Below are 72,089 nucleotides of genomic sequence, written 5' to 3'. Positions count from 1 at the left end.
CACAACTTTGGTATCTGAAGTGCCAACTCTCAGCCTAGCCTACCCCACAGGGCTCTTATGAAGATAAAAGGATGAAGGAAAAGATGAGAAGCTCCTGGGATAAAATCACAACACAAATCTACAACAACAGACAAATATGTGCAATTTCACAACTCTCAGCAAAACACATACACAAAGCATTTTTTTTCTATCTTTGAGAAACAAAAAGTATCATTGTCTTAAAATAGACTCTATGGAGGAGGGAATCTTTTCTGGTGGGAGGGTCAGATCTTTACCCCCACCCCTGGCAGGCTATCTGCCAATCACCAGATGTCTGCCAGTCACCAGGACTAAACTTTATTATGTGGGGATCTTTACAAGAACGTTCAAGTGAAGCACGTTTACCACTCATACATGCTGTAAAATGCTACAGCGTGTCATTCTTCTGAATCATTCTTCTGAATCAATCAATCAATCAATCTACAGATTGTCATTCTTCTGAATCAATGACAGCTAACAAACCTGTGTGTTGAAAAGACCCAAAGCTATTTCTCTGATCTCCAATGGCCCCTTCAAAAACTGTTTTCAAGCTGTAAGAAACAGGGATCCTACCTTTAAAATTACATCTCTTGGAGTGGGGATTGCATGTGATCTGTCTTTGTAAATGTATGAGTTGTTACTTCTGGATGGTATAAACGTTAAGAAGCTGGCTGTTCCCAGACTAGTCTGGAAAAGAAGGGTCCTTGACACTACTGATGTTGGCTGCTGCTGTTCAAGCTGAATCTTAAATTTATCAGGAGTTTTCCCTGCACATACTACAATATTTCTATAGTTATGACTTCATTACTAGAGCAAACTCTGCTTTCTGTGTTTGTCATAGAGATCAATGTACAAATTACAACATGTGCTAAACAATGTGCATGCTATTACACTGGATAGTTTAAGAGTTGTGTGATGTCCACTAATGCTACTAGACCGACCCCAGTCTGAAGTTGCTTGTCTTTTCTGTTTATTTAAATGACACTGTTGTTTGAATTGATTGGAGAGGGAGGGGGGGTCTTCTTAAGTCTTGAGTCATGAATTCTCAGACTGGGATGCTTTGCTGAGCTACTCTTAGCACCTCATTAATTACCAACTGAAGCAAAGTCAAACTGTTTTGCAATTCTGGTGCCTTCCCGTGATCAGATCACAATCCTGTGTCGGAATGTTAAAAAGGTTGATTATCTGCCATATGTCCTATTTGGTTCCATGAAACACAATTGGCATTTTAATCCCTGTAAATATAAATACTCAGGGCATTGGCACCGGTTATCAGTCAAGGCAGGCCCTCGGTGCTTTTTTGTGCAAATAACTCTATTTTGAATGCAATATCACATGATGTTTTCACCATTCCTGACAAATGGGTGCACAGCCACTCAAAGATAGGGATATGAATAAATAGCCCTGATGATGGGTGCTTTGCTCTGGAGATAACCTTAGTGCTCAAGACAGCACTAACCCACCCAAGCATGGTTTGAATAAATGCATGCCTTGTGGAGATTGGGAGAAACTGGAGACAGTTCACAGTCTCCAAAGAATAAAAAATAAATATGACTTTAAAGAAGAAACAGATCTCAATTAGTGCAGGCATGGAAGAGTGAAGAGTTGTGAGTCTCATAATTAATTACATCACAAACACCATCCAGGAGTTGGCTGTTGCACTCATCGAAGCAAAAACAACAACAACATTTCATGCAGCAGTTGTTTCATTTGTTTACTTATTTGATACAGTGACAGAGTGATTAAAACGTATAAAAAAACATGAAATTGCATTAAAATTCCATAAAATTCACACATTACAGAGTGATCAGTAGTATATGCAGCCAAATATCCCACCATCTATACAACAAAGATGGGAAGCTCTGGCCACATTTCTAGACTACATTGCCCATCATTCTGACCATTGGCCATGTTAGCTGAGTCTGATGGAAGGTGGAGTACAACAACTTCTGGATGGCCACAGGTTCCCCCATCCTTGCCTGACAAGATTATGTTAGTGGGGGAGGGAATCACCTATTTATTTCCCTAGCAAAAGTTTTCCAATTCAGCACTTCCAGCTTCATAAATTGAATAATATTATATACCTTCATTATAAGGGGGCTTTTTACTTTAGGGAGGGAAAGAAGGTAAGGGGAGAACATGGAGTATAAAGTTATGCATGGTCTGGAGAAAGTAGACAGAGGTAGGGCCAAATTCCCTCTTTCATAACATCACAATCTGGAACCATCCAAATGAAGCTGAATTCAGAATGGACAAAAGAAAGCACTTCTTTGAGCAGCACATAGTTAAACTGCAGAATTTGTTCCCACAAATTTCCCACAAATGTCCCACAAATTTAATGCCGGCTTCACTGGCATTAAAAAGGGATTAGGCAAAAACCATGGAGGATGAGGCTAACAGTAGTGACTAGTAACGATGGGCTATGTTTTGCCTCCAGAAAAGCAATGACAAACCTAGACAGCATCTTAAAAAGCAGAGATATCACCTTGCCAACAAAGGTCCATATAGTTAAAGCTATGGTTTTCCCAGTAGTGATGTATGGAAGTGAGAGCTGGACCGTAAAAAAGGCTGATCGCCAAAGAATTGATGCTTTTGAATTATGGTGCTGGAGGAGACTCTTGAGAGTCCCATGGACTGCAAGAAGATCAAACTTATCCATTCTGAAGGAAATCAGCCCTGAGTGCTCACTGGAAGGACAGATCCTGAAGCTGAGGCTCCAATACTTTGGCCACCTCATGAGAAGAGAAGACTCCCTGGAAAAGACCCTGATGTTGGGAAAGATGGAGGGCACAAGAAGAAGGGGACGACAGAGGACGAGATGGTTGGATAGTGTTCTCGAAGCTACCAGCATGAGTTTGACCAAGCTGCAGGAGGCAGTGGAAGACAGGAGTGCCTGGTGTGCTCTGGTCCATGGGGTCATGAAGAATCGGACACAACTAAATGACTAAACAACAACAACAACAACATGTTTTGCCTCCACTGTCAGAGGCAATATGTCTCTGTGTGCCGCTTGCTGGGAATCACAAATGAGGAGAGTGATGTTGTCCTCAGGCCTTGATTACAGGCTTCCCATAGACAGCTGATTGACCACTGTGATAGCAGGATGTTGGACTAGATAGGCCTTTTGTCTGATCCAGCAGGGCTCTTCTCATGTTCCTAAATTCCTAATTTTCATACTGTGACTGCATTATTTTTTAACGTTAAATATAAAATATATTATCTGTCAGCCAGTCAAAGGCTTATTATATGTAACTGTGGAAGGATACACACAGCCCATTTCTTTCCACTTATTCGGACTATGATATTGTACCGTAATAAGCCTCTGTTTGCAATGTTAAATTAACATCTTTTGCAATTTATCTTCAGCATAGCAGAAGATTAATTTCAAAAGCTGGATGTCAGAAACAAAAGATCTATGTCCAAAAACATGTGGGAATTGCAACAGGATAAGGAATATGGAAAAGAATGGTTTGATATAGATTTAAATCATCATACCTATGGCATCTCAGAGTTCAAAGACAGTTATTAGCCATAATAACTAAATGAAACCTGTTCAGAGATGGAATGCCTCTGAACACCAGATGTTGGGGACAAACAGCAGAAGAGAGAATTGGTGCCTTCATGCCTTGCTTGTAAGCTTTCTAAAAACATCTGGCTGGCAATTGTTAGAATAGTAGACTAGATGGACTTTCAGTCATATATATTGAGGTTCTCCTTGTGTTCTCATTGTCCTACAATATTTCTGGCTTTTCAGAATACTGAGCTTTCACTAGCATTATCTCAGAAGCCCTGTGCATTTTGTCACTTGGGATGGGGGATTCTTAAGTATTGTGTGGTTGAATACTTCTTCTTTTTTAATCTCTCCTGCTAATTCTTGCTTCGTGTGAACATCTTATAGGCAAAATCTTGGTGATGTCCAGCTGTATTGAATTCAATGGCAGTATCCCCATTGGCTTAAGTCCAGGGTTGGGTTTTTTTTCATAATCTGTGTCTTGTCTAGTTAAGATTTGGAGAGCTTTTGTCAATAGAAATGTTATCGCCTGCCCTACATACAGGGAAGAACAAAAGGAGTTTTACATTTGAAATATGAGTTGGAGACAGGCTTGCCCCTCTGCAAACAGGTGGACTCCTGTTCATGGAGGGAAAAGATCCAGAAAAGGCTCCCTGCTGAATGAATGCCACATAGTGCTGATTTTTCCCAGTTTTCCCCTTCAGCAGCCAAGCCTCTGGGGAAGCTTTTCAGGGGACACAGGGGTAAAGGATAAATCGGTCAATATCACAACCCCTCCTCCTTCATCCAGTGTAATCAGAACTCCATGGAGTGCAAGTCTTGGTCAAACCCTTCACTTTTTTCTCTCTATATTATATTTGTACTCATCCGTCAACCTGTTGATGATCAAGTGTGCATGCTCAAGTAGAGTGAGCGGGCAAGAAAGTAGGCAGCCTAGGCTGGCCTTCCTGAGCTTCTCCTGCCATCGTGCCCACCGCTTACAAGGGCAAGCAGAATGAAGAAAGTCCTTCTCCCCTTCATCTATCCCGCCCCCCTGCTGCCAACAAGAAGAGAAGGAAACCTACATTTTAGAATGCAGGGTTACTTCTCACAGTAATGGCAAGAAGGTGGACAAAGGGGAGAAAAACATTCACTGCTTTATTTCCTCTCCCCACCACCACCACCAGTGATGGCAGTGACAGTGGGAGTGTGGAAATGGGTAAGCTGAGAATGGAGAGGGGGCATTTGGGTGAAGTGTGAAGGGGTGAGTTTTCAGGGCTGAGTTGTGATGAGATGGAAAGGGAAGGGGGATTGAGGATGGGCAATCAAGACGAACAGAAGTGGTAGTCCCTAGTATATTAAAGATATATTAGATACTTCTGGGATGCGGGTGACGCTGTGGGTTAAACTACAGAACCCAGGACTTCTCGATCAGAAGGTCGGCAGTTCGAATCCCCATGATGGGGTGAGCTCCTGTTGCTCAGTCCCTGCTCCTGCCAACCTAGCAGTTCGAAACCACATCAAAGTGCAAGTAGATAAATAGGTACCACACCGGCGGGAAGGTAAACGGCATTTCCGTGCGCTGCTCTGGTTCGCCAAAAGCAGCTTAGTCATGCTGGCCACATGACCCGGAAGCTGTATGCTGTCTCCCTCAGCCAATAAAGCGAAATGAGTGCCGCAACTCCAGAGTTGGCCACGACTGGACCTAATAGTCAGGGGTCCCTTTACCTTTAATAGATACTTCTATACTGACTATATTGTACACTGCCATATCTTTTTTTGAATGAGTTGACAGTGTAGAAATACTCCTATAGATAAATAAATGAATATGGTAGACTGTGTAATACATTCTCAAGTTACCAAGCATCTCTTCTCCCTTATATTAGCCAGCTTGCAACTAGTAAGACAATTGCATCGCTCATTAGCAAGACCCAAAAGTGAACGCAGCTAGTGTTTTCATGGCTTTAGGATAATATAATAAGGAATAATCCAATTACTTTTAATTAATATATTTTCTAACTTCATGGGGAAAAAATAATCCATTGTCCTAATTACTACTAGGATTATGCCATGTGCTCTTTCTGGTAACAACTAAAATATTATTCTGCTGAAAAATGTAGGCAAGTGAGTTATTGAAAATATTTAGGAGTACTGTCATTTTCCTACTCATATTGAAATACTGCCCCTCAATGAGGCCAAATTTAGATTCACAAAATGTTTAGAGATATGCATACCCCTGAGTCCCCCCAGAAAAAAGCACTGCTAAGGTGCATCTCAAATTCTTATTTTGTATTGATACTAGTTCATTGATACCAGTTTCTAAGTGCTTTTGAAAATCTTTTCATGACAACATTAACATCACGTTGCATGTTATGGAAAATAAGAGACATAGTTTCGGAGGAGGAGGAGGAGGAGGCAGATATGGAAATAGTGTAGCCATATCAGTAGTACTACTAGGAACAATAAGTTTCTAAATCACAATTAACATTGTGTTTGTATCTCACAACTGCAGTCACAGGTTCTGGATGATGATTTTATGTTAGACATATGTCCATATCAAACTTTACTAAAATTATATATAATATGCACAAAGCCATTACTTAATTGATTGTCATTTGGAAAATAATGAAAAGTTAATAGGATAGGTTGTTGCTGATAATAATTTACTTAAAATCTTATAGATGAACTTAAGCATATTAAAGTCCAATGGATTTCTATGGGATAGTTAAGCATGCACATAATTCTTTTCTAGTAAGATCAGTGGGTCTTAAAAATGTTAATGTTGGGTGTATCATGCCCAATATGTTTTACTGTGCACGGGAGAAACATTTTATAGGTACTTCTAACACATGGTGACCAATCTAGTTATGCACAGTTAAAGACTACTGAAATCAACATGTATGCCTAGCTTTAAATTGGATCACAGCTAAGAAATGTTTATGACAAATGGGTGTTTTCAACAATGTGCATTGAACACAAGCCAATATCCATTACATATCAAGAATATGTAAAATATTTTGCTTTTCTAAAGCAATGTAAGTTTCCACCAGTCAATTCTCATTTAGTACAGTCCCATTCCATGTCTACGTGAAAATCCTCCAAGATCTATATCTGATTTTAGTGACAAAGATGCCTTTAGCTCTCCATATGTTTGCTTCACAATATTCTGGCACCTGAAGGCTTCTTTAAATCCTTCATCTCAGAGTCTACAGTCTCCCCACCATCAGCTGCTATGGGCACCAGGGTTTGTGGCAGAACTCTTCCACCAAGATAATCATCCTGTATCTGTATTTACACAGTCAATGCCAACTTTGCCAGTGGTGTAGTAACATGTTGGCGGACATAAAAATAAAATCCTATGCCTACATTACTGTAAAAAACAACAACCCACCACACACAGTCTTTCACAATGACAGAACTGGATTTCAGTGATATTGTATGTTCATGAACCCTGTTCATTATTACAGCTGCTTCTATCAGCAGTTGATCTTTTTATAGTTAAAAACAAAGGGCAAGAAAATGAACTTGTTCAGCACCTATAGCTAAAATGGCATAAGCCTTAACACCAAATTTTAGATTTCACTCACTGTCAAAATAGGCACCAGCATGATTTTCTGTTATTTTCTTCTGCAATGCTGGCTTTATTTATTATTTATTTATTATTAGCCCACCCTTCACTAGGGCAGGTGACAACAATTTTAAATACAACATTTAAAAAAAATTTAAAACTTATAATTACAAAAAATACAATCACAAAAATATTGATATCAATATGCAATAAGCCTTCCCAATTACCCCCAGTGAACTAGGGAGTTATTGTGTTTTAATTATTTTATTTGCCACTTACTACAAAAAGATTTCTCTGGAGGCAACTTAACTTAAAAAAAACAACACACCACCATACTGTACCAAATTTGAAATACATCAGAATATTAATAAAATATTAACTATGAACTATGAATATTTTAAGGTAGTGTTCAAGTTTTATTTTGCTTCTCGTTTTGGAAGTGCTTAGCAAATGTTACTGCATTTCCCCTCCAATATAATATCAGAGAGTGGGACGGGACCAGGATTCTAGATAAAACCAAATGCATCAATTAAAATGGACCTGTCTCTGGTTTGAAACAAAGTATGTATTCTCCCTGAGATGGTACAGTGACTACAGGGTATAACCCAGGCTGACGCTGAGAAGCCTTTCATGCGATCTGCCTAATAACTGGAAGCTGTGCATTAACAGCAATATAATGAATCTATGCAATGTGTCTGCATTGTGAAGCACTCTGGTGAAGGTTAGTCTGGAATACCTCGTCCCTGGAGAGAATGTACTGTTTATGTAATGTTTTCCTTATGTTTCCTCAACATTCCCACCCGCTTTTAAAAAACATACTTTTAATGTTAACACTTCTCCAGCAGAGCTGTCCAACTTTGCTGTGGGTTAGTATTGAATGTGTATTCCTTTAGTTTCTTCCTGTGATTGTTTATTAACACCATTCCTTCCTCGGGTTACAACAGACATTTCAAAAGGCAAAAGAGAAAACTGCACGCGCACACACACACACACACACAAACACACACACACACACATCCCATCCCCAAATATTGCAGACTCTGTCTGTATATGGGTGTATTTCTGAAGTTGAAGGCTGAATTTTTATGTCTGTGGGGCAGTTTTCATCCCATCTAGCTCAAGTATCCTGGATTTAAAAGATTTTCCCTGGATCCCTTTTCAAAGGGAACCTCCCATAGATCTTTAAATCCCCCATATTTTCTGATTCAGATATTTAACAATGCAGTGAGAAGGGGAAAACTACTCCGAAGAAGTATTTTTCAAAGGAAGCCTGCTTTATGATTTCTGGTACAATACAAGTGGTTGTAGGTATTTTCCTTCTCTTAAAAAGTAGCTGTATGTTGATAATAGGTAAGAGAAAGTAGATAATGTCTCCCTCCCACAATTCCATTTTCTTACAAAAACATTCCTGTATAAATGACGGTCTTCTGCATAAAAAAAGAGGTGAAAATCAGCATGACTTCTAAATAAATATGTTTGGGATTAAGGTGTGTGTGCATTTGGGTAGTCTTTAGGCTGAAGAAATGCAAATATCAATTATTTGCAAAGCAATTGCCTGCTGACTGTTCTGATCCTGTTGTGTTTTACAAGACTGAATCTCAGTGATGGCATGAATTTTTAATGGGCAGAAACTCTCTCCCAGATTTCTGGCACTGTTTCTGATTCACAAGGACCTGCATTTCTTTTCTTTTCTTTTTACTAGGAAAACAATGTTTCAGTGTATCGGGTACGGTAATAAAATCACTGGAAATTCTGTAGGAAAAAGATAAAACAGTCAAGGAATATGATAATTTTTAATTTGAAATTCAGTATTCTTGGAAATGAAATGAATTAGATGGGGGCTAACTAAACACATTTTTTGACGGTGCAGTTGACTGCAAAGGCACTGCAATGTAGCCTGTGCATTTGTGCCTTAATGCCATTAAAAGATGTGTGCACGTTTACATTGGAATTTCTTACATACTGAGCACATTTACATGGGAACATTCTGCATACATTTATTTGGGAAAGGGAACAAGTCCCAGTGAACTCTGTGGGTCTTGCTTGTAAGTAAATATACATAGGATCAAGTTGCTAAGACTGTGCTCAGAACACCATATATTCCAAACCTTTCATTTGATTTCAGCAGTACTACTTCTGAGTAAGTTGCTTAAGCCATAATTAATGATCAAAGTCCATCAGCTTCATAGAAGACTTTGCATGCTATGTTGTGTGCAGTGGAGTACCGTATAGTAGATTTTATTTTTAAGGGGTGCAGTGTGTTGAAACCCAAGTTCAAACTCTAATCTCATGGTGAAGTCACTGTCTTTCAGTCCAGTCTCCAATGCGGGGCTCCTGTAAGGAATTATGAATTATTTTGTACACTTGAAAACACTATACGTGTGTGTGTGTGTGTGTGTGTGTGTGGTTTTAGAAATTCCTGCAATGAAAACCTCAGTAGGAGACTGCAGGATATTTAGGTTGACAGTCTTTTTGTCAGTAGGGCAAACATAACAGTTAATAACACAAAAAGTGTATAGGGTGGGGGAAGATCTGAATGATACTTTTCAATCAGGAACGGTGCCACAATACTGTTCTAGAACCCTCTAATATCACACAGCAGTACGCTCTTTTTTTTTAGTTTCACAGTACACTTTCTCACACACAATTTTAAAATAGAAAAATGCAGAGAAGAGAAATGATAGCACACTGTGTGCTGGAAGCCCTGTACGTATGCAATCTGTAATAGTTTTAAGATGATGATCAGGAAGCTGTAGCACTGAACTCCTGGAAGGACTACTGCATTTTTAAACCCTCTTCCCTCATAACCATAAGTTTTGATTAGCACTTCATTCACGTTTGAATAATTGTATTGTTTTTATACTTTCAGAGGAAAGGTGGCCATTGCCTCTTTCTCATACTTTGTTCCGGTGCAACCTGAAATCCTTTTGCACCAGGTACAACCAAACCTAAGTAGTCTGGCTTGGAATGTTTCCTTGACCTGTGACAATGCCTTTCACATGCCAGGATGGAGAGCAATGAGTGCCTGTGTAGAAATCTCTGTCTTTTGCGCAGCTGGAATTTAGCCTCACAGCCACTGCACGGCCCACTTTTTTCTTCTGGCCCCATTCACCAGTCACATGTGGCCCCCCAGGAGGTTTTGAAAAGTTATCCTCTGTTGGAAAAAGATACCCAAATCCTGCTGTGACATATTGCAAACATAAGTTCCCCCTGGTCCTGTACCAATATACTTGGTGACGGATTAGTAGATGAACACATGATCAGCATATGGAAAGTCCAGGTAAGGCTAGGGTCAACTCCCTACCTGAAACCCTGAAGTGCTGCTGCCAGTCAGTATGCAGATAACACCGAATTAGAGGACCAGTAGTCTGATTCAGGGCACTTCCAGATGACCTGTTTAATGAGCATTCATCCTGACTTGTTTGCCAAGATATTAGATGGTGTTGGCTCCTGAATGTGCTCTTGGACTTAGTCCTGAGCCTGGATGCCCAGGTCTCTGCAGAGGCCAGGAGTGCATTTGCACAGTTATTGATTGATTGAATTTATATACCACCCTATACTCGGAGGTCTGTGTGTAAATGAGTACCTTGGGTCAGGGACTCAAGGTTTAGGAAGCATATATAAAAACAACAATTGCATTTAACAATATTCAAACTGCCTCTTCTCAAAACTGCTGCACCAGCTGCACCCATTTCTGGAAATGTTTGATTTGACCATAGCGACACAAATCATTCCATTTGGATTGCTGTAATGCGCTCTATGTGGGGCTGCCTTTGAAAAGTGCTCAGAAGCTTCAACTGGCCCAAAGAGCCGCAGCCAGACAGTTGATCAGGGCTAGTTATGGGGAGCATATGATGGCTTTGTTCCAACAGCTCCACTGGCTACCAATCTCTTTCCAGGCACAATTCAAAGTGCTGGTTATGACCTATTAAGCCCTATATGGCTTAGGTTCAAGATGAAAGACTGTATTCTCTCATTTGAACCTGTCTGGGCTCTGAGATCTTCATGGGAGACCCTTCTCTGAGTTCTGCCACTCTCACAGGCATGCTTGGTACGGACAATGGAGAGGACCTTTTTGGTGGCTGCTCTTAGACTTTGGAATTTCCCTGCCCTGATAAGAAGTTTGACTAGCCTCTTCCTTGTTCTCCTTCTGCCAGCAGATGGATACCTTTTTATTCCAAAAGTCCTTTAGGAACCGACTTTTAAAGGAAAGGTCTACTGTGATGTTTTTATCGTTAGTATATCATTTTTAATAGATCTTATTATTGTCTATTATTATAAACAGATTCTATTAGTGTTTAATTACTTTTTAATGACTGTCTCTTCTATATTTTTAGCCTTTTCTATTTTATCTGTGTTTTTGTCTTATCTGTAAGCCACATTGAGTCCTTTGTCTGGGGAAAAAGGTGGGATATAAATAAAGATAATAAAGATATTTAATGAGCATTCACTCTAATTTGTTAATGGGGAGACTAGAGGACAGTGCATCAAAGCAGGTATTACCCCACACTTTCCCCAACCCAGTTTTTCCCACTTATTGGAGAAAGTCCAATCTGGGGGAGGGGGCAGGTTTGTTGCGCAAGCCCTCCCTATCGATTCTAACTGTGCAACATGAATCTGCCTATACTGTATGTGATTAAATCCCACAAAAAAGTGACCGCCTGGGAGGGAGCGCCCTCAGTACAACGCAGCTTCTTATCTCTAATCATCAAAAGGGGGGGTTGACCGTCTTCTGTGAAATCTGAAATCTAGCTGCACTCGCTGCTTTGTCCTTGTTAGTTGGCCCCAAGAAATGTTTCATGACGACACGCTCAGGCATCATGCAGACTAACTCCCCCCCCCAACCCCCGATACTGACAGAGAAAACCGTGTGGCACCTCGAATTGTGTGGGAAGCGAAGGCGACCGCGAGCGACGCCCCGGCATCAGCAAGAAGCGAGCCTTCTGGGCGCGCTCTCGCACCCCCACACGCACGCGCGCGTTTCCCCGCTCCGGTCGCGCGCCTTGTCCCTCCCTCGGCAGCTAGAGCCAAAGCCGCCTGCCAGCGATTGGAAGTTCCTCGCCCAGGCGGCTGCGCGTCCGATTGGAGTTTTGCTTTCCACACTTCGACGCGGGCTTCAAAAATACCCCTGGACTCCCGGAGAGGGAGGAGTAAGTGGGAAGCGCTCTCTCGCTCTCGCTCGCAGGCAGAGTCCGCGAAGGCAGCGGAAAGAAGCTTTGCTCCGACTCCGGCTGTTGCCCAGCTGCGAGGGACGGTCTGAGGGGGCTGCTGCTGCTGCTGCCGTTCGCCCCCCGCCCCGCTGGGAACGGAGCCGCTTCTCTAACGCTCCTCACGCTCTGAGGCGCCTCACGCCTAGTGTAGCTGAGGCGGCGCTCCTACTACCCACGCCTTCCCTCAGAAAGATGCTGCTGCGCTTCGAGGCGTCTGAGGCGACAGCTCCCAGCCAGGTCCGAGGAGGGCGCGCTCAGCCCTGACGCGGAGGGAGAGGGAGAAGCGCTGCCACCGGCTCGCCGACCCCGCAACAACCATCACCACCAGCTGCCCGGGCTCCTTCCCCGCGCCTCCCCTTGCCCTTCTCTATGGGGTTCCTCAGCGAAGGTGAGCAGCGCCCAAGAGGAAGGCACACCTGCCCATGGAGTTTCTGACTGGGAGCGCCGACCTGTAGCCGGAGCCGGGTGGGAGCGCCCCGCGCCACGACCAACCTTTGCCCAACCCTCTTATTGCCCTCTTCCCCCCCACCCCCACCCCCTCGCAACATGGTACCTGCCCTGACATCGACCAGGCGCCTCGCTCCCGGGTTCCCGCCGTTCTCTTTCGCCGCCCTTCCGAGGAGGCTGCCGGGAGGCCATCGTCGGGGCGACTTGAAAGTGCAATAATTAAGAGCCCGCGCGCCGCCGCCAGTGACATTTGTTGGCTCGCTTGTTTGTAAACAAGAAGACGCTCGGGAGCCCTTGCCTCCCAGGCAGGTATTTCTGCCGCCCTCCCCCCCTCCCTCCCCACTCCGCCGCCTCCTCTTCCTTCCCCTCCGAAAAGGACGAGAGACGGGAACTTCTTACAGGGTTACTATGCAATTGCGACTGGTTTCTTGGGTCTTTATCACTTTGAACTTGATGGAATACGTCGGCAGCCAGCAGAACCCTTCCAGAGTCCGGCGGCAGGGAAGTAAGTGCGCCCTTTTTCCTGGGTCTCTTCTGAAGCGGGGCTGGGAAGGGGATGGGGATCACCTGTTGAGGATCTCTCGCTTCTCTCGTGGTGCCGGGGATGTCCCAGGGGGAGTCACGCTGAAGGGGGGAAAGGTATTGTGGTACGGCAGCAGCAGCAGGTCTCGGGCAACCCGACCCTCTGCATATTGGCTCGCTTGCAGCCTCGGTGAACTACGCTGTTCCTTAGCCGCGCAGCGCTAAGAAGTGCCGCTGGTCTCTTCTCCATTATACTCCGCGCACAGGGCTGCGGAACTCAAGGAGACTTGTCTCCAAGGAACGTGGATAGGATCGCACTGCGCAGTTTTTTGTTTTTTAAAAAACGAAGCTTGCATAGAGGAGCAAAGGAGGATCACGCCCTTCTTGGGTAGCTTTTCCCCAACCAGCTTAGAAACACACCACTGATTCACACTATCATAAAGATTAAACTAAAGCTATTTTCCTTATGTATTGTGCGATGCATTCCACACACACGTGGTTCAGGATCGAGGAGGCATCTCGGTGTCCCTCCCTCGGTAATGCAGCAAAGGGTCGCGCAGGTTCCTTTGGGTGCCTCGTGATATTTGCCCGGCGGTTTGAATGGGATCTGCCTCCCACATAAGTGGATAGGGGGCAAGTTGATACTGTCTTGGATGAGTGCTACTACGATGTACCTAATAAAAAAGGAAGAGTAACGTTGGCCCCAAGCATCTTTTCTTTTTCTTCCTGGTGGTTGCTCGGCTTTGTCATTTCTCTGAAATTTGGGGGTGAGAGAAGCACCCAGTGTACGCATCTCTGTAGGTAATTCTAACATCACATTTTTACAATCAGAAGGTGGCAGAGAGGGCCAATCTGAAAAATAGAAACACCAAAGAGAATGTTATACATCAAATAATGGTGACAATGTTCTACTAGCGAGCAGGAGTCGGCTAAAGTTAAGCACGTTGCATGTTTGCATCTGAGTTAAGTTGGACTTAGGCCCCATTGATTTCAATAGGCGAGATGAAAGCACAGGACAGGAGCCCAGTTGAAGTTTGTGCAAGATCGAAAAGTGCCCCTGGATCGTGCCCCTGTTTAATTCACACGGGCATCGTCCTCGGAGGAGTTCGGAGACATCGCTGGAAGTGTGTGTGTGTGTTGGAAGCGTGGGGCTGTGGGTTGTGTGTGAGTCTCCCACCGAAGGAAGGCCAAAGCGACACTGTTTGAACCTTGGATTCCAGTAGATTGGCCTGGGCAGATAACGCAGGAGACACTGGTGAAGTTTGTGATGAATGGGGCCATTATTTCCAGGTTAGACAACACCTAGGTAGGACTTGCCCGTCAATGAGCCTCAAGTGAGAAGCCAGGGCGAGTGGGTGGAGGGGTTGAATGAGATAAACCCAGATGAGCGGGTGCAAATTTGGTCTCTTCATTTCGTGCAAAGTCTACTAGGAATCTCTTTCCTCCGCCGACCTCGATAAGGATCCTCCTCCCCTCCCAAAGGCCCTTCCTAGAGAGCTGGGCGAGATGTTTCTGAGCTTCCTTTGGCGCTTTGTACTACTTGGTGAAAGGGGCTGTGTATTTCCCTCTTGCTTGACAGCTCTGCCCTGATAGGAAGAGGCCAACACACACAGCAGCCTGTTTTCATTCCGCCCCCCCTCCAAAAGTACACAAGGTTATTTCCTAGGTTTTGCCCAGCCTTCCCTTTCCCCACCTTGGCACAAGTATCCCTTGAAAGCTTCCTTTGTGCATCGGCTTCTCGAAAACAAGGTCTGATTCACCGAAAGTGCCCTGGAAATACCGCTTTCGCGAGGGATCTCTCCGGGCACGCTCGTGTCCGCTTCGCCAGAATGAAAGGCTGACGACGGGACGCCCTCTTGTTGCCCCGGGGCCACGGAGCGGCTCGTTTCCTCCAGAGCTCCCCAGAGCCCCTTGAGCCCTGTGAGCTGTTGCGAGATCTGGACGTGGTTTCAGACTGGGCAAGTCGAGTTGGGAAGACGGTACTGGAAGGCACAGCGCATCTTTCAGAAAAGGAGGTGCTGAAGGTTCCTCGTTCAAACAGTGGTAAGCTAGATGGACCGGTGCTCTGGTTCAGTATAAGTCAGCTTCCTCCGTAGAAGGGGGAACCTTCTTTCTCTCTTTCTCAGACAATAAGCATCTGACTAAGGACTGATCCGAGGAAGACGTTTCGGCATTTGGTTTTCTACACAGCTGGAGTCCAGGAAATAGACTTATCCAGGAGAAGTAATGAAATCGTTCTGCAAGACCAAACTAGCCCCGATTTCTCTCTCATATACGAGGTGGGGCGAGCTGTTTCGCACAAACTTTAGGCTTGCACGTCATGGAGCGGTGATCTGCACGCGTGTCTCGGTGGGGCACCACAGATCTAACGCGGAGGACTGGACTTTCCCTTCTCCTCCGACGCTGTGCTTACATCGGAGTCTTCGGCACGCAGATCAGCCCCATTAAGTTCAACTGGGTAGGATAGGGTTGCTGCCTCACATAGCTGCCCCTCACTGAGTGCAGAGCGATTAAGTGTATGCCAGTGTATGCGAAACGTTCATTCATTTCGTATGTCAGGGAGCCGAGAGCGCGCGAGAGTATCTGATATTACTTACTCTTGGAAAAGGAAAGCAACGCCCTGACTTATTCTTCTTCTTGGCATATGAGGATATGTTGTTGTCTCCTTTAGTTCGAAAGGACTGAGGGTAAATTTGTTAGATGGTGATGGTGACACGTTGTTTGGGCGTCATCTGCTCAGCCCAAGGTGGTTTGCTTTCTCCAAAGCCCAAGGATCTCGCCCTCCTTCCCCCATGCCCTGAATCTCCAGAGTTGTGAAAGGCGCGACCCCTGGCGTCCGCTGCAATAAGAGGGAGAGGGAGGGAGGGGGAGAGCGCTCTTTGCAGGTGCGGGCTCTTTTCGTAGGGAACTTGTCCCAAAGCTACGGAAAATTCAGGGGTGCAGGGGTGTGGTGTGGCTGGCCGAGCTGCGAGCGCCAGTGTGTTGGTTTGACCCTCCACCCACCCACCCACCTGGCCTCGTCCCCTACCGAAGCTTTTCCGTTGACTTCAAAGGCAACTATATCGGTCCTTAAACTTGGATTTGGAGACAATGAAACAACCTCCCCCGCACGCGCGCACACAACCAAAAAACGAGCGCGGGGATCAGATGACGATGACGAGATCAGAAGAACAGATGTTTAAACAGCACGGTAGAGAATAGCTTCTTATCGCTCTTACAAACTAATCAGGCAGTGCAAATCAGGCAGAAGATTTACTTCAAAGGCAGATACACCCCTTACTTGACTTCAGACCAGAGAGAGAGAGGGAGGGGGGAATATTCAAGGAGAACCAACGGGTGCAATTTTAGAAGATGGCTGGGAAGGGGATTGCTACATCTGCCTTCTTTATGCATCTCAATGAATGGTGGGAGCCATATAAAAAGGAGCCTTGGGGCTGTAATAATATGTTGCTCATTACTCATCATGCTGCTGGTATTTTCCAAACTCCCCAGCCTCGTTGTCAATAATTAAACCCATCAATCCCAGCACATGCAAGTCCTGGAGGGGGGTGTCCAGTGCTTCTTCCTCTGCCCACAGAGCATCTGCACCATGAGAGACAGAATGTTGTGGGGTTATTTGTTGATGGAGGAGAGGCAGGCAGCATGCTGTCTCCAAATGGGACTTAAGTAGAGGGTAAGACGTGAAGGGGACTGGTCCCTCCCCCCCTCCCAATTCCCAACTTCAGTCCAGGAACTTGGGAAGCAGGCAAAGAACAATAGGGAATATGGGAAGGGGGAAAGTCCAATAAATCAGGAGGGAATTGGGGATGGGGTGGGGTGGGGGTGTCCTGCTTGCTTTCTGTTCACCCCTCCCATCCAATCCACCTCACCTGTGAAACGTTATGTTATGTCTGGGATCCAGACAATGAAGATTTTTTTGACATTTTCCTCCTTTGAGCCCCAGAACCTCAGGCTAAACCATAAACTGCTTTTGAAACTCTTTTAAGTTTCAGACTAGAAGACTTTGACTTATGACTGAGAAAGCTAAGACAGTTAAACCACAACCAACAGAAGAACGGGGAAACTACTTCAACCACAATGCAATAAAATGGTGCTATGTGGTAAAAAAAAAGAACCCTCTTCTTTAGTGGGCAGCCAGTTCAAAAAGAACCTAAACATAATTGTGTCCTGTATTCATAGGGGTTTGGCATTCTTTAGATGTGTACACCATACATCTAAAACACATTTTTCCGCACCTGCCAAAGAATTCTGAGAACTCTTGTTTATAGCTCACAGAGCTACAATTCCCAGCATCATTAACAAACTACAGCTCCCAGGATTATTTGGGGTTTGTGCTTTAAATGTGCTCTAAATGCATAGTGTGTACACATACTATGTATAAACCAAAAATGGTCTTTCAGCATTAAGTTTTTAAAATGTTTTATAAGACAGATAATGGTGAAAATAACAGGTTATCAATTGTTGTTGTTTAGTCGTTTAGTCGTGTCCGACTCATGACCCCATGGACCAAAGCATGCCAGGCACTCCTGTCTTCAGGCTATCAATACAACCAAACAAATATTCTTTACCATATTTCCCCATATGAACCAACCTGGACCCTGTGATCATGATCTGAGGCCCTTCTTTGTGTGTCTCCTCCATGAAAGGTCTAGAGGGTGGGCAACATGAGAATGGGCCTGCTCTGTGATGGCTCCCCGCTTGTAGAATGCTTTCTCCATGCAGGCTCACCTGGCACCTTCATTACATATGTTTAGGTGCCTCTTCTCCCAGGTCTTTGGATAACGACAATAATGCTCATTTAATTAATCACAATGAAAAAGGGAAAATATTTATACTCCCTCTTTTACAATACACAGATTTCCTGTGCTGTCAAACTTGCTTGTAAATATAAATTGGACTTTTGAAAATTGTCCTTTCAGAGAAAGAGAACAAATATTTTCTAATTTTCATTCTTTGGATCTGTCGAAATACTTTGGGGCTAAGCCTAAAGAAATTAGTAGCCTCACTGCATTGTCAATAGAGCCACTCACTCCCTTTTACCTACATCTTCTCCACTGAAGTCAAACATCCATTTCAGTTATATACAACACAGTGAAAAACCATTGAAAAATATCAGCTGTATAGGTTTACATTATGAAGGACTCTGAAGGAGAGTCTGTATATGGAGAAATATCCTATCTAAAGTTAAGTAAATACCTAGTTTGATGCAGTTAAAGCACCAGCCAACTTCTCCTGATCCATTTTCTTAACATGTTACATGTATGCTCAAAGTACAGTATATTCTGCCAACAAACAAGCAAGCAAAATCTGCAAAACTCTTTACAATTACCAAGTAGAAATAGGAGTGCATATATATGTTTTGGGAGAGAAATTGTTTGAAGTTGCGGACCCACTCGCAGCCAGTGGCGTAGCGTGGGTTGTCAGCACCCGGGGCAAGGCAAGTAATTTGTGCCCCCTAACCCGTGGATTTGCGCCCCCTAACTCTAACCCGCAGATGTTGCGCCCGGTACGGCCGGGCCCCCCTGCACCCCCCACGCTACGCCACTGGCCTGCAAGGCGACTTATGGAAAGCGCACCGAACGCTCAGAAAGCGCCGCGTATAAGAAACAGGTTGTTTTGGTGCTGTTGCCGGTCTTCGTGGGAGGAAGTTGAACGGGATCTATTTTTCAGTGCAAGCGTCCCGTTTTCGGTATTGAGGCAGGCATGCGCTTGATTTTACCTTAAATCAAGTAAATAAATAAAAATACTTCACTAAAAGTAGAAATTGTAGAAAGATTTTGATTTTTCTGAGCACTTGGGGGTCAAAGGAATAATTTAAAACAACTCTTGCTGAGATATTTCATTCCGAATCTGCAAGACAGAGCAAGACAGAGGGTGATGACAGATGTGTGTCCGGCCCCTGCCTTAACATAAATCATGGCTACGCCCATGGAGACGGGCACTGAAACAAACAAACAAACAAACATCCCCTTTAATTCAGGCATATGGAGGCAACGTTCCTTCCTTCCGGGGTGCAGAAAGAACTCACTTCCTATTTAGGGTCGCAGTCCCGGAAATTGTGCATGTGTGCATTTGCTTCCAGACAAACCTCTCGCCCTCGCAGGGCAACCTCTGTTCCCTAGAGCAGCGAGGTGGTCTTATCTGCCACTATCCACCCAGCCTTGCATTGCCTCTCTCGCTTCAACCGTAGCCTGATTCCATCCAAAACCCTATTTCTTCCAGTGGCAAGGGTGTTTAGCAGGGAAGAGGTTAAGATCCAAAACCTTTTATTCTCTCTACATCTGCCAGGGACTGGGGGTGGTAAACTCCAAGGGGAGGCACTGCTTTTCCCTCCGCCTCCCCCCCCCCCAGCCCACCGCAACGAGTTCAGAGCGTCGACTTTCCCCCTTGGCTCACCATTCGCTATGGATAGGCAAAGTGTCGCAATTTGGAGTTTTGGGTACTCCCTCCCTCCTTCCCTCTATCTGTGTGGACGGAGGTGGGGGATGTTTCGATCCTAATCCGGTTTGGAAAGGGGTTGGAGGCTAAAGCATGGATATATCGAGGAAGCAGCAGCCGGACGCCCGAGAAAACGCAAGTGTCGGGGGCGCAATTTTAAGCACAAATGTATTGCAAAACGCTGCGCTCCGGGTGTGCGTGTGCGTGTGTGTGTGTGTACGTGTGTACGTGGGCGTCTGAATGGCGAGGCTCCCACTCTCCAGACTGAGGAGGAGAAAGGTTATTACTATTATCACAATTATTAGATCGGGCTCATCCCAGGGCAAGATCTTCAGCTCGGGCTCGGATCTCCAAGAAAAGATACACATGACATCCCGTTGAGCTCCGTTTCTACAGCATGAAGTCCAATGACTCCTTGCTTCTCCTTTTTGTTAAGCATGAGGGGCAGGGAATAATTTCCATTCCTCCCGAGTCTCAGAATTGCCCGGGGTAAAATAATAGTAATAATCATAATAATCGGACAGATCCGAATGTTCCGTCACCTTCTCCTTTCTGGATCTGCACGGTTGCTGCTTGCTCATATTCCGAGGCCTTGTTCATACGACAGAGAGGGATAGTGCGGAGGAAAAGTTTAACAAGACGCCAGCAGACGAGTTGAGTATTTGCTAGCAGGTGGTTGGGCCAACAGATTTCCGAAGGGCGGCAGTTTGCATGTTAAAGCAACTGATTTGCATTTTAACTTTCTCCTCTCCAAATTTTCCCCGGCCCTTTGCCGGCCGGCGCAGCCCTTTTGGCTATGAGCTCCCCTCCTTCTCTGCCCGCTTCCGACCCCACCTCCCCGTCCAGCCTCCCTACCTCCTGAAAAAAGGCGCCGACGCCGAGCAGGACCCCCCCCGCGGCCATCGGAGAGAGGCGGGGCCGAGGGAGGCGAGCCAATGGGCGAGGCGGGGCGGGGTAGGTGGCCACGGGGGCGGGCGCTGCCGCAGTCCTCGGGTGGGCAAGGTAGGAGCAGGCGGAGGCTGGCCGGCCGCTCTGACAATAGGGGCGGGCCGAGGGCACGACGCGGCTGGGCCCTCTGGACTCGCGCCCCCCCCAGATGTTGCGCCCGGTGCGGCCGGCACCCCTGGCACCCCCCACGCTACGCCACTGCTCGCAGCGACCCCTTCCCACGGAGCAAGGCCTAAACTAAGGAAGGTGAAGAAACTGGACAAAACAACGTTCTGGGCTTTAAAAAGTTATGGGGTCAGGCGCAACAGGTTTTTATTGGCTGGGGGCAGACTAGAGTGAAGCCTGCTCCACTCTGGTCTGCTCTCAAACCATGCCCACCCAGCCTGGCTGGATTGGTCCAAATTCAAACACTGGCTGGTGGGAAAGTCTGCCCACTTAAGCAGCTGGCCGGGGAAGCCCACAAATGCCAGCTGACTGTCCAGCAGTCACCCACCCCAGGATTGGGTAAACAGTCATTTCTTTCCCCTCCTCTCTCTTTATGGCTATTCGCCCTTACAATCTGAATGATGGGACAGAGGGCTATTTTGGAGAGGAAGGGAAGAAGTCCCACCTGCCTTTCCTCCTATGGGATTCTGCTCATCCCATTTCCTTCACTTCTTCAATTCTTCCCTCTTCACTTCTCACCTCTCTTCTGCTACAGCCTTCCTTCTGTACAGTACCTATTTTGTTCAGCTGCTGCCACAGCCACTTCTGTTTCTAGGCACCAGGTGAAGTTATAGTAATTGTAACTAACTCCTGTTTACAGTCATACCTTGGGTTGTGATCGCTGTGGGTTGCGTGTTTTTGGGTTACGGACGCATCCAACCCGGAAGTACCGGAATGGGTTACGGCACTCACGCATGTGTAGAAGCGCTAAATCGTGCTTTGCACATGCGCAGATGCGCCAAATCGCATTATGCACAGACGCGACACTGCGGGTTGCGAACACCACGGGTTGCGAACGTGCCTCCCACACGGATCATGTTCGCAACCCGAGGTTCCACTGTATTTTAATCCCCGTTAACTGGCTATTTGGTATCTTAGTCCTCTGTTATTGTTATTTTGTTTAGGTTTACTTTTATGACATTTGCATTTGTTTGCTACTTTGGAAAGAGTAAAAAAGGGGGAGTTTAAAAAAACCCCTCTTCATATAACTAACTAACGTGCTAAATAATTACCACCTCCTTTCCTGATGCACATGAGAATTGCCTATGAGAACAAAGTACACACACTCAGGATGCTAGACAGTATGTCAGCACATAGTCTTCCTTCCCCAGATGCACGCAGTATGGAGAGATAAGAAGGGTGCGTTCCTCCATCCACATGGCTCCCACGCTAGACTAAGAACTGGTTTCATGTATGGGAGAAATGAAGTGAGGCATCTCTGATCAGAGATGGTTTTACTCCCTGTCTCCTCCTCATTCTGCAAGTCAGTTGTCTGAATTTTCTATCACACTCTAGTGCAGCCTTCCTCAATTTGGTGCACTCCTGGTGAAGTATGGCCCAGCCAGCATCACTGATGGTCCAAGATGGTGGGAGTTGCAATCCAGAAACATCTGGAGAGGACATAGGCACCGACTCCATGGGGCCTGAGGGGGCCCGAGCCCCCTCAAAAATTCGTTTGGGGGGCTCTGCCCCCCCAATAATCTCGGGCGCCCCTCCAGCAGAGCGCCACCACCGCCCCTCCCCCAGCCCAAAATGCACAGGGTCGGGCTGCATGCCTCCTGCCCTCCCTCCCGAGCAAAAGCTCCACCCAATTTCCTTCGGAGCTGATTAATAGGCGCAGCACGCTCTCCCCTATTCGCTCACGAGGAGGCGGCGCCACTTTATCTGCATATTCATGGGCTTATTTATTATTCATGAGCTTTCGCGGGCTCCCCCAATGTTTTTTATAAGTCGGCGCCCCTGGGAGAGGACTAGTTTGGGGAAATCTGCTTGCTTTTGACAAAGAAGGGAATGTTGGGAAGTAGCTATAACAGATGCTTGTGTGTGCTAGGAATATAAGAAAGAACAGAATATTGGGAACTGGCTATTTAATACATGAGTGTGTGTGCGCACACACACATGTATGCTGACCTAGATACAAAGAATGGTGTCACATGGTATGGTTACATTGCTAGCAGATGTGAGCCTGGCTAGTGCCTGGTTTGGAAGCTAGGTGTCCCCATGTCTGCTGCTCAGAGTTCCATGAAGGGCAAATTTTACCTTTGCAAGGACCATTGTGGGTTTTCTTCTGAAGTAAGTTTGCTTCAAGTACTCCTTAAGGTACAGTGGTCCTAAGCCATATCATGCCTTAAAGGCCATAATCAGCACTTTGAATTGAGCCAGAAGTCCAGGCATTTGGCTCAAGACTGGCAATATATTTTCTGAATGCCTGGCCCCGGTCGGCAATCCAGCTGCAGTGTTGTGCACCAACCTAAGCTCGGGAATGATTTATTGAGTCAGCCAAATGTAAAACACATTGCAGTAATATAAGTGAAATGTCAACATGTGGATAAAAGTGACAAGGTTGTCTCTGATGAGGAAGGCTCTGACTCCCCAGGCTCAGCTGATGAACAGTGCCTCATGCACTTGGGCTTCCCAGAACAAGCCTGTAACTAACAGCAGCTCCAAACTGTGCTTGCTTCTTAAGGGATATGCAGTCCCACCCAGTTCAGACTGAATTCCACTTCCGTATTCTGATAATCTTCAGTTTATTGGCCTTTATCCAATTCACCACCCATTTCAGACACTAGTTCAGGACTTCAGTTACTTCACCTGAATAAGATAAAAATGACTGGCAGAGTTGGCACTGCACACCAGCCCCCCCCCCCCCAATTTCAGAGAAATATCAAACAGCATGGGGGACAGAATAGTGTCCTGTGATGTATTATGGGGCCCCAGGCTGGCCAGTGCTTCTACTGATCACTTTCCTCCTCCCTGTACTCCTCCTCCCATTGCTGTCTTACCTGGGCATCTTTCCATACTAATTGGCAGTGGGAGCAGTAGATCTGCAGGCTGACCACCACCACTTCTGGGTGTCTTCTTCCTCTCCACATTGCTCTTCCTGCTGCCGCCTTACCCAGACTGACTCTTCGTCCTAAATAGGCAGCAGCAGCACTGGATCCCCAGTCCAACCACTGGTTCTGCTTACCCTTCTCTGACATTTGCAGGAATGAAGGGGGAAATGGGGAGGAAGAAGGCAGCTAAAATTCACAAAGTTTCCTGGGAAGAGGGATTGATTGTTATACCACTCTGGGAACCTTAACTCTCTGAGTGAAGCAGGAGTCTTCTAACAATTCTCATCCTTAACAAATTTCAGTTGCCAGGATTCTTTGAGGAAAGCTATGAATGTTTAAAGCGTTATGATACTGCTTTAAATGTATAATGCAGATGGGGCCTATGGCTGGTTACAGAATAGAAGAAGAAGAAGAGTTTGATATCCCGCCTTTCGCTCCCCTTCAGGAGTCTCAAAGCAGCTAACATTCTCCTTTCCCTTCCTCCCCCACAACAAACACTCTGTGAGGTGAGTGGGGCTGAGAGACTTCAAAGAAGTGTGACTGGCCCAAGGTCACTCAGCAGCTGCATGTGGAGGAGCGGAGACACAAACCCGGTTCCCCAGATTACGAGACTACCGCTCTTAACCACTACACCACACTGGCTCTCAAATAGAATACTGTTTATACTGGTTCCAGTGTGCTCCCACTGCTGGTTTTTCAATCTCTGTTCACATAGTATTATCCAGGGGTAGGCAACCTAAGGTCCGTGGGCCAGATGCGGTCCAATCGCCTTCTCAATCCGGCCCGTGGACGGTCCAGGAATCAGCGTGTTTTTACATGAGTAGAATGTGCCCTTTTATTTAAAATGCATCTCTGGGTTATTTGTGGGGCATAGGAATTCGTTCATCCCCCCCCCCAATATAGTCTGGCCCACCACATGGTCTGAGGGACAGTTGACCAGCCCATGGCTGAAAAAGGTTGCTGACCCCTGGTATTGTCAATGATCCAGATGTATTTTGCAGCTTTTGTGAAATACTGAGGTTTGATGCATATCCCACAAACCAGCTTTGATCCGACTTGGAAACTGTAGCCTTATTCAATTAACAGTGAAGCCCCAGTGTGTATACTTGAGACACTGACCTTTCCTTCTGGGTGTGGCTCTGCATGTGTGGTGGCAGTATGGGCATGCATGCGCAGATGAAGATGGTGCCAGCAATATATCTGCTTCTGCTTAAGTTTAAATACTTTCCAACTGTTTTGTAGTGGACTTAAAGCTGTTCTCAAGAACCTGTAATATGAGGCTCTGGTTTCCTAGCTCCAAGTGCCTCTGGGCTTAGCTTTTCACAAGTTAGTTCCAGCAGGAGAGAAGGTAGGTGGAAGGGTGAGGACACCCACCAGGCAGTTTGCATTGGGATATCCCCACGCCATCTCCACTCAGTGGTGTGGGCAGGCTGTGGGTGATGTGGAAACATGTCAAAGCATAGGAATGCAAATGCAAATTGAAACACAATGGGGGGAAAACACCTCATTGTGTTTTAAGATGGTAATGTGTACTCAGCCTATGGTAAGGATGTGTAGTTCAGGTAGGACTTGGATATGTTTAACTGCCTGGTATTACCCGGTAACGTCAGGCTCTGTTTTATGTTGGAGTGTTTTTGAACTGAGTCCAAATATAAATCACAAAATAGAAATGACTAGCTGATGTAGAAACACCTGCAGTGCATCCCCGGATCCTCATGCACAAATCCAACTGCAAAAAACATGGCACTTTAATGTATTTTATAGAATTTATGTTATGAGCACATCCAACAATACAACAGAATTTACTGAAGGTAACTTTGAGAACATGATATTTGATTCCTATCAGCTCTGTGGGTCAAAGAGAGGGAAACCACCCATGTTCCCTGCTGCAGGTCTCCCACAGACACGCTTAGCAACAGTAAACATTATTCCAGTGCTTCTTCTCCAAAGCTACAAATACCAGCATCTGCAAGTATTTTATGACTTTTACTACATCACCTTCTTGACATTGTCATAACTCACCCATAAACTTTCCTCCTATTCCTAAATAAGTGCTTCGAAAACTTACATACTTAGCTGAACACCAAATCAAGCCTAAAACTACTTACAAACAATTGGCTTCAGTGGGATGAATACAACAGGGGTGCAATCCTGTGCATGTATATTTGAATGCAAGTCCCATTATGTTAAATGGGCTTATTCTCAGGTAAGTGTGTTGGAATCCTAGGGAGAGGTTACTTCTTAATAAACATGCACAGAAGTGCAATGTGGAGTATATAAGAAGCAAAGAGCTGTACTATTATTTTATAATTAATATTGTATAAGAAGACAGGGAAATATGATTGCACTACTTAAATGAAATCCACAACTGGAGTAAAAAAAAGAGAGTAAAACAAAAAAGTACCGTTATTATTATTTTACTGGAGTAATGACTTTCAAGCTGCTGAGAGCAGAAAGCCCATAGGTTAAATTACTGTATAAGAATACATGTTAAGAAACTTTGTCTTGAATGAAGAATCTAAATAGGCAACAAAGGTTGGGAAAAGGAAGCACCTCAGGATTATCTTGAAATATTATTGGGCTTACCACTCCTTACGTTCTTCGCCCCAAGGCATTACACATAGAACAGACCATAAACCTTGACAAGAGTAACCTTGAACTGAAAAGATGATGACAACTAGGGATTGTTCAAACAAACATTCAACTCCTCAGTCAGAATTTTTTTAATTTTCTTTTCTTCACAACTCTCAAATACCAACCACAAAATAGTAATATTGCATTATCGTCACCACCATCACCACCAGCTTGCCTTGATCCGTAATAGAGTACTATCAGGGAATGTCCAGCACTGCTTGGGAATTTAAAGAACTCCCCTTTCAGAATTATGATTTTTAAATGGATTGTGTCATTTGTGAGTTTGGGGGTTATGTCTGTATATACAAACAAGCCAGGGTGCACACACATGCTACACAGGGCTCCAAACTAACCCGGAGAGCACCTGACCGAGTCCTGAATCATTTTGGTGTGTGGAGTTAAGGTGCATTTGGGGTTAATTTGGTCCACTATCTTCATTCAAAATGGCGCCTGGCACTCAAGCCATTGATGAAGACTGCTGCCTCTACCTTGGGAACTCTTGTGTCAAGTAGAGTGATGATATCTTGAGAGGCATCCAAATTGGTACAGGTGAGGATCAGCGAATTGGGCAACAATATCTTCAAAGGCATCCAAATCAGCAGAGTTTGGAACAGTCAAGCCAAAAGCCAGGTGAAGTCATGCCAAAGTTATGTTTTGGTCCACCATCTTGATTAAAAATGGTGCCCAGTGACCCAATGTCAACGAAAACCTTGTGCAGAGTTTGAAAGTGGCACAGTTTGGACCCCTTACACCAAGAATCAGGTGAAGTCACATCAAAACCATGCTTTGGTCTGCCATCTTGATTCAAAATGGCACCTGACATCCAAACATCAACAACAACCACTGAGCCCATCTCAGGAACCCTTGTGTAAAGTTTGGCAATGATATATCAAGAGGTGTCCAAACTCATAGAGAACAAATGGACAAACAGACAAACTACTTTTCAAAATATATACAGTGACCTCACTACATGAGAGTTCAGTTCTGGGCATCCACATGCAAAGCCAAATTGTGTAAAGCAACCAGCATGCGTTTGACTAAACTGCGGGAGGCAGTGGAAGACAGAAGTGCCTGGCGGGCTCTGGTCCATGGGGTCACAAAGAGTCGGAAACGACTAAATGACTAAACAACAACAACAAAGGAAACCCTCAGAACCATTCCCCCCTCCTGTGCAACCATCCCTACCTGTCCGGAGCGAGCTTAGTCCTCTGCCTTGCTTACCAGGCCTCACACAACCTTCCCAGAGCCCAGTAGGCAAGATGTGGGGATTAAAAAGCTCTGTCCATGGTAAGTTTTCCCCACTCTCCATTTATTTATTTGGAGGCTGCAGTTGCATAAGTAAATTATGTGGAAGTGGCAGGCCCGGTGTAGTAGATAACAAAGCAGGTCCCTACCCTGAGGTGCTTTCAGACTAAAATTGACACAGGGAAACATTAGAGGAAGAGAGGGAAGTGGAGGCAGGGGTAGGCATTGGGAAGAATGTAGCTTTTTCAGTTGCACATTCTTAGACTTTGTTACAGGCTAAGTCAAAGTGGCACAGAATGGAAAGCTAGGAATTTCACCAAAGAGCACATGGAAAAGGTGAGTTTCCTTGGATATTTTATAGAAATGTGGGGCATGCGACCCCATATCTCTCCAAAATCTGCCCTGGAAGGCTCCACAGAAGAGAGCGTAGAAGCAAGGGGAAATGCTTGTATTGACAGAATGATATCCTTAGTGCTACAATTTTCTACCCATAGTTTGCAGATCTGCTTTAAGCCATGGTTTGCCAATTTGGATGTTGCAATTAACCACATCTAAGTCTTGTAAACCATAATTTGGCATTTCAAGTGAAAGATATGTTCATATGTGAATAATTGTCAACCAATGGCTCCAGCATTGTGATGACTTACATGTGTGACAGCACCATCACAAAACAAAAAATGAACAGAACTTAACCTGATTATTTTTGGGGAATGCATTCCTTTTCAGTAGAGGCAGTAATTTGTGCATTCAGCTGTGAGTTATTAAGTGTTAAGCATCTGAGTGACGAGATAGCAAATGGTGTGTGTGCATGTGTAAATCAGCCCCAAGTAGAGTTACCTTTTCTTTAAAATGGCAGTGTAATCAAAACCAGCACTTGAAACAATGAGTATGATCTAATGAAAGTTAAGGTCTTTTAACTCTCATTGATTCTAATAGGAGGGATGTAAACATGTGCTTAATACTCCCAGTGAAATTAATGTAAGTCCACTGAGCTTTATTTTGGCTGGACTGTGCCCAGCAAGAGTGTCTTGAGTGTGGAGGCGCTGCTGGACCTCTTGGTCTGCCTCTACACCAAGTGCAGCCACAACTCTCTGCTCCAGAGGGACAGGCTTGCCTTGGACTTTCTCGAGTGGGAATGGACCCCCTGATTACTATGCTGACTCAACATATCCTTTACCACTGGCAATAAGCCTGAGAGCCCCACTGCCTCCACCATGGCCCACTCACTACCTGAGGACCCCAGCTGGCACAGCATTTGGCTGAACTGTCTTAACAGCAGGCATTATGTGTGTTTTTATTTTATTCTTTAAATTCCATTTATTTCATTTCATTTGACACATTTTCCAGATTTTAAATATATACATCATACATTTTCCAAAACAAAATAATGCAGAACAAAAATCACTTCCCTCAGGACTTCCCAGTCCATCCCCTGTGTTTTAATGACCTGAATAGAATGAAAGATAATAAGACATGTGATTGTGAAGAGTGTGTGTACAGACTTGACTGTGCATAGCTCTCTCTCTTTTTTTAGTTGCTATTTTGTTAACGTTGATATTGTTTTATGGATTATTGCGGTGCTTGGCTTATTTTTCAGTTGCTGCTTTGTTAATGGTGTTTTAGAGATTGCAATTATTTCGTTGATGATTTGTTATTTACTTTCTATGATTCATGTTGTATTCATGACGTTCCATTCTGTAATTGTTATTTATTGTTTGTAAGCTTCTTTTAGATGATTTTGAATGGAAAGTGGCATAGAAATACAATGAATCAAAATCAAGTCAATCGGATCTGTGTTAGCGACTGATCACAGCTTAAGGAAAAAAGCCTGTTTTATCTTGCACTTCAGCATATATTTGAATGTGCTGGAGCTTTTGGAACCGTCTAAGGTTGCTCTCCATCAAAATGACTTGAAATTGTTTAATGCTGATGCTGAAACAACAAAGGAAATACCCCAAGAGCCCGGGGGAAGCAGCTGTAGGGGCATCTGCTGTTTTCACTGTTACATGGGACTCTCCCTGAGATTTTTTTTACTATTTTTTAAAGTACAATCTCTGTTTCTTATGCCATAAATATATTCCCCATGCTGTAAATAAATAGCTTGCAAGCATCATAAAGCTGATACAGAAGAATAAATCTTAACTACATAATGTCAGGTCAGAAGTATAAATCTTATCTAATATGCCAGGTCAGAAGGAAAGAATACTTTCAGTGAAAAAAATAGCAAGCACCTTCCAGTAACAGAGCTCTGTGGGGTTTTTTTCTTCACTCCTCTAAAAATATGCTGCTGCCAATAAGATGATTTGAACGGTCTCATTTTAGAATTTCCAAAAGAAAAATAAACATGCGGACCAGAATTAATTTATAAAATGCTCCAAGGTTTATTTTGGCAGAACACTTTTCAGCAGTGAGATTTTTCTCTCCCCTGCTTTCTTCCAGACATGCACACATTTACTTTCCTCTACTTTTCTTATAAAATGGACAAGTTATTTAGCTGTAATATAATAGAGCAAGACTGTGTATTCTATTTATAGCTAATACAGTGGTACCTTGGGTTAAGAACTTAATTTGTTCTGGAGGTCCGTTCTTAACCTGAAACTGTTCTTAACCTGAGGTACCACTTTAGCTAATGGGGCCTCCCGCTGCCGCTGCCACACAATTTCTGTTCTCATCCTGAAGCAAAGTTCTTAACCAGAGGTACTATTTCTGGGTTAGCAGAGTCTGTAACCTGAAGTGTCTATAACCTGAATCGTCTGTAACCCGAGGTACCACTGTAGTAGAAGCCATGGTTTTTTCAACACAAGAGGGCTCTCATTTCAAATACAGTGGATTTTGTTGCAGCAGGGAACCCTACACCCTTGGTGCTTTAGCCCCAAACTTCATTACTTTCTGTGGGCCCTGCAATGGGATTCTTGCTCTCATCTTACCAAGAAGTAATTTATAAATTCATTTATTTTCCCTAAATAAATAGGAAATCATGATTTGCCATACCAAAAATATTTCTTTGCTGTTGCCCCTTGTTCTCTTTTCTATGGACAAAGCTATGCTAGGATAATGCAAATGCCTAAAACCAGTAAGCCATCTTTGAAAGTCTTGGGGACAAAAGTTGTCCCTCCACCCAGTTCCCTCCTTCCTGTAAAAGGTTGGGGAGTTATAGTAGGATGCCATAAGTGAACAGCCAGCTACAAGATAGCATTGTTTCTTGGACCTGGTGGGAGATGGGATGTACCCCATTAGGACTGGGAAGAACGTGCTTTTCAGGAACCTTGTCAACATGATCAAGGAAACTTTTAAACTAAATCCTGTGAGGAATGGAGGCAAAAGTCCAGAGCTGTATACTGAGTCAAGTACTAGGAAGAAGGCAAAAAAGAAAGAAAGAAAGAAAGAAAGAAAGAAAGAAAGAAAGAAAGAAAGAAAGAAGAAAAAAGGAGGCAGTACAATGGAAGTGGGGCCTGGTAATTTTCAGGTAAATACAACAGCAGGGAAATTGGGAAGGTGCAATGGCCATGGTATCTTACGACACAAAATATGGGAAACAAACAGGAAGGATCTGGCATCCTAACCAGGAAATTAAGGTATTACTGAGGTGTGATGAGGGGAGACTCATGATTGGAACATAGCAGCTGAAGGGTATACCTTGTTCAAAGTGGGAGGGGGGACAGGGAGTCTTATTATATGTAAAGAATGTGTACACCGAGTTCAAATTCATAAATCTGAGAGTGCCTCCACTGTGATTCCCCCCCCCCCCAGTTCTTAGCAGCCCTTCCTTCCTTTCGATGGTGGGAAAAGCAAATGGAAGCTCAAAGATCTGTATGGAAGGTGACTTTGGATCCAGGAAGTCTATTTCTCTTATGACCTCTACACTTACAGATTTGAAAAGGTTATAGTAAGTAAGTGAGTGAGTAAATTTGAAACTTGATCCCAGGCTTGGCTTGCTACTTGTAAAATTACCAAAACATAGAGGCCCAATCATAGTGGGAAGATGCCAGCCACTCCTAAATTGAAAATATTACATAGTTTTACAAAGTATTCCTCTTGGCTCCTGTAGTTTGTATGGATCTTCCTCACTTCATTTTAAGTCATGCCTGGCTGCATTGCTTTCACAAAAATATCGCAGTTGAGTGCTGTTGTTGCTTCATAAAGGATGCACAATTAATAGGCAAGGACTCTGTTAAAATGTTCAGGCAATGGAAAACTTTGGGCAGATTCACTGCACCTTAACAACCCTGACTCTGCCTATATTGTACCTTGACCAAATTTGACTGGTAGCTTCTTGGTTCATATTCTTGACTGATCACCCACCCTGTATATGTATTGACTATGTGTTGCTATCCTTGGCACTAATCTTTGCCTCACTAGTATCCTCCATCTGTATTTTTTCAGGTATTTTTTCCTACCCTTCCTCCTTTAGCTTAGATAAATTTACCCATGTTACAAATGCTTAATTCCTTGATAATACACAACATACATGCATCTTGTGTTTTCTGAGTTTATGTGTAATCTGCAGAGGAGATCATGTGCTTTAGTTAATTGGCTGTACAAATATTTCTAATTTTTTGTTTTGTGCATGTGTCACATTGTGCTACTTTGGATTATGGTCGATTGATAGTGGGACCTCATATATTTGGGGGTCAAGACCTGATTGTGTTAGAATTCCATCTCTGATTAATTGCTGGCAAATGGTGACATTTAGTGCTATGTACAGTGGTACCTCGGGTTAAGTACTTAATTCATTCTGGAGGTCCGTTCTTAACCTGAAACTGTTCTTAACCTGAAGCACCGCTTTAGCTAATGGGGCCTCCTGCTGCTGCTGCGCCGCCGGAGCACGATTTCTGTTCTCATCCTGAAGCAAAGTTCTTAACCCGAGGTACTATTTCTGGGTTAGCGGAGTCTGTAACCTGAAGCGTATGTAAGTTGAAGCATATGTAACCCAAGGTACCACTGTATTTAGTTGCCATTGGAATTAGAACAGTGATATTACCGTACTTTTCTGTGTATTAGACAAGGGCTTTTTTTACTCCAAAATAAAGTAAAAAATGGGGGAGAAGTCGTCTTATACATGGGTAGTGCAGAGGGGGGATGGGCGATTGTTTGCATCCGTAAGCAGGATCTAGCGATTGGGTGGGTGAATGGTGTTTGCTGCAAGGGCTGCTTTGTATTGGTTGCTGCTTTGTCAATTGGGTGGGTTATTTGTTCTGGTGAATTCTAAAATGTGCTTGTCTGTCCCACATTTGCCTTTCTCAGTTCTGTGAAGGGTTTAGCATAAATAGTCTGAAGGAAGACCACTTAAAATTCATTTCTAGACTGTATTTCAATTCAATGTAGATGGCAGCAACCAGTTTACACTCTCTCTCTCTCTCTCGGTTTTGGCATTTATATGCTGCCAAGTTAACCATGTCCTCTGGGCACTTCACAACTTTTAAAAGCAATAAAATACAGCTGCAATAAAATAAAATAATTCCAATCAATATAAAGCCACTATGATGGTGGGTAAGATCAAGAATGATAAAAACAGCACTGAAGTCTGGCCAAGGGAGAAAACAAAATACCCTAGGTCAGAAACAAAAATGTTCTGGCAGAGCAACCCAGACTTTAGCCTGGCAGCAGAGGGTGTGACAGAGCTGTGTACTGCCACCATACCTGCAGTTATTGGTGCTCATGCAGGCTGGGATGGGAGTTGAAGATGGTGCAGGCAAAAGTCTGATCTGTACCAATTGAACCCATATTGAGCCTGATGCCGTTAACTGATGGCAGTGGCACTGACTCAGGATCCAGCAGATCCTGGGCTCACTCAGCCCATTTCCACCCCCAGAATGCTAGGTTTTGGGCTTTCCATGGGCTACCATTTCCTGCCAGTAGTATTGCCCACCTGCACTCTCAGCACATGGAGTTGGGAGCTCTGCACCAGCCAAGTGATTCTAGCAGAGAGTGTTGGAACTATTCTGAGCTTGGCAGATTGTGGGTTTGGACTGCAACCTAATTATTAAATGACCTGCATGAATAGAAGTGTTTTCACCTGGCACTGAAATGTCTTTATATAGGTTCCAGGCTGCCAGGCAAGCCTTTATGGAGAGAGGGCTTTATAATGGGGCACCACCACTGTAGAGGTCATTTCTCAGAACACCTTTAGTTCACTAAGGGTGGAAATTTGGAGAAAGTCCTCACCTAGTGATTGGAATTTTAAAGTCTGGACAGATTTATATAAGAGGAGGCGATCATTCAGGTATATGGGCCCCAATAAAATTAGGGCTTTAGAGGTTAATGCCAGCATTTTGAATTGCAACTGGGACTTAGGATGCAAATGACAAAACACTGAAGTAGTACACTGATAGTTGTCAATGCCCATCAATAATCTCACTACCCTGCGTTGAGCCAGATAGAGCTTCCAGGCAATTTTGAAAGGCAGCCCCCATAGGAGTTTTTGTAGCCTACACCAACCTAGTACCTGATGGGAGTTGTAGTTCAGAACATCTAGAGGACACCAGGTTGTCAAAGACAGTTTTGCCGAATAACATTTCCACTTGTCAGGAGTGTGGTTTCAGTAATCCATACAGCTCCTTGTCTTTTTTCACGGTTAACAAAAGCAAAATAAACCATGAAAAGCTCCAGAAAACTATGCAAAATAATTCAGTTTGCATAATTTTCACAGATAAGGAGGCGCCTGGGAGGGGATTTCTGCTACTGTGGCTTGCATAACAGTCTACAGCTGCCACATATTTTTTACTTGGTTTCCCTCTTGCAGAATTTGGGTTTCCTTGTTGCAGAATTTTGTTTTTCTGACTGCAATTTTATGCACCCTTGCCCAAGAGTAAGTCCCATTAGTGCAGAGCATTCACTGGCCTTCAGGAGACTGGGAAAAGATATGGAAATCACAGCCAGTTGAGCTAAAGTCAAGATGGTAAACCATGCCTGTACTTGGACCCACCAAGTCAAACATAGCCATATATGGTGGGTCCCAGGGGCTTGCTGAAAGTTTCTTGTTTAGGTTGCCTGTCTGGGGCTTCAAAAACAAATGGGATGTCAACAAGCACCAAAAAGGCTGTAATACATGGCTGGTGAGCTGTGTTCAGTTTGGTGGGTCACAATTTGTGTAGGCATGCAATAAATTTGAGTGACTACATTAAGTCTTGTTTCTTAACAGTGCAGGCAGCGCTATAACTTCTAAGATGGAATTATGGGCTTTTTGTAGTTTATATTCTCTGGTATGGGGGAAAGGGGACTTTAAATATGCTCCTGCTGTTTTTCCCCTTGTGGTTTCTATTTCTTAAAAAGCCTGTGTGACAAAAACGCTTGCCTCAAAAGGCTGTATGAGATACTTGCTACTGTAGTTGTGTAAAGCTGATGGTATGAACTGAATGATCTCTGTACTGTTTGAAAGCTGATGAGCAAATATGCAGCGTTACTAGCCAAATAGCTAAACTCAGCTTTTGGTTACATTAATACATACACAGTGACTTGTCAGTATTTCCTACAACTGCATTTTTTGGTATTGTGCAAATTATCAGTAGCAGCTGTAAAATCTGGCAAGATGCTAGGGTTAATTGTAACTATATATTTAGGCCTAAATAAAGTCTGTGGGAAAGTTCCATGCAATTTTCATTTGCATAAGGCCTATAGTTTGATTGCACAGTGGAGCCTTCCCAAACAGGAGCTTTCCGTAACCTAACAGTATAGTCCTGGTTCAAACCTAAGAGGAATCCATTGTTTGCCACTCTGTTACCTTAGGTGGGTACATTTCCTGCCCCGCCCCCCTCTTATTTTGGGCAGCAGAGGATGAGATCAGAATTTCCCATTTCCATTTTTAAACATACCACAGTTCCCACACGGAAGTCACAATTTGAAGAACCATGATTTGATTAAACTCCAGTTTGTGAGAATCAGCCAGGTTTAAACTGTGGCTGAACCACTACATGTGAATGAGACCAAACACTTTAGAGCATGACTGATGGGTTGTAGCTGTGCTTCCCTCTCACTGAAAAGGCATCACAGACAAGATCCGAATAATGTATTTGATCAGCTAGTTCCCTAGGCAAAAAGGCAATTTAGATGTTTTTCATGAGTAGCAGCAACTCTGCATTTCACATAACAAACTGCCTATAAACCTGGAATCTCAAAAGTAGGTTGTGATTTGTGTGTTGTCCAGTCAAAAGTTTCAATGTGTGCATGCAAGTCCATGGGACTCTTATGAATCCCAAACCATTTGTATAGGCATGAGTGACTAGATAATCATAGGAATCTGTTATGGCAACAAAGGGTAGGTGCATTTTGCTTTGCATGTCAGAACAATTAAAGATCCCCAAAATGCCACCTTGAATGTTCACATTCTTAAAGGGGTACCACCAGAAGAAGCTGGCAGTAAATAATAGGACCGCCCTTGAAAACTGGATATTTTAACACAGCCGGTTTATATGACGTGTGTTGAGCGAAAGGAATCACAGCCAGTTGCACCACCTGTCAGGAGCACAGTCCTGCCTTTGGGTGCCTGTGCACAAATGGATCTCACATTTGAATAGTAGGTACGTGTAGGGAAAAACCACCAATGTTAATAGGGACAAAATGTGCAATTAATATTTTGTTCCTCCACAATGCATGGCTGGTCAGATTGTCTGAGCCTAGCCCATAGAAGTTCATAACTTCCACAGTCCTCACTGTAGTGAATTCATTATTTTATTCCATAGTCCCTTTATTATTGTAGGCTCTTTTTTCTTGCATGAAAGAAAGGTAATCATACAGTCTGCAGACTTCAATTATAAGAAGTATCAGATTTTATAGACCTCTTGTCTGAGTAGATTGGATTGAGAGTGAAAAGTAAGTTGCCTTTGCCAGTAATAATGGTAATTATTTCTAGACATTTCTGTTAGTGCCTTTCTTGGGGAGTATTGTTATGTCGTGCAGATTTTCCATTCAAATAAACCTCAAGGTACATTGACCCCTGTGGAATTATTTGTATTCCTTCCTGAACTGACCTATAAATATAGGAGAAACTAGATGGTATATTGGAGGAGGGGGAAAAAATCTTTCAATCAATATGAAAATAATTATTATGTTTTTAATTACAGATAGGTAGCCGTGTTGGTCTGCCATAGTCAAAATAAAAAAATTCCTTCCAGTAACACCTTAAAAACCAACTAAGTTAGTTCTTGGTATGAGCTTTCGTGTGCATGCACACTTCTTCTGAAGAAGTGTGCATGCACACGAAAGCTCATACCAAGAACTAACTTAGTTGGTCTTTAAAGTGCTACTGGAAGGAATTTTTTTATTTTGACTATGTTTTTAATATTATATTATTATTACTACCATTATTTTATTTATTTATTTATTTTAAACCAACTGGATTAAGCTCAAACCAGTTGTCATTCATGTGGCTAATCAAAGCTATTTCTCTTGTGGTAAAGAAACTTAACAGACTGAATAAGTTTTGCATACTTCTCTGGTAGATTTTCTCTTGGAACATTTCTCAGCAAATTCAAGATCCCAGTTTTCATAGTGCAGGTTTAGGTGTTTGACCTGTTACTGAAGAACAGACACATTTTGCCTGATATATTATTTGGTCTTTAACATTTCGTACTCGGACTGCATATACCTGCCCCAAAGCCACATCTGATTTAGCGCCTGATTTGGTGGTTCAGACCAGCCTGACCTAACCTGGAACAATCTGAACCTGACCCAACCCTTGGATCACGATCTGGAGAAAACAGATTGTCGGAAATCACACTTACTTGTATTGGGAAATCCAAAATGGTCACATCTTTGCAAGACTGGGAACCTGTATTAGAATCAGATATATTTAATTTTATAGCACAAGTTAAACCTGGAATACCTCCAGTTTAGTTTTTATTCCATTTGAATTACTCTACTCTTATGCTGATTGGTGTGTCACAACTCTCACCAGGCTATTTACCCACAATGCTAAATCTGGCCATATGGGTTCAAAGCAGTGGTGGTGCCAGTTTGTTTAAATGGCTCCAAATTGCACCCAGTAAATTACAGACCAATAAGCATATTGTCAACCAATGGAAAACTGTATGCCATGCTGTGGTACCTCTGGATACCAACGGGATCCACAACCCGCGTCTGTGGGTCGCAATTTGCTGCTTCTACACATGTGTGTGACGTCATTTTGACCGTCTGCGCATGCATGAACGGCGAAACCCGTTCCAGGTCACCATGGAGCGCAACCCGAAGCATATTTAACCCGAGGTATGACTGTACATTGAAATAGTATATTGCTGAAGTGGACCAATATCTTGGAAGCTGAACAAATTGCTTTTCAAAAATGCTGTTTTCAATATTAAACAGCAACGTTTGTAAGTTTAGTTTCAGTGATATAGTCTTCAGAATTGTTTAGGCTCAGAAGGACAGTGAAGAAAGTATACGTATTTGAACCTTCTCATTTTTAGGTCTCATTGGTGATGATTATGCATACATATGCAATGTGGAGAAGACAACAGGTTATTCTTATTGATTTTTCTTCTTTCATGGCTTCTGATGTTCTTCTTGGATTGGTTGAACCAAGTATTGTTGGTTCAAGTTTGCTGATTGCAAACTTAGTTCAAGGTTTGTTTTTAGTACATAGGCAATAACAAAAGCAAGATTGCAAAGAACCAAGTTTGCTGATTGCAAACTTAGTTCAAGGTTTGTTTTTAGTACATAGGCAACAACAAAAGCAAGATTGCAAAGACCAGGTGAACCAAACAATAAAATAAGTAAGCCAAAACACAACAAATTACAAAACAATTAAATTTAAAATTAAAATATTCTTAAAACAACATACAACATTCACATCTGCATAATATTGCTTTGATTTCTCTGTTGCCAATGCAAATGAAGCTACTTTTTCTATACTGTGACTATTTTTGCTTTTCAAAATGACTCCTCTGCCAAGGAACTCTTCCTTGTGTCTGTTATAAAACTCCAGCATGTTCTAGGTCACATGTTCAGTTTACATAAGGCATTGGATAGGCCTTTTGGGCTTCACCATTGCCTCAAATGAAGTAAGACTGCAATCTGAACATCCCCACAGTATGAGATATAGGAAAGCAATAGGTAACACTGATGGTTTTAATAGTAGTATAATAATCTACTATTATTGTTCCTCTCAGTAGTAAGGTTCTGCAAAACACAGAATTCCCTAGAGCACAGTTTGGGGGGGGGGGCAAACTTACTGGATCAGTGGATAAAGATTAAGGCTGTATTAGTCTCTCTTTTTAAAATTTGAATATTTATTGCCATAATATCACAGAATGATCCTGTCCTCAATCTACTTACTTGGGAGTAAGGTCTAGTTAATTTATTGGAAGGAATATAATTTAGTAAGAATTATGAATAACATGCACATGTTCTTGAGGCTGCAATCCTACAGACACTTCCTTGAAAGTAAGCCCCATTGCGCACAACGTATTATTCCAAGTAAACATATATATGTTCAGGCCACTGGTATATTTTGTTATTTTTCTCTCTTTTCATAAGGATTGCAGAGCTTTATTTTGCATGAGAGTGATACTATTAATCATAGTAAAGAAATAATGCCCCTTGTGAAATGTGGGGTTCCAAGCTGCAAAAACCCAAAACCATAAAAAAAACCCTAATGCGGTTTCAGCAGAAGATTTATGGATTACAGAGATGCTATCTAGCTAACTCCCCTTTGTTTGTTTGTGTTACTTTTCTTCTTAGTGAATCTCGATATGAGCCAAGATTGCCAAGGATGTGCAACATGTTCCCAGTTCAATGGATGCTTAACATGTAAACCTCGACTCTTTTTTTTCCTGATGAGGAGTCAAATTAGAGAGATAGGGATGTGTTTTTCATCCTGCCCCAATGGATATTATGGACAACGGTACCCAGAAAGAAATGAGTGTAAAAGTAAGTTGAAGGAAAAGTTGCAGCTACTCTTTTTATGCTTTCTTGTGAACCCTTGTCATAGATATGAGCCACTATTCCAACGCTACCCCATCAGATAGTCCACTGGCAATGGGCCCCTTTGTTGTGTTGCTCTCTTCTTGACACCACCTGCTTCTCTGTCAAACCTGGGGGGGGGGGCAGTGAGGCTCTCAGTGACTTACCATCCATTTACTTGGGAGTAGAGTGATGGCCAGCCAAATTCCCAGTCTCCACCAGGGAGCTCCAGTCCTTCACCTCTCCTTATCAACTTTTCACTTAAAGTTAGCAATGTAACTAAGCATAACCCTCAATGCTAGAAGAAACTGATACAGCCTAGGAATCCAATTTATTTGAGTTTGGCTAAGGGAGAGAAAGCAGTGGCTATGCACAGTGAAAATAAAATGCTAAATATTGGTCTCTCCTAGGGTACAATCTGTTGGCTGGTTGTCTTGCTATTTAAAAAGTAAAATAAAATAAAGTAGCATAGTATTTAAATGTTTGTTGTGTTGTTATTAATAATTATGGTAGGAATGATAAAAGTTTTTTATCTAAGGCAAGCCTCATTTTAAAAGAGATGTAAAACTACTATGGTAGTATGTGGGTAATGGGTTTTGTGATGTTGCAAAGTCACAGACCCTGTTTCCTTGAACCTTGATCCTGGACAGAAAATTATACATTGGGACATAGTGTGATGAGTGTGCTTCCAGAGGCTTAACCACTCAAAATGATTCTGTCTGGATGCACTAAGCTTTATAGCTAGCCACATTGAGAAGCAGATACCGGTAGATCATGGGCCAGCCTAGTGCTATAACTGTCAGTCCTTCCAGCCAGATTCTTCTTGCAATGGGGTTGACCCAAGCATCTTCAGTTGCTGATCCCTAACAGATACAAACTCTGTCTTGCATATGGCATCACACTAACTTAAGTAGATCATGGTATACATGGAAGATAGTAATTGCTTATTTCTCGCCCTTCAGAATGTAAAGCTGACTGTGAAACCTGCTTCAATAGAAATTTCTGCACAAAGTGTAGAAATGGGTTTTACTTACACCTTGGAAAGTGCCTTGGAAACTGCCCTGACTGGCTGGAAACCAACAACCACACTATGGAGTGCAACAATATTGGTGAGTAAGCTGTCTGTCCCAAAAAGCTGTACCCAGTACATCATTTCCATTTGTGGAATATAGTCTCTGTTGGTTTTTGCTTAGACATGCAGTTTAAATCTTGCAACGGGGAAATATTCACAAATAAAATGTTTGTACTTCAGAAAAGGGGTTTCCCACCTTTGTAGACATTTGAAAGATTTTTTTGGGGGGGGGTTGTTCTGTGGACTTACTTGTTATGATGGTTGTCATAACTTTTTCTGTGGTTGTATGAGTATGGTGGAGGCCTGCTGGTGTATGGTAGTATTCCTGCTAGCGGATCCTAGTTGAAATACAGTAAACTGAGTGTTTCAAAAGCATGGTGGGATGGGATGCACTGGATCCCAAGCCAGTCTTACAGACATTGATCACCAACATCAGACTTCATCAAGATCACTGTGCCAGCTTGGAACTCACAATGGGGTGAAGCCTGGTTGTCCTGCCCCCTCCCTAGATTTTCTGCTACTGCCACCATGAGCAGCTGGGCTGCATCATTTGAATTAAATCCTAAAATACCAATTCATTTCAAAACATAATACCACAACCCAAATAAATAATTCATTTTTTTCCAATTCTAACAGTTGTGCCATTTTAAACTCACTATATAATATGTATATGCATATGTATATGTATATGATGTATATGTATATTTATGTGTGTGGGGGGGGAAACCAGTGGCCCATCAGATGCTTTAATTTCATTTCACTTTTAATTTGCATACCACCTTTCTATACACAATGTGGTTTACAAGCTGGAAAAAAAGCAGAATATAGAAGATCACACCCACTTATAACAATTCAATACGAATGTTGTTGAACTCCCAACTTCCTTCAGCCTCAGCCAGCATGGCCAGTGGTCTGGCATTATGAGAAATGTGCAACATCTGGGGGAGGGTGCTACATGTTCCTCACCCCTGTGTTAAAATACATAAACCAGAGGCAGGTATGACAAAACTTTCTGGCGCAGTTTATTATTACAACCAGCAACCAGTTCCTCAAAAGTGCCAAGTGCAGGAAGTGGCAATCAGATTTCTTAGACCCTGTAGTAGATGATCTGTCTCACTGTGTATTATTTCCTGGTGCAGTTCTTAAAAGCAGCAACAGAGACAGGGTTGCTGTTCATTCTCTTCCCCTTTGCTCTGGATGCTCCCGGTGCTTCCATACAGTTCAAGTGTATCTATTTTTTATGTGTGCATTTATATTTTGACACATGAACTTATGTCTACATCCTCTATAAGGCATTGCAAGTGTTTAGTCAGAGATGACTGGTCACAACTTGGATCCATTCAATGGCCTCATTCTGCAAGAACCATGTTTATTTGACCAATGCCTAAATCTGTACATAGGAATCAATTCAGCCAGTGCTACTTTACAGTGAAAGCCTATTCATTTAGTTCAAGCTTTTTCTTCTTAGGAGTTGTGTTTACTAGATTACATGCTTAGCATATTGATTCAAGCTTTCTGCTGCGAGCAGGTGTGACTCTCACCAAATTAACAGAATCACACCTCCGAAAGCCCATGTTAATATGTCTCAAAGAGTACAGAACATATCAAGTTATGTCTAATCACACTGATGTGCTAAAGCCATCACTATAAAGTTACCATTAGTAGTAGGACCTCTGTTGCTGAATCTTGCATCTTACATTTATCTGAAATACTTGAATGATACAATACTTGTTTGGCAGCTAACTATTTGCTAAGCTGTTCAAGTTGTCTTACTTAACAGCACTGAAAACCCAGTGTCATGCTAGGTGATGGTTTCCAACTGGCCCAAACAGATGATCTTGCATCAACCAATGAACTACTAGTCACAATGGCTATTACCCACAATGCCTATGTTCTACCTCCACTGTGCAAGCCTCTGAATACTAGTTGCTGAGAATCACAGGTGGGGAGAGAGCTGTCGCACTCAGGATCTGCTTGTGGGTTTCTCATGGGCTTCTGGATGGCCACTGTGAGAATAGCATACTGGGGCGGATGGGCCTTTGGCCTGATCTAGCAGGGCTATCCTTATGTTAAGCTTTCTGCAGCATGGAGACAAACATTACCACTTACTAATGTTTATGGATCAGAATGCTGCTAATGGCACAGAAACAGACGAAAGTGAAAAAGTTGGCAGTGCTACTCCATGAAATTGCCCTTAGCTTTTACACTCTAATTTGAGCAAGCACCTCATATGAAACAAGCCTTTGAGAAAACATAAATTCAAGATCATAAAGATTAATTTTCTCTAGACCTCTGACGCACATGTAGATTAAATATGTGATGTGCAAGGTGTGAAAAGAATACCGTATTTTTTTGCACCATAACACTCACTTTTTTCCTCCTAGAAAGTAAGGGGAAATGTCTGTGCGTGTTATGGAGGAAATGCCTACGGGTGGCATGCCTACAGATTTTCCTCCTCTAAAAACTACGTGTGTGTTATGGTTGGGTGCGTGTTATAGAGCGAAAAATATGGTATATTGTGTAAGTTCTGCATAAATTTGGGGCTATTTGGCCATACTTACTTGCTTTCTTTAAATTATTTTTTTATTAAAGATGTGTGTGTGTGTGTGTCTGTGTGTGTGTGTAACAAAAAAACTACATATAGCGTCTCCACTTTAAATTTATAGAGGCCATACTTAATTTATGTCATATTTTTGTTGCAGTGCATTGTAAAGTTAGTGAATGGAGCCCATGGAGTCCATGCATGAAGAGAGGGAAAACGTGCGGTTTCAAAAGGGGGAATGAAACGAGGAAAAGAGAAATCTTACAACTTCCTACTACAAAGGGCAAACCATGCCCACATACAACTGAGACAAAAAAATGTATTGTACCGAAAACGAGATGCCAGACAGGACAAACAGGTACTTGTGATCATTATTCTTTCATATTTTTGAACTGATGAATACCAATTCCTTATAAAGGCGTGATTTCGTCAGAATTTTTGTTGGGGCTTAATAGTACTTTGGTTTGAGAAAATCCTAAAACTTGGCATGTTGGGAATGTTGACTCATGATTTTCATTCCTTTAAACAAGGTTTGTTTAAACAAGGTATTATCCGGAAGCTGTAAGAGTCATTTATGCCATTATGCCATTCCTCAGTTGTGACACTTGGAGTTAAGTCACTGTTTAAACAGTCTGGCAGAGGAAGACTAGAGAATAGCTGGATATTCTGAATGCAATATTAGCTACAGTGTTTACAAGTTGTGAGTAGCTGAATACGATGACTAACCAAGCAAGCCGTTACTCCAAGTATGGTCCAATTATGCCGGATGGCGTGGGGTGCAGGGAGGATATAAGCTGCTGCAGCAGCAGGACAGTGCCTGCCATATCCTTTCCTGATCCAAAACAGGAGGAAGAAAACACACAACTCCCCAAAGAACAGAATGGAACAACAGTGACAACCACTATGCGCACAGGAGCACTGCTTACAACCCCCCCCCCCATATTGACTGGCGCAGGGATGTTGCGGCAGTGTCATGGAGTGAATGTGACAACATTATGGCATTGCCTTCATGATGGCCAGATATACTGTAGGTGGAAACAATGCATTCAGTCATAGGGAAAGCTTGCCAGCCTCCCCCCTCCATGATGCCACAGCAACATCCCCACTCCTGCACTCCACAAGCTCTCACTGCTGAGTCAACAGCAGGACCATAAAAGCCCCGCAGGAAGGGGTTTGAGTCACACCACCCACATTTGAAGCTTTTCGACTGCATACCACAAAGGAAACAAAGTTGTATAGGACACAGCCTCCCTATACAGTAGATGTTTTGGATGGAGGCCTGCCGAAAGAGTTCAGAAGTCTTTCTGTGGAAAGTGGGGAGAAAGGAGCTTTTTGCCAGGCAGAAAACTGGGGCGTGCAGCAAAGAAAGCCACAAACATACCCCCTGTGGGATAGCTTCCCCAAAACTCAGTGCATAGGGCATGCAAACAGGTTGGATTTCAAGGCCCACCATAGGGAATGCCAAGAAGTCCCACTCAGCTTTGGCATTTCTAGCCAGCAGCAATCATGTCAGAGACAAACAATAGGAAGCTGCCAGGACTTTGGGTCACTCCACAAAGAAGCACCCAACTTCTTCAGCCATCAGTCAACTGAAGGCAGATACGTAATATGACATTCATGGAGAAATGTCTCAGCTGCAATATGACCAATACATAAACCAGGATGACCATGGCTGCAGAAGGAGGCCTAGCCCTGTGGAACAGCTCAGATGTTACATGCAGGAGGTTCCTGGTTTAATCTGGGAGAGGAGCGCCTCCTGGAAGAGAGTTCCCAACACAGAGTGTCCCAGAGAGAGAGTCGTTTCTGTGCTAATCAAGGTGTGCTATGTGAGACGGTAGCCTAATTCATGTATAGACCAACTAGCCCTTTTGGTAACCATTGTGATCAACCCTCCCCTGCCATTTTGCCTGGTAGACTAGCTACACTAGATAGCAGGCCTAATCATTTATCACTTTCCCCTTGCCAAATAGTAGTGGCAGACATCTATTTGTGTGTCATGAGAGGTCTAGCTGTTTGTGCCAAGTGCTCCCTTTGTATGTAAAGTGCCCTTTCTCTATGGATTCCATTGCCAGAATTCTTCTTTGTGTGCTCTAAGTGTTCATGATATGTGAGGCCAGAGAGATATAGCCCCATGCCAAATGCTTTGTCATCTGAGTTATGGCCTTTGTTGGGGAGTTTATAGACAAGTCTTATGGGTTGTGATTGAGTGCATAGTTATGCCATATCCTATATTCTGTTGTAATGATGTGGATGGGGCAGTGGGCAGTAGGTGTAACCCTGAAATGAGTTTTATAGATGGAATTGTTGTTATCCCAACTCTGTGATCGCCTAAAGTTTCGCCATTGTTGAAAACATATTTGAGGTCTGAAGAAATATGGGATTTGGTGTAAGCATGGTCCTCTCCTGTCCTTCCCATGTATCCACCTGTTTTGGTTGCTACCCCTACTTTCCTAGGTCGTATGTAGAAAACTGTGATGTTTCTAACTATAGCCAATTGAATTGACTGCTGCATGTCCTATATAGTCGTTTGGTGAAACTCTTTTTTTCTTTAGAGTGGTGCTTTCATGAAAATATCCCTTTGTGTGTGATGTGTTTTTAAAAATTCTGTCTTGTGTTGTTTTGCATTTATTTATTTCATAAAATGTACACACCTCTTGATTGTTTTAAAAAAAACTTAAAGCAGTTTACAAAAAGAATAAAACAATAAAATTATTGGTAAAGATGGTTAAAAGCAACTATTTAAAACATTTTTTAAAAAAATCAAAATCAGTGATAAAATATGTTAAAACACACATCAATATTCTACATACAGTATATGGGGAGGTTTGCCTAAACAAAATGTCTTTAACAGGCACTCAAAAGAATACAGTGAAGGTGCCTCCCTGGTGTCAATATGTATTAACGTAGAAGACTGTTAGCAGTGAGCCAGGTCTCAGAAAACTCAAAAGTTTAAGTCAGAGTGGGGACACAACCCAGCCCACAGCTATGATATAACAGAGCAGTTGTGGATCAGAAGATGGCCAGGCCTGCCAAGGGTCATTGCAACAGCTTCCACCACTCACAGTTAGTGTCGAAGGCTGTTTTATGAATGCTGGGCCATGTGGTATCTGGATCCTTGTTGTGCCTGGTTATAATAAGGGAGAAAAGGAAGAGTAATCAGCAGAACACAGTGCTGTGTACTGCAGTGCTGTACAGCACAGTTGATTTGTGGACCACACCCTGTAAAAGTTTTATGTGCCTTCCTGTTCGTCTGATCTCTTTTCTACTAAACCACAGTACCTTTTAGTTCTTTTTCATTGCTTTATCCTTCCTGCCCCACTTAGTGACTTGCATGCTGCAAACTGGTTTGATATGCACAATTCTAAAGGGATCCCAACAGCTCATTATATTAATGTGATTTCCAGAGGTATTCTAGATACGCTAAGGAAGTATTTGCTATTTAACGACTCCATTAACTTTCCATTGATTTTTCACTTCTAAAAATAAATGCACATTAGCAATTTTCACTTTTTGCAAATGGCCTTGGTTTCTACTGGCTAGCATGTAAATTTCAAAGTTGTTTGCAAGAAACCAGTGTTACATATTCACACCTTTTATGATGTGTCTGTTCACCTGAATGAGCCAGGAATCTATTTTATGGGATATGCCTACACGTCCAATTATCAATACCCTTTTGTTAAGTACTATTTGGGGAACTTTAAGAGAATATGAGATGATAAACTTCTAAAATATAATAAGCTGTAGTGAAATATTTCACTTGACATTAATGGCTATAGAATCCAGCACTTCAGGATAGTTCAGAGATGGTATGAAAGGATGGGCAAAAAGGGGCAGCCTAGTGCAAATGTGACTATTGTCCTCTTCCATTGGCAATGAGTGGTTATAGATATATTGCTGGAATGAGGTGTCAACATGCACCTGCTTCCTACATATGGTTCATCTTTTGCCCATATGTAGCCCACAGGGATTCAGTTGGAACACTTTTAATTGGAAGAGGCTTTATTCAAAGCCACAGACTTTTGAAATATCTTTGGGAAACTTTTCACATTTACTTGTCTGCCAAGGGTTCTTTATGCATTGCAGATAGTTCTGGATCATATTTTAGGCCACATGCATTGTACTGGTCAGCCCTGCTAGGACTCATCCTTAACCTTATGTGAACTGAATCTGGGAGCAAAGTCTGGAACACACCCAGCCAAAGTGGAAAATCTTCAAAGGTGAACAAGATGTCTTTCATGAAAGCTTGCTTACTACTCTTGCCTTTCCCACTGAGGAACTACAGATATATTTCCAAGCAATCCTGGGGACACAGTTTGCAAACCCACATACTTGAGTGATCTGATGATGGAAGGCATACCCTCCAACATCTCTCTGCTGAAAATAGGGACATCCCATTCCATAATTATAATTTTACTATTTATCCCCCACACATCTTACTGGTTTCCCCCAGCCACTCTGGGCAGCTTCCAACATATATAAAAGCATAATAAAGCATTAAACATTAAAAAAACAACCCTTCCCTATACAGGATTGCCTTCAGATGGCTCAGGGGTCAGATAACTCCATACCTTCCAACATTTCTCCAATGAAAATAGGGATGTCCTAAGGAAAAGTGGGACAAACCGGGATGGCTTCTCTAAATCAGGGACGTCCCTGGAAAATAGGGACACTTGGAGGGTCTGGGAAGGGTTTTTTTTTTTTTAAATGCCTTAAGTTATGTCAAACATTTGAATTCATATAAAGATTTCATTTGGTTTTGAAGAGAGGAAGGCCAAAATTTTGGCCACATCTAATAGTTTTATTTATTTTTTCAGATCAGTTCATCCATCCCTAATTAGTATATGTGTCCATGTAGTGCATCCAACATATTTGTAGACCGGATCTGATAAATATGCAGTTGACTCTTGTATATACAGAGTCCAGTCGGACGTCCTGTTGGGCTTTCAGTAGATTTCCTAGAACACTGTTTAGCTAAAATTCACAAAGCCATTCCTCAGTGTTAGTGTTGCTGTGGTTTTAGATGAAGACAATGTAACACAATACCAGCAGGCTCAAAGAATTAAGCAATTAAATTCCTCTTATTTACGCCCACTCTCATACCACACAGATTCGGACATCAGTGAAATGCAATGAGTTGCAAAGAAAAGTGGGCTGCTCATTTAGCGTTCCTGTGGGACACGTTGTTGCAGAGTTCATCTCTGTTCACTTTTCTTTGTTTATGAGCAAAGATTCAATTAACATTCTGTGAAACTGCTCCAGAGAAAAACAACAGAAGCAGCATAATGCAGTTTATTAAAAGAGAAAGAGTTTTCAATTCTGTGCACATGTGCCCTGGAATAAGATGCCTTGCTCGGATGTCAGACAGACTTCTGAATAAAATATCCTAACTAGGCATAGGTTAGGCTGAATATGAAAGAGGGTACAAAATATTTTACAGGCTGACATACATATGCAAAAAAGTTAAACCAGAGTACTTCTGATAATAATCCAAAGCAATCAAGTCCCACTGACTTTGGCTTCCATCGAAGTATTTTGGTGTTACCACTGAACAGTCTTTTACCAACCAAAATTTATGTTGGCGGTATGATTTGAATTCATGAATTTATAGTGAGTTTCAGAAACATTCATAAATGTGTCTGAAAATTTCTGTTATATAGTTTTTAAGTATGTTTGCTGTGAGCATGCTGCAATATTATTCTGGAAGCTCTTTCATTCCTACCTACCTGTCAGGGAACTGACATCGGAGCCAGAGGCGGAGGCAAGGCTCCCAAGTGATGCTGGAGAAGGGCCCAGCAGGGAGAGAGGCAGCTCGTCAGCTGGGGAAGGAAATCAGCGTAACACCAGGGATAAAGGGGGGCAGATGGGGGAATCGGCGAGAGGGCTCCAGGACTCTTCGCCGGAGACCAGCGAGGAGAGCACGGGTCCTCCGCTACCCACACCCTCCCTGCGCAGAAGACTTCCACGCAGGGAGAGTAGGAGGAGACTTGGCGTCAAACAGCTTTTATGCTGGAAAAGGTTTAAGAAACACCCACTGACGGATTCTGCTAGCGACTGAGGCAGCCACAAAGTGAAGGGCTGTCCAGACAGAAAAGGTTTAACCAGGCAACCTAGCCAGGAGTGGCGGCAACTTACGCACGAGTAACCCCTATCACTATTACACTACCAATATGATTACCACACTTTTCCGTGTGTAAGACGAGGTGGTTTTTTACTCTAAAATAATGTTCAAAATCAGGGGTCATCTTATACGTGGATAGTGCTGAGGGGGGACGGGCGATTAGTTGCAGCCGCGAGCAGGAGCTTGTCAGCAGTGATAGGGTGGATGATTGGAGGCTGTGGCAAGGGCTGCTTTGGATTGGCTGCCGCTGCGTCAATTGGGTTGGTGATTGGTGGCTGTGGCAATGGCTGCTATGGATTGGCTGCCGCTGCGTCAGTTGGCCGTGCGCTTGCCAGCTGCTGGTTTATGGCTTCTGTGACGCGTGCAATTGGCAGCATGGCAGCATTTGTCAGTCTGGTGAGTGATTTTTGGCACCCCCCCAAAAAAAGCTCAACAACTCTGAGCCATCTCCCCCCATTTTCTTAAATTGGATTCCCCAAAAATAGGGGTCGTCTTATACATGAGGGCATGTTATACACGGAAAAATACGGCATGTCATGCCTGCAGGTTTGGGTATTTTTTGTAGATAAGAAATGCCTTCTCTTTTACAGAGGGTATTTTTGGTTTTTAGTATTATTTTACATTGTTTTATTATTAGTATAACTAAAGGGTACAAGCTAAGGTTGCTTTTTTTAAAAGCTGTGATTCAACAGCTGAGGACTCACATAGGCGTTTTGGGAACCATTGACTAGAAACATTGCAAGAGGTTGCCCCAGGTTCAAGAAGAGAGCCCTCATCAGAACCCAGGCATCTTCCTCTTGCAGTTTCCTATCAGATCCCAGCATGGTGATGAAGACATTATAACTACGGTGGCCAGTGGCAAAGAGGTGCACATTCATGCTCCTTATATAGATTAAGTTAGAAGAAGGAATTTCAGCAGGATTCTACCCCCACTCAGTCTCAAAGTGCCCTCTGACAGTTTACCAGGTAAATAAGGGCCTTCTGTGGGTGCCACCCTGTGAGGTGAGGTGGGTTGGTATCTGGAAGAGGACCTTCTCAGTGATGGCAACACAACTATGGTGTGCTTTCTCCAGGAAAGTATGCTTGGTGCCTACTTTGTTGTCCTTTTGGTGCCAGGAAAGGGCAGTCTTCAGCCACCATGACTTCTAAATAATTTTAGCCCTGCTGGTTGCCTTTATTTGGCAGCAACCATTTTGCTCTGTGCTAGAGCATGCATAAGCCCATCCCATTGTGTTCCACCTTGTTCCGCCCCTGTTCTGCCCTCTTCCAAGTCCAAAAAGACCCATGGATCAGCAGCAGCGCATCAATTGGATGCGAGCAAAATGGTCGCTGCCTGTACTTGTATTTTAATTGGATTTTTCTTCTTTTAATGTAATCTGTCTTGGAAATTTCTTTGGAAGGGCAGTATAGGCATTTCTATACTTACAGAATGTTCTGAAGCCTATTCTCAGGATCAGCCTTCAGTTGTGGATTATGTGACAGTGTGTTTCTCTCTTTTGTAAATATATGCAGCCTTTATTGGGCACCTCTTACTAAGCAAACAAGGGTCCATCTCTCTCTCTGCACTGAAGGATCTCAAGCAACTATGCCTGCTGCTCCTTTCTCTGCCCTTCCCTTCCCAGCAGAATGTTGTACAAGGGTTTAGTATCTTTGGCAACCTAGGCTGTTCTACTTCAAATATAGTTTTCCATGCAAAAGAGACCATGTTAGTCCCCAGCAACTCCAGAAGAGTTTGTGAAAGTCTCCTTGGCTGAACCCTCAGACAGCTGCTGCCAGACAGAGGAGACAATACCAAATTAGATGGGCTACTGATCTCAGTAGGGATAAGGTTGTTTCAACCCAAAGTGGCATAAGTTGAGTGAGTGAATAGCCATAACTGGATATAACCCACAGCTGTCCAAGATTTTAAAACATAAAAGGGATTGTGCAAAACCTTTCATCAACACAACTCAGTTCATATAACTAAGATGCACTTTCATTTGGCAGTATGATTTCAGCATGTTAATTATAACATCTCCATTTGGCATTTAGGGAAGATCCACATCATGCACTTGAAGTGCATTCAACATATATTAAAAGCACAAGACATTCCCCCCACCCCCAAATCCTGGGAACTGCAGTTTACCCCTCATAGACCCACAAGTCCCAGGACCCTTAATAAACTACAGTTCCCAGAATTCTTTGTAGAAAATAATGAGCTTTAAATGTATGTTGGATGTGCTTCAAATGTATGCTGTGGTCTTGTCTTTATATACTTTATTTACTACTAGCACAAAATATTTTTGGCAATATTCTCTGCCACTGTTTTGCTCTAGCCCAGTATCATAGCTGTCAACTTACAGATTTGACAATAAGGGACCAGCAGCCTTGAAAATAAGGGACCAGCAGCCAAAATAAGGGACCTGCAGCCTCACCTGTTCCAGGCACTCCAGTCTTCCTGTCCTCCTGCAGTCTGGTCAAACTCATGCTGGTAGCTTTGAGAACACTGTCCAACCAACTTTGTAACCAGAGGTTCAACTGACTAGAATCTGAATCACATGCACCACAAGGCCTATGCAGCCTCAGCTTAAGATGGTTCCCCAGCCTGGCTTTACACTGCAAAGTTTGCAGCAGCACGTGCAACAAAATGGCATCCAGCATTCAAAACCCCCCTCAGCTTGCATTAACTAGCCACACACAAGGCATGCAAGCTCCACCCCCCCAGTCATTCTTAGACTTCTTATTGGGTGAGCAACACAGCCAAGCAACACTGTTGGAGCCTCCCTCCTCCCTGGCTGGCAGGGAGGGAGGGAGAGGAGCTGCTTCCTTTGAAATTTAAGGGACAACATTTAAGGGACATCCATCAATAAGGGAGAGCAGCGGGACATGGCACTGGAATAAGGGACTGTCCCTTCAAATATGGGACACTTGACAGCTATGCCCAGTATTCCCTGTATTGGAAAAGGGTGTGTGCACAGAACGCAGCATTGCCCTGGATTATTCTAGTGTATCAGGAGTGTACAGTGCATAGTGCAGCAGGAGTCTTGGATGGCAAAGAGTTAGGTGCAGCTCAGAGCTACAAAGCCTCTTCCCATTCCTATGGGGTAGTAACAAAATTGTAACCTGCAGTGGAGGATAACCTGCCTCTAGTATTCAAAATATGAAACATGTGTATGGAGGAAGGCAAAGCATTTCACTCCCAGTCTGCTTCTTTCCCTGTCCCCACATCAAAAAACATGCTGCCTTGAGGAACTTGGAGCAGATGCTGAGACTCTTGTAGCTGAGGCGTATCACGCCAGCACGATCCTCTAGCAACAGCATGTGAATGACACCAATGTGGTTACGGTTAATGCCCTTTCTTTGTGGTTATTCTCCAGGCTGCTGAGGCTTCAGAATTAACATGAAGCTAATTACCGTATCTCAGTGTTGACATTTTGCATACGCTGCTGGGTCATCATAACTTGGATTCTGTGACTCCAAGCTACTACTATAATTATGAAAATCCTGTGAAGGGTTTGGCTGTTTATTTTTAATGGTTTTTTTCTGCCAGCAAATCCTCTTTTATTCCCCCCCTTTCTTCCTTGCAGCAATTCCCCTCCCCCCTCCTAAGGTAGCACATTTCTGCTTCATTTTGAGTACTCCTGAGAGCTCAGTTGCAGGCTCCCAGTTATAATCGTGTTGTGACAGATTGGCTTCAGCTATGATGACTTAAATACAACCATCAGAGGGGAAGCATGAGAGATAATCCTTACCACCCTTCTCCATTAGCATAAGCAGCTGCCTTAGGGACAAGCTAGACATGAAGTTAATTACGTGAATGTGGTTAAGGCAGGGATAGTGAATGTAGTGCCCCCTCAAGTTGTTGTTGGACTACAGCTCCCATCATCCTTGCCCATTAGCCATGTTGGCTGGATCTGATAGGAGACAGAGTCTGGAAACATCTGGAGGGCACCATGTTTGCTACCCCTGGGTTAAGATGCATACCTAAAAAACAGTAAATATCAGTCACAGAGGGTTCTAGCAGAAGCAGAACTGTAGAGGTTGTGGAAGGAATTTAACTCTTTTCCTCCCTGCCATGTTCACCCCCGCCAAATCTTCCACACCTGCTATTTGCATCAGGAAGGAATCTTTTTATTGGTGTCAACAGAGTCAGTACATTAGTTTGTTCACTCGAGGAGACAGTACTTTCCACATCCTTTTTATTTACCATCGGTGACCAGTGAGGTGATTCACCAGTAACCATTCTGTAGCAATCAAGGAGTACCATGGGATTCATTTCCATGCTTTGTTATTACTGACTGGTAAAAGAGATGGGACATGAATCTTTGTGTATAAGGTGCATCGCAGCACTGGGAGGTTGTGGAAGTGAAGAGGGAGGATGCCATAGCCAAAGCCATCCGAGCACATGGTTGCTGATATGATATCCCAGCGCAGATCCAGGCTGCTTCTGCCTCCACTACAACCTCCCATCTCTTAAGGTACAACTGGGAATTCCTTTCCTCTCTTGATTGTCAGGCAGCGGCTGCAGGCATAGCAAAGCCACCTCACCAGCTGCCACTACTTGCTACCTACGATGCCAAGGATTGAACCTGGAACCTTCTTCATGCAAAGCAGATGCTCTCTGTTGCTGAACTATGGTTCCTTCCCCAGCTGTTGTTGTTGTTTAGTCATTTAGTCGTGTCCGACTCTTCGTGACCCCATGGACCAGAGCACGCCAGGCACTTCTGTCTTCCACTGCCTCCCGCAGTTTGGTCAAACCCATGCTGGCAGCTTCGAGAACACTATCCAACCATCTCGTCCTCTGTCGTCCCCTTCTCCTTGTGCCCTCAATCTTTCCCAACATCAGGGTCTTTTCCAGGGAGTCTTCTCTTCTCATGAGGTGGCCAAAGTATTGGAGTCTCAGCTTCAGGATCTGACCTTCCAGTGAGCACTCAGGGCTGATTTCCTTAAGAATGGAGAGGTTTGATTGTCTTGCAGTCCATGGGACTCTCAAGAGTCTCCTCCAGCACCATAATTCAAAAGCATCAATTCTTCAGCAGCTAGCAGTATACTAAATGAAAAATGCCTGAGAAAATCTGTAACACAGACCATCTGTAACAGAAAATCTGTAACACACTTGAGTCACCTATACACAAACAGTGCATTGGGGTTTGCAGTGTGCTGCAACAGGGTTTTTGTGGGGTGTAGTTAGCTAGTTTGCACAACACGATAAACCAAACCATGGCTTAGTAAGAATGCATGGGCTCCAAGAGAGAGGTTTACAGCTGCTTTTCTCCTTTTGACTGTTGTGGTTTATTGGGCTAAGCCAAGACTTGGTTCAGCATGTCCAAACTGGGACTCATGGTTAAGCTTTATCCCCACTAACCACAAACTGTAGCCAAGAACAAACCTTGACTACTGCTCATGGTTAGTGAGGTCAGAGCTTAACCACGGACTACATGCTAAGCCAAGCCATGGCTTGCTTTAGCATAGCAGGCCAGCAAGAGGAATGGGCAGGAGGAGCAACGTGGCTGCAAGCTTCTCTTCAGGAGCCCACACATTCGCATCGTCTTGGTAAGCCCTAGTTTGGCTTACCCTGTCGTATGAACAAGGAGGATGAATACTGGAGCCCAAGTTGAAGAAAGAGCCGAATATCTCCTTTCTAGCATTTCTGTACCAGTTCTATCACACATTCTGCATCTGATCCATATATGGACAAAAGTCAGTTTCCCAAGGGTCTCAGAGTGGTGCTTGGTTGCTCATTGCATTAGCAAAAAGCTCACCTCTTTCTCCCCCCAGTTGTTCTCTCTGCTTCTTAACTCCTCAAACAGGCAAAGATGCAGCAGAGGGGTCACTTGGCAGGCTTCCCCCCTCCTCTGAAGCTTGTGCTGAAAATGTGTTGGACTTAATGCAAGTAAACAACTTTATTAACCAGATTATAAATCATTTTGAAACTTTAAAGCATATGTTGAACACTCTTGTACTCTGCAACCAGAGAAAACATTTTTTTAAAAAATAAAGAATTGACCATATAATAGCTACTTTTTCCCGAACTGCTAAGCAAAATAAATTAATCAATGTACACTTTTATGAACTTTTTATTATTCAGAGCTCTGATTTCAACATTCTAAATACTGCCCTTCATCAGTGGCTGGCAGCTTTTTAAATGCTGAGGGCCACGTAGGCAAAATGTAATGAGCTGGATCACTGTAGTTAATTTAAGATGTTTTTAATTGCTAATTTACATAATTATCACATCAAACTCTAATTGATGGGTATGTTAACCTCCCCCCCCCCCAACTCACCTTTGCAATACTTTTATAGTGAAGCTGATAAGCTTGATATTTGGAGAGAGACCTAATCCTCAAGTTGTGTGAATGGTATGGGAAGTAGCTGTCTTGTGGGTTAGTACATTCCTGTTAGTGGAACTGCTCATTTTCAGGTGGTTCTGTTTATGTGGTTTAAATTTATACCAAACCATATGGGAAATGCTTCACTCAAGCGGCTTCTGACATGGCTTGGGACCTCAGTGCCACTCCAGTAATGTGGAAATAGAGCCTTACAAACCAAGAAACCCCAAATGTGTAATACTGCGGACAGCATTCAAGGCAGAGAAAAAATAAGAAAGGACTGCATAAGACAACTTTCAAGGGTTTCATATATTTTATTTTATTCTTATGTTTGACTGACTGCCACATTTCGGGATTCTCATAATACACATTCCCCCCCCCCCTTTCAGGAGTTGATGAATGCATTAGATTTTATAAGTAAGTATTTTAACCAACTTTTAGTAGTAAAAAACTAGTTGACTGATTCAGGATACTCATCTAGAAATTCACAATTCAAGGCGTGAAACTTAAATGGTAAATAGTACCACCTTCTGACACTCATGTGTCTGGCAAAGGGCTTATCCACACTTCCTATTATTATTATTATTATTATTATTATTATTATTATTATTATTTATTATTAACCCCCTACCATTCATCCAAAGATCCCAGGGTAGGTCGCAACAATTAAAACACAACATGGATATTAAAAACACAATATTACTCAATACTGAAAACAGTTTAAAACAACTTAAAAGTATGCCTTTGTCTCCGTTTACACAGAAGTTCACTGCTTGTTTGCAGCATTTTATCTTATTTTTTAAAAATAATATTTGTAATTTTCATTTATATACATTACAACAATTATTTTGCCAAGTTTTAACATTTTCAATTTTGACCCCCTTTCCCCTTTTTGCAGTTCTTTACATTTATTTTCGTCCTTTCCTGCATACTCCAAATTGTCTTAACTTATTCTTTTATTCACACACCCACACCCACACCACTTCCATTCTTTTCTAAAAAGTTTGTTGTCTTGATTTCTTATTCTTCCAGTAAGTTTTGCCATTTCTGCATACTCCATTAGTTTCTGTATCCACTGTTAGCATCTTTTCTTCAGAAAGAATAGGAACAAATGGTTATGGATATGGAGGAATATGGAAGAACAATATACTATTAATTATGTTTTATCTACTTTTAGAACAAATGAGTGAGGAATAAGATTTTCTTTTTTGGGGGGTGGGAAGCTCTGCTGATGATCCAACGCCATGTTGATCATGCCAGGCAACTTGGCTTTAAGCCAGTTTAGTGTCACATAGAGGAGACTGTGTGGGTTTTCGTCACTTGAGGCAAAACAAAACCATACATTCGCACATCATGTTTGCACCAAGAACCAGTCTGCTCCACCAGACCCTTCCATACACCCAGCTCTCCTTCGCCTGGCATCTTTCCCAGGACTATTCTAAACAAGCAGTTCGCCCTGCTGCTGCAACAGAAACAAGCAGCTTACTTTCCCCTGCGCTCCCTGAATGACTGCTGTTTATCTAGAGAATACTGACACATAGTGGAAAGGCCAGGAACTGGACGGACTGGGTGGAGGAGTTGCTCCTGGCTCCTTCTCTTCTTGGATCTGGCGTTTCAGCCTTTGAATGTTGAAAATATCGTGAGTGGAGGGGAAAGGAAGGGCAGCGAGGAGAAGGAGAAATAATTTATAAGTACCTCCAATAAAACACGGCCAAAGTATGCAAAACATTTTGGAAATGCCAGCCGCAGAGGAGGAAACATTTTTAAATGTAATGAAAGCAAAATTTAGTACTGTTTAATTATTTTTCCATGGAATATTTCCATGTATAGCAACGCTGCTAACCACAGAATTCAGTAGTATTTACTTACTATTACTAGCCGGAGTCTTTATGGACCGATTTCAAAGTGGAACAAAATCACTGGCATCCCTTTCCCTCAGACAAACTATTCCAAGCATCACCTTTACCAACGTTTTTACAAAGAGAAGGCCTGCAAGGCACAGGCAGTTCCACTTATTAGGAAGTGGTCTAGAAAGTGTCCAAGTCAGCGTAGGCATTAGAAAAATGGTTACTGTTTGAGAAATGGACTGACATCAGGCCCAAAAGGGACTGGTAAATCATCATCTAGTCTAGACTCTTGCCTAATACAAACCACATTTATCAAGCTATTGTGGTACTACGTGCAGCTAAACTAAAGCACATATTAGAGGGGGCGAGGGAAAGACATCCAGGATTGAAGTAAATAGCAGTTTTGGTTTGGGTTTGTGTATCATCTCGGACTGAATTAAAATGGAAGTAATTCTTCATTTTATGTGCATTTCTTTAAAAACATGAGTTTTATGTTTTTGCGCCTATGCTGGACTAATATATAAAGGGTGAGGGACTCTGCTTCTACAGATGCACAAAAATATATTTCAAAAATAAAATTATCCTTTTGAAAACATTTTTTTCAAGCAGGTAGGGTGGTGGGAGAGGGGACAGAGAATATTTTTTATTACCAGTAACAGGACAGGTACCAGTTCACATGTGCCTAAGATGGCTACATAACCACAGTCCAAGAAAAGCAGTAGAATAATCAGCTTTGGGATAAATGGCATACTTCTACTAGAAGTATGTAATGATAGATAATGTAGTTTCTCTCAATAGACAGACTGGAGTGTGCATGTGTGTCCCTGCAGGATCTGACTAAGAAATGTGCATTCAGTTGTATGCAATACACATTTGTCTCAAGGCAGATTTAGACCTGAGCTGGGCTGAATATTCATAATCACTCAAAACAGGAGTTTTTTTGGGGGGGGAGTATACATTGTGAAGAATTAGAAAACTGGCAGAACAACTGGGACTGAGAAGCAGGCATCTGTAGAACTGAACAGCATTTAAGAGAAGGAAACCTTCATTGGTACTGAAATGCAGTCACATCTCTGCTCATAAAGTTTTATTTAGATTCATCTGTTTTTCCATTGTTTTATTTAGACTCATCTATTTTTTCTGTTGTGGCATATCTGCTTAGCTTAGCTGGCACTCACCTATGCATCTGTACAGGTGTATGGGTAAATAAAAGATAGATAAGGTGAGTGGGTAAATTTTATATACACACACAAACACACACTGCCCAAAAAATTTTGTCTATGGACATAAGTAGCCTCAGTATAAAGATATTCAGGTATATCAATGCCTTGGCTTAGAATTTCTTCAGATGGTTTGCTTTCTATTTGTCATCATCTGAGGGATTCGGTTTAAAACAAAAACAGGCTTCCAGCATAAAACACAATGCTACATTCCTGAAACATGAGATGAACAACCTTTAATTTGCACAAGCTTTCATTCGCAGGAACATGAAATGGATGGTGCACCATCATTATGGACAATGTCTCTTTTTGCTTTTAAGCCAACACAAAAGGCTAAGTAAGATGTTTAAACATTTAAAGAAATCTCCTGGTGGTCTCTCCTATTCTTTCTGTCTCCCCTTCATTTCTACTGATTACATGGATTGCATGCTGTGTTCTTCAACCTCTACTTACTGTTGGCTTGGGGTATAAGGCTCCCTCTTAGCAGAACCCTTTCAAAACTCTTAAGGTCAGATTGCGGAAAAATCTCAGCTGCTGGACTTGGATCCTCTGAGCTAGTAACCATTTATAATTAATATTAATGAATGGCAGATGACAGCTGTTTATTGCTTAAGTAGAAATGCGCATTGCAAAACCAGAAGGATTTAGTTTAAACTCCAAGGAATTGACTTCATTAGTGGGACAGATGACCGGAGAAGGGAGAAATTGCCAGTGTGGGATCCAAGTGCTGGAATACCAAAATCTGCACAATGCAGTGCAATCCAGAAAAGGTGCTCTGCTTGTTCTTTATTATGAGTTCATCATACAGGGCACTGTTTGAAGAATTTACCAAAGTATTCCAAGGTTTAGCTTTATTACATTTATATATTGCTGTCCACTGTGAAAAGTTCTGGCGTGATTTACAATAATAAAAATACATAAACATATTAAAAACATCAAATCACTGATGCAGCGCATATGCCTGAGAAAACAAGAATGCATTTGGCTAAGGTCGAAACAATGAGAAAGTTGGCACCAGACTGGCCTCCTTGGCGCCATAGACAGGAACGTACAACAGAAAAGGCCCGTTCTACTGACTTACCCATGCACTGAAGAATTCAAACTTTTGCCAAAGCATCTACAGTAATGGTAGTTTTTAATACTCAAATGTTACCCCTGCTTTGCAGATGTGGTACACACACACAGTCAAAGCAGTGATAGAAAATACAGCATTGGAATTTAGGTCTCTTGGCTTTCCAGTCCAATGCCTGAATGACTGATTTATTACATTTGTTGATGGCATTTGTATCCTGCCTTCCTTCAAGAAACTCAAGATGGTGGACACTGTCCTCCCACCACGGCCACCCAATTTTATCTTTATAGCAACCCTCTAAGGTAGGTCATGCTAAAAGATAGTGAATAGTCCAGTATTACCCATTGCGCTTCATTGCTGAGTAGGGTTTTGAACTGGGGCTCCCTAGTCTAACCACTGCACTACAAAGCTCTGGTTCAATCAATCCCTTATTAACTACCCTTCAACTGAACTTGGTTCCAGTTCTGATAAAATGTTCCAGTCTCAAGAACAGACTGGCATACCAGTCAATCTGCAGTGATCATACCAATGAATCCCTCTTTGCCTGAACCTTTGGATTCTCCTACCCTGCCTCTCAGCATCTCCAACCAAAGAGTTGCCAAAGATCAGCCCAACTGCAGTTGAGTCCTCTTTTCATCAAATTAACCCTCAAGACCACAAACCATCAGGGGGTTGTGAATGAATTATTTATTACGATCACAGGCCAATATTATCAGACACGCAAATAAATCATACGGGGGCTTGTCATATTGCCTGTGTGACTAATTGGCCCCAGTAGTGGCTTAAAAAACACACCACACACTAGTTTTTACATCCAAATCCTCAACCACTAATGTCCTGTCCCCTCTGCCACCCAAAATAAAGCATTTTCAGATACATTTACAGATGCATTTGTGGAATGGTTGTTTTCATGTGGGAGCTGTGATTTTTTTCTCTGGGCATTAGTGTGAGAAGAACCAATTCAGGTTCTTGACTAATGGTACTAGTGGAAAGAACAAAACAATTGTCTTGTTAGGTCAAGTCATAATGCTAGTCTGGCATTCTGTCTCCAGCAATGGCTAGCCAGGCTGTGTAGGAAGCTTACTAGTAGGACTTAATAAAGGTGTTGCTTGTCCCTAACATTTGTAATCCAGGGCATACTTCCTGTGAACACAAAGATTTCACTTTAGATACCATAGCTAATAGCCATTGATCATTTTATCCTTTGTGAATCTTCTTCTTCTTCTTCTTCTTCTTCTTCTTCTTCTTCTTCTTCTTCTTCAAAAAGGCTATATAAAGTCCAGTCATACATTATGGTGTGATTTCTGCTTCCATAACACCACAGCAGTTACATCTGAAACTGGCAACTGTGTGATCCAGAGATCTCATGGAAGGCATTCTTCCAGGGGGTCTGTCCCTCAGAAGAGTAAGGGTACCTAACCCTCTCCCACCCAGGACACCCAGCAACTGGGATTCAGAGACACACTGCTTCTCCTGCTCCAGACCCCCTATAGCTGTAATGATTAACATCCAATGACAGCCCTATCATCCTATGAATTTTTAACCCTCCTTCAAAACCATCTAAGTTGGTTGGCAGCATTACATATTGTGCCAAGGAATCACATAGTTTATGCTTTATGAATAAGTGCTTTAAAAAACAACAACAAACCTGTCCTAAATAGCTAATCACCAAGTGATGAACTTCCCAGCCCATAATATGCTACACAAGCAGAGCGACTTGGGATCAAATGCACTATTAAAATACAAAAATGTTAGAGAGTCATTGTGATGTTTTGGGGCTCTTGTAAGAGCACGACTGGATAACAAACTGGTAAACATATTGTTAAAAACCCCACAGCGGCATCTATTGAATAAAATGAAGATGCAGCCTCTGTCTCCACATGAATGAATCAGAGCATTAATCCTTCACATTTTCCCTGTCTCTTTATAAACAGTTGGCTGATAATTTCAGTTTCTGTAAAAGCTATGGCACTACAAACAACCATAAATTCACTGCTCATTCTTTTGGGGGATTTGGAAAAGAAGAAACTTGCTACATTCTTGCAAAAGTGAAACTGGATAGAACCTACATGTAGATGTTTGTAGTTTGCATTTATATTCCCATCAGAGGAAACAACCTTAATTCACAGTATCATGATTTTGATTGCTAAGGGCTGCTGGCAAAGTGCAGAGTGAAATCAATATAGAACATGGATCTCATTTACATGGTTTTGCTGATGTTTAAAACCAACTTCAGTTTAAGGAGCAGTAGAAAGGGGGTATACTGTGCAGGAGATTCACACAGTTGCCAGGTTTATGAATGGAACAAATGAACAGCAGCTAGTGAGAAAATTGATGAAGCATAAATAGTTAAGTGCCACTTCACATATTACAGACAACTGTGGAATAGAGGGCCATAGTGATGGCTGCTTCTCTGCACAAGATTTTAGCTCAGAAAGGATGCAACCTATTCCCTTTTTCAGTTCTGCTTTCACTCCAGGAGCTAAGGTGGAAACTCCACTCCAATACACAGGATCAAACTCATTATGTTTGAGAAATGCCAAAAAAGTATACTGACTTTTTCTCTGGTAACCAGAACAAATCTATGTAGGTTACACCACACCTTACCTTAACCATGATACCTGGCTGCCCTTTTATTTCTGAAACTCAACATCTAAATGTTCCTGCCACCAATGCTTTGTATTCAGTTCAGCATATGCTGTCTCATTCCATCACTACACGGCAGCATTTGGTGGTCTACTACCTTTTGAAGCCTAAGCACAAACTGAATAATAATGTGAATTAATTCCACTATATTGAGTCCTGCAACAAATCCCATTAATGTCCCCAGTGATTCTCTCTGCTAGCATTTTTGGTGTCAGCCGTAGCAACCAATCGCTTCAAAGCAGTTTCGCTAAATAAGACCTACAGTTTATATACAGCTAAAGGGTAGTGATGGTTGGGGAGATTCAGAGCCCATTCAAACAGGAAAAAACCCTCTTCTTCACATCAGAGATGCCCAGATCTGCATGTGTTAATGGACTCAAGGAAGTGTGGCAATTGCTTGGAGTTCTGCAATTTGATTTGATTTGATTACAGCCCCCTTCACAAGATAAAGGGGCTACAGGGTTGCACCTTTTAGGCCCATTCCTGGTGTCACCTGGCTTCTTCTGACCGCTCTCTGATGCTGTCCATAGCTGGGGAAAGTTCAGAAGGAGGTACACCTGTCAAGTGCATGCAGGCTACCCCTGTGGGTTGGAACCCTGACTATTCAGGGCTACAGTGTATGAAGACAGCTTGCACATCTTCAGCAGACTTCCATCCTTCAGACTCCCCACCCCCACCCCCGTGCATGAACAGCATGGCGTCAAAGCCAGAAAGGGATGAACCACTACAGGAAGGGGAGCATTCATTTATTTTTCAGCTTTATTGTTTCATTCATCTCATAGTGACATTCTGTTGGCAGGTAATACAGTATGAAATTGAGTCAATAAATGCTCCTGGACAGAGAAATGGAAGCTTTCAGAAATTACTCTTCCCACATATCACCATACATTTAAAGCACATAGCCTCCCCCCACAAGGAATTCTGGGAGCTGTAGTTTACGCCTAACAGAACTGAAATTTCTGTCGCCCTTCAAGAACGACAGTTCTCAGGATTCTTCGGGGGAAGATGTGCTTTAAACATATGGTATGGCTGTCAGTGCTTATGTGGGCTAATGCTATTCAAACCTGATCTAAAAGGGTGCATTCAGTTCCCTACGCTGGTTTTGCTCCCATATTTGGTATCAGGAAGTAGTTTAGAAAATATTTAACTCTCTCCGCCCCTTCTTCCTTGTAGCATATGTTTGGCCTGAGTCGGATGGAACCATCTGTTCTACAAGTCTCTTGCTATGTTGCAGTCCATTTGCTTCTGTTCTCTGCTTGTGATATATGGTATTCCACGTTATGTGCTAAGTGGTGGAGAGGAGAACGCAACAGGACAAATGGCAAATGGTGCGTGGATTGATTCTCTCTTGAAGCAAGGTCATTGGACTTTACAATCATCTAGCCCTGATTTTGGGAACTAAGGAAATAAATGGCCAATAGCATAAGAAAAGTGTTGCACGAATTTCAAATAGTGCACGATGTATTTACACATTGGTTTATTTCAGTTATTTTTAAGTGCGAGTTCAAAGAGAAGCAGTATCATTGTTCATTACAAATTGGTTGGATTGCAAATCCTTTTAACATGAAATCAAATTATTCCTTTGGGTGCTCTCTCCCACTGTAATATTGTTCTAGAATGAGTTCAGATTATCTGCCAGGATAGAAGCATCTGTCTCTTATCATGTATAACTTTTCCTGATTATTTCTCGAAGGGCAGACTAAACATGCAGTTCTGACATAATACAGCATCAGATCTGTGTTTCTGGTTTGCTCAAATGCCTCCACTAGCTGAACTAAAATCTCAAAAAGAAAAGGAAAAAAGAAAAAAGCAATAGCGGCGACCTCAAGCAAATCTAATGGGAGAGGATAGAGTGCTGGAAGACCAATAACAAACATTACACTCACCTTATGTGGAAGTGTTGCTGCTGAATGCATACCTGTAGCCATAACCTTCTTCAGAACAATTCAAACTGTGTACCACCTGTTCAGTTCCTGTCCTAAGTGGTGGGAATTACTACAAAACTTGGTTGGTTGTTCTCTTCATGGTACGTCTGAAACAAGATGGTCAGATCATGTTGAATGTGTAAAGTCATTTGCAGCTCGCTTGCCTATCATTAAATTAGCACTGGAAGACTTCCTAGGACTAAATTTGACAGCCCAAACGAGAAATGAATTCCATGGAGATTTAATATGTGACATCTTTTGCTTGTGTGTTACTGCCAGTCATGTGGCACAAAATATTAGCTGGCATTGATATATGCAACAAAGTCATCCAAGATAAGAGATGCCACACTGGATATTGAAGTAGCAAACATAGAAACTCTCTTCACAGAGCTGACAAAACTTCAAAACAACTGGAAATGCCTGTGGAATGAAGCCAAACTGGTTACATCAAGCTTAAATACAGAAATAAAACTCTCCCATAGATGTGATGGAGTCACAAGAGGGCAAGGCTGCATAACCACAGCACACCTACTGCTAACATGGAAGAAATGAATGGCATAGATGATATTCCAGAAGAGGCCTACTTCAGAAAGTGTGTGTTTTACATTTTGGTAGCAGGATTAACTGTCCGCTTCAATGCTTTTAAGCACTTGGCAGAAAATTTTGATTTCTTATAGAAAGATTTCACCATGTCCAAAAGTGATGTGGAGAGGAAAGCCTTATCTTTATCAGAACAATATCCTGCTGACCTTAATGGTGAAGATTTTGGAAAGGAAATGTAACATTTACCCTCAGTATATAAAGCAAATTTTGTAAATACACAGTTAAAGCCATTAGATCTGTTGAACTCGTTAACAGACTACAAAGTACCGATTTTCAAATGTTTGTGTTAGCTTAAGAATACTATTAACAATAGTAAGCAACAGTAGCTTCTGGAGGGAGGTCATTTAGCAAACTTCAGCTAATTAAAAATTATTTAAGGTCCACAGTGTCTCAGGAACATCTTGTGGATTTGGCCAGGTTAAGTATTGAATCAAACATTGCCAGAGCAAGTAATTTTCATGCTGTCATTCAAATTTTTTCACAATAAGGCCAGGAAATATCTTTTTAAAAAGTAAATATTAAGTTTATCTGCCCTTTTAAAAACAAAATGAATACTTCTGCATTGCAATATAAAATGATGTTCTGATGTGAATTCTTTCTCCTTACCTGCATTGCAGCATAAACAAAGTTATTCAAATCAAATTTGCTTTCTTATCTCTGATCTTCTTTTATTTTATTTATACTTGTCTAAATTTATTGTAGAAGGAGTGTACTAGCATAAGGCCTTAAATGAAGAAAATTGACAGAGCACCTCTCTCCACTCCTTTCTCCTCTTCCATACCCCTTTTGACCTTACAGGCTGCAGCTCATGGCCTAAAACTGTAGTGGATAAAAACAGAACGACTAAGAGGCCATGTATGCTTCATAAATTGTGTTTGTGCAAATAATCTGGCTGCAAGGATGCTTTGCCATAAGGTGGACCAACGGGATAGCCTGTTGCTGCTCAAACCTCTCTCTTTAAATGATACGGCTGTGTGCTTGAGCCCAAGGGAAGAGTGGAAGTGTGTGGCTGCTGACAGACAGCATGATGTAGTGCTTGGACTAGGACCAAGGGAGGCCTGAGTTCAAATCCCCATTTGGCCATGAAACTCGCCTGGGTGACCTTGGGCCAGACTCTCACTCGCTCAGCCTAACCTAAAAATGTCATTAGTAATAATAACTTGGAAGCCACATGTTCTAATGCCAGTATTCATTCTGCTTCCCGTGCCAGCGGGACTGTGCTAGTAGATAATTTCATCCCAGCCTATAACCAGGGTAAAGCTTCTTTGAGGTTGGGGGCAGGCCCATTTACTCTCTTCCTTTAGAAATGGCACAAGTTGTTGAGTACCTGAAATACTGGGGGATCGTGCTGTTCCTTGAATGAATTAAAAAAAGGCTGGCAAATGAAAATGCAATCACTTTCTTGCTGGATGGGAGCCTTGGGAGAAGGGGTCCTTAAAATTATGTTTTTGGCAGACATCTGTGGAGTTCAGTCTGAGTGTATTTGAAAGCTGGCCCTTCTCCAAAAAATTGGTCATGCTTCTTGGAAATGAGAAAGGAGCTAGGAATTTACGTAACGTTGCATTAATGGACTATAGGTGACTTGAAGTTGACCCAGGAGTAAACAAGAATTGCATCAGTGGTTTTGGAGACACTGGCTCTTCCAGAGCATTTTCCCAATCGGGGATTGTTAATTGGAGTTATATATCTGTATGCTTTCCTTTTTAAGCCATATTGAATTGATTTATGGAAAGAGGCAACAACAAAAGCACTGCTAGCTGGGTGCACCTTAACGAAGCTTTCCCCACATAGCCTTGCACTATTGTCATTGTCCTCCTACCATGGTGGACTTGCAGGCCAGTAATTCCAGGTGGGACAAGCTCATGGAGCTTTAAATTATACACCTTTCACTTTATTGGGTCCCCTACCGCCTTTGCATTCCATGCATAATTCAGTGTGCAAGGTAATAATAATAATAATAATAATAATAATAATAATAATAATAATTTATTATTTGTACCCTGCCCATCTGGCTGGGTTTCCCCAGCCACTCTGGGCGGCTTCCATAGAAACCAAAAATACACTATACACAGGTTCAGCAGGTGAAAGAGTAGACTTCATTTGTACAAACATTCAGCACATTCTTGCAATTGTTAATAAGAATCTGCATCTCTGGTTCACAGTTTTTGATCACAATTCCCACTCTTGTTTCTTTCTGTGGGTTAAGCAGTAATACCACAGCACATTGGACTGGGAGTAATTCCCATTGAAGTCAATGGGACCTACTTCTGAAAAGTCAAATACAGGGTTGCACTGTTAGTTGTTTTATATTGACATTTCTGCAGCTGAATACCACAGCTGACTGTGTGAGTGATATCTTCCTGTATCCTCTCAGTGTGGTAAACCAGATTTATTCACAGAGCACCAGTGTAGTTGAAAGAAAAAGAACATATATAATGTATACACCCAGGATAATAGTGCTCTTCACTCTCCTTCCTGTTTTAACCCCTGACTTCTGCACAAGAGGATGAGTTTTTTTTCTTTTCACATTGGAAAGAATCCTATTCTCTCTGAGCAGACTGCAAAAGATGGGTTCAGAAAGCTCAATGGTGCCCCTTAGTGGATTTTTATTGCTACTTCACCTAAACCAATGCAATTTGTGACATTCAGAACCACAGGAATTGTTCGTTATCCACCTTAATTGTTGCATTACAAATAATACTTCCAATACTGAAATCCAACTTAGTTTCATTTACATATTTCTTTCCCCACATATTTGTAGATGCAGGTGTCTCAAACCTACAAATGGGCACACACTTTTGAAATCCAGTTGCCACCAGCTGATTTATATTTCTTCCTAGCAGAATATATACAAATACTTTATGGAAAATATATTGCTATAGGACATTACTAATGGTTAAAACGTATGCAGCAAAGCCATTTTGAATTCTAGCACATTGCCATTTATTATGTCTAATTTATTTTTACTGATATGGCGGCTGCAGGCTATAGAATAACTCCTATTGGAGAGCAACTGGAGCAATCCTAGAAGGAATTTTTTACAAGAATGATCACCAAAATGTCTATGAAGTGTGAAATACTGAAAAAAGAAATGGGTGCATTTTGTGTATTGGAGTAACGTGTCATGATTAAGCCAAGCGTTTGAAGTGGTGTGTGCTTCCAGTTACTGTTCACATTTGTAGAAATGCAGAGTTAAAGGGTGGGGGAAGGAATAAGAACAACCTCTGAAGAAAAGTGAATATACGTTTTAAAGAATGGTCTTGTTGCTTTTTGCTGTAGGAAGAAGAAGCAGAGAGGAAAGAAGAAAAAAGCCAAAGACAGAAGAAAGCAAGGAAAACAGGCAGGAAAACAGTGGCCGAGAATCTAGAAGACAAAACCGAGAACGGGACAACAAAAGTAAAACACAGTTGAAGAAAAGAAGAGCACAGGATAAACAGCAGAAACCAGTAGCCACCAGCACTGTACACTAAATCGCCTTTACACCACTGTTTAAGACTTTTGCTGCTGCTATTTCCACCGGTTCTCTGAGGCTGGTGCTCCCCAATTAAGCCACAAATGGACAATATTTCCAGTTATTCTTAAATCTTAAATGACATTCCAAATAATTCCTATTATATTCTTCATGCAGTCATAGTTTATTCAAGAGACTGACATGAGCCAAGATTCTTTTTAAGTAAAAGAAAAACCCTTTAAATGGGATACTTTCAAACTGTTATATTATATGCTTCCATGCATCTCTAAGAGGCAATTTAAAAGTTTTGTATATAATTATCAATATGGTATAAGGTATAGCAATATATTGAATGACATCTGCGGGGGGAAAGTCTTTTTCCTTTGTAAAATATTTTTTCAATCTATTGTTTATGAAGCAAGAGATATCTAAGTAAAATATACAGTATCCCTTTGTGCATAATTATATATGCTACATAAGAGTCTGGAGAAAGAGGAAATCTGTTAAGAGGTGTTGGGAATCTAAGCTTTGATGCTGCACATTCTTATCAGAACTCAGCTACCTGGTGGTTCCCTGGTTTTCATCCCAGACTCACGTGAGAAACTCCCTGCTGAACAGTTTCAGGGCTCTGAAAGCCAAGGGGGTAAAGCAGGGGAGGAAGAAGCCACATTAAACACACCAGAGACTCTTTTTCTGAAGAACAAGCAATAGCGCTTAGCTATACAGCGCTCCTATCTGCAGGACAGCACAATAGTTTCTGGTCTAAACCATGATTATACAAGGTGTGCCGTTCTATCCTTCTTCTTTTGTAACTCTGTGTAACTTAAATCAGCATTTCAAACCTTCCAGTGACTGACAAATCATATTTGTAGGAAAGCAAACGAACGAACAAAACACGGAGCGAATAAAGAACAGAGAAGACAGACCACGTAAATATAATGTCATTTTGCACTGTTGATTTCTTTGCCCTTTCATTTTTTTAAAAAAATTAAACACTATCACACAATCTGCTTTGTAAACAGAGAAAAAGATGTTCTTTAGAAATGTGCTATCTAATAAACTAAGGCCACTTTACTGAATCATGTATATTTGTGAGTGGAATACATGAGAATTAATTAGAAAAAGAATACTTCCAGACAAAGGTCTTTAGGGGTGACAAGCATCCTTATTCAAGATAGATTGTGAACTAACCAGCTGTTTGGGGAGATGTGCAGGGGGAAGTTGCTAGCAGCACAAGACAACTTTCAAACCAGCCCTGTAGCTGTGCCTTCAACAGGCTCCTGATCTGTAGCAATTAGCAGGCAAAGCTTTTGACAGCATGGAGGTTAATGTCGCTACCTGCTAATTCCTGCAGATCAAATTGCTTTTAAAGGCATAGCTAGAGGTGCAGTTCATAAGTGGGCAACTCTAAAACAAACTAAGAGTCCAATCCTTCCTGTACACAGTCTGGTGTAACGGTGGTGTTTGCACAGTACAGTTTACATTACAGCGGTACCTCTGGTTACGAACTTAATTCATTCCGGAGGTCCGTTCTTAACCTGAAACCATTCTTAACCTGAGGGGCGCTTTCGCTAATGGGGTCTCCCGCTGTCGCTGCGCCGCTGGAGCACGATTTCTGTTCTCATCCTGAAGCAAAGTTCTTAATGCAAGGTACTACTTCGGGTTAGCGGAGTCTGTAACCTGAAGTGTTTGTAACTCGAGGTGTTTGTATCCCGAGGTATCAATTACTGTATACACAAAAACAAGCAGCACAGGAGAACAACTGTTTCCCTCACTTGCTGTGATTCAAAATATGATTTAAGTGACCTTTGGGTGGTGGTGGTGAACCTGAAGTAAGACTGCCTCACACTGGAAAAATCAGTTTTAGCATTTGTTTCACAGAAAGCTGAGCAGATGCTACACCTTAACTCTAGTTCCACATTGTGAGGGGCAGCTGTATATTCATTTGTCATCTAGAGCAAAATCGGAACTTTGGCAAGGGGCCCTCCCTACCCAGATTGGTTTGTGTGTGTGTTCTGCAAAATATCATTGAAGCAATCATGGTGCATTAGTGATACACTTATGCTAGACTGCCCACACATCAATCTACTTCACTAGTTGTTCTGAGATGCTCCCTCAATGTTAGTGCATTATTGCCATCTCAAGGGGCACTCATGTTCTATAGTGCAGCAAAAGTGGGGTGAAAAACAAATAAATAAAATGTTTGTGGTGTGAAAAATTGCAGGATTTCAGCAGAAGCTTATGGGATGTGCCCTGATCAGAAATTAAACAGTATATTCATTCTAAAAAAAATTACAGTACTGAAAACGACATAATATATAACTGCTCCAGTGCTGTCTATATTCACATCTTTTTCTTTCTCAATTTTAGCAAAACATTTGCCCCTCTCTCGGGTAGGTCAGCATAGCCTCTAAAACAGCGGTCGGCAACCTAAGGCCCATGAGCCAGAAGCGGCCCATGAGGGTTGCTTAACTGGCCCATGAGCCACCCCTGAACCGAGCCGCCCGCTCGGCAAGGCCCCGCCTGCTGCACTAAACCAGCGCAGTGGAAATCGCTTCTGTGCATGCCCAGACACTGAAAATCACTTTTTCGGCGTCTAGGCGTGCGCAGAAGTGGTTTCCGGTGCCGCGGACATGCACAGGCACGATTTCCAGCATGGCACTGAGGTGGTCTGGCCCGGTCCACAGAGGATCTCCACGGGAGTGATCTGGCCCATGCCCAGTAAGCCTTGCCGACCCCTGCACTAAAATCACCAGGTCTGCAGCACCGCATAACAAGACAGGTCATTACTGACATTGAGTGAACTCAGTATGAAAATAAATATTTGGCCTTCTCCTGCCCTCTCTCCCTAAAATGGGAGCTTAATGAAGTGGTCATAGAATTGACTGTACAGTTGCTCATGTTCATACTTCTCTTTAAGTGTGTGATTTATGCTGCTCACATTTGTAGTGGTAGGTAGGTGAAGAAGTAGTCACTTCTGTGTGAAGCTATAATGAGTAACATTAACAATTTTTGAAATAAAGTGCAAAAACATGCCAATGTCGACTGTCACATTGTCATTGCCCCTGGCTGCCAGCTCTCCTCACTGCATTTGTTAATTAAGCAGTAAGATATAACAGAAGGTGGAACACTGCTGATTAATGCATGCCTGGGGAGCGTAGAAAAAATCCTGTTATCTTTGGGTGATGTCACCCAAAGAGTTCATCATTCTGCACCTCAGAATAGCACCATCTGGAGTGCCTGTGCTCTGAACATGGACATAGAGTCTTCTTTTATTATATTCATAGGATGCCAATGAGATGAACAATAATACTAACAGTGGACAGATCATCCTATTTCCATTCCAGGTCAGTTTCCTATGTGATCAATTATAGGTCTGTTCTGCTAACCCATATTTGTGGATTTTTATGAAACACTATTTTGTATGCATTCTTCCCCTAAAACATCATGCATTTCTCCATGCTTTTCCATGTACGTTCCCTTAATATACACATTTTTGTCCATATTTTTGAACCCAAACTGCGCTGCAAAAATTGGAGAAGTGAGAAATCCGATGCAGATTGGAAACTCGGCTAATAATGACTCCAGTTCACTTAAAAATATGGACTGAACAAAATCTCCATCTCTGTTATGGTCCCCTATTTCAACTGGAAAATGTCACTTTTCATAGGACTTAGCAAGTGTTTATCAATGTTAGACATGATTATGGCAGCTGTGGTAACTAATTTGAATGGCCTGTTTGTGTAAGCAGTGCACTGCATGAGCTTAGATGCTAGTGGATCTCAACTGTGGGCAGGTAAAGTGGCTGGTATCTATCTCTAGTTCTGAAATA

General features: G+C 42.6%; 1 protein-coding gene across 1 annotated transcript; it reads left to right on the top strand.

The window, feature by feature from the left end:
• Positions 1-12,120: 12,120 nt before the first annotated feature.
• RSPO3 (R-spondin 3) lies at positions 12,121-69,336 on the top strand. The gene is made up of 5 exons (XM_083497972.1): positions 12,121-13,238; positions 39,232-39,420; positions 40,416-40,562; positions 43,228-43,425; positions 68,086-69,336. The coding sequence occupies exons 1-5, from the start codon at positions 13,142-13,144 to the stop codon at positions 68,274-68,276; spliced, it is 822 nt and encodes a 273-aa protein (XP_083354098.1). The 5' UTR covers positions 12,121-13,141; the 3' UTR covers positions 68,277-69,336.
• Positions 69,337-72,089: the final 2,753 nt, after the last annotated feature.

The sequence above is a fragment of the Podarcis liolepis genome (genome assembly GCF_965112155.1).
Source record: "Podarcis liolepis genome assembly, chromosome: 3".
In the NCBI taxonomy this organism is placed as follows: Eukaryota; Metazoa; Chordata; class Lepidosauria; order Squamata; family Lacertidae; genus Podarcis; species Podarcis liolepis.
The sequence above is the reverse complement of the archived record's forward strand: the minus strand, read 5'-3'. Positions and strand labels throughout refer to the sequence as shown.

What these genes read in the sequence shown, in the direction of transcription:
- RSPO3 (XM_083497972.1), top strand. Translation starts at nt 13,142, where the DNA reads ATGCAATTGCGACTGGTTTCTTGGGTCTTTATCACTTTGAACTTGATG. An exon ending in CAGAGTCCGGCGGCAGGGAA is followed by an intron (nt 13,239 to 39,231) that starts GTAAGTGCGCCC and finishes TTTTCTTCTTAG; the next exon opens with TGAATCTCGATATGAGCCAA. An exon ending in TATGGAGTGCAACAATATTG is followed by an intron (nt 40,563 to 43,227) that starts GTGAGTAAGCTG and finishes TTTTTGTTGCAG; the next exon opens with TGCATTGTAAAGTTAGTGAA.